Source organism: Salmo salar, chromosome 07, assembly GCF_965601325.2.
Source record: "Salmo salar chromosome 07, fSalSal1, whole genome shotgun sequence".
Lineage (NCBI taxonomy): Eukaryota > Metazoa > Chordata > Actinopteri > Salmoniformes > Salmonidae > Salmo > Salmo salar.
The window spans coordinates 38,861,704-38,933,792 of record NC_138297.1 but is presented as its reverse complement, the minus strand read 5'-3'; positions in this window follow the sequence as shown (position 1 = coordinate 38,933,792).

The following is a 72,089-nucleotide window of genomic DNA, read 5'->3' as shown; positions in this document are numbered from 1 at the left end:
AAATGCAGAGCCTCGGTCTAACACCATTAAAAGGTCATTTACCACCTTCACAAGTGCAGTCTCAGTGCTATAATGGGGTCTAAAACCAGACTGAAGCGTTTCGTATACATTGTTTGTCTTCAGGAAGGCAGTGAGTTGCTGCGCAACAGCTTTTCCAAAAATATTTGAGAGGAATATTCGATATAGGCCGGTAGTTTTTATATTTTCTGGGTCAAGGTTTTGCTTTTTCAAGAGATTATTACTGCCACTTTTAGTGAGTTTGGTACACATCCGGTGGATAGGGAGCCGTTTATTATGTTCAACATAGGAGGGCCAAGCACAGGAAGCAGCTCTTTCAGTAGTTAAGTTGGAATAGGGTCCAGTATGCAGCTTGAAGGTTTAGAGGCCATGATTATTTTCATCATTGTGTCAAGAGATAGTACTAAAACACTTGACTGTCTCCCTTGAGCCTAGGTCCTGGCAGAGTTGTGCAGACTCAGGACAACTGAGCTTTGGAGGTGTACGCAGATTTAAAGAGGAGTCCATAATTTGCTTTATAATGATCATGATCTTTTCCTCAAAGAAGTTCATGAATTTATCACTGCTGAAGTGAAAGCCATCCTCTCTTGGGGAATGCTGTTTTTTAGTTAGCTTTGCGACAGTATCAAAAAGAAATGTTGGATTGTTTTTATTCTCCTCAATTCATTTGGATAATAGGATGATCGAGCAGCAGTGAGGGCTCTTCGATACTGCACGGTACGGTCTTTCCAAGCTAGTCGGAAGACTTCCAGTTTGGTGTGGCGCCATTTCCGTTCCAAGCTTGCTTCAGAGCTCGGGTATTTTCTGTATACAAGGAAGCTAGTTTCTTATGACTAATGTTTTTTGTTTTTAGGGGTGCGACTGCATCTAGGGTATTTCTCAAGGATAAATTGAGTTCCTCAGTTAGGTGGTTAACTGATTTTTGTACTCTGACGTCCTTGGGTAGGTGGATGGAGTCTGGAAATGCATCTAGGAATCTTTGGGTTGTCTGAGAATTTATAGCACGACTTTTGATGATCCTTGGTTGGGGTCTGAGCAGATAATTTTTTTTGCGATTGCAAACATAATAAAATGGTGATCCGATAGTCCAGGATTATGAGGAAAAACATTAAGATCCACAACATTTATTCCACGGGACAAAACTAGGTCCAGAGTATGACTGTGGCAGTGAGTAGGTCCGGAGACATGTTGGACAAAAGCCATTGAGTCGATGATGGCTCCGAAAGCCTTTTGGAGTGGGTCTGTGGACTTCTCCATGTGAATATTAAAGTCACCAAAAATGTGAATATTATCTGCCATGACTACAAGATCCGACAGGAATTCAGGGAACTCAGTGAGGAACGCTGTATATGGCCCAGGAGTCCTGTAAACAGTAGCTATAAAAAGTGATTTAGTAGGCTGCATAGATTTCATGACTGGAAGCTCAAAAGACGAAAACGTCATAAATGTTAGCAACACCTCCGCCTTTGCATTATGCGCGGGGGATATGGTCACTAGTGTAACCAGGAGGTGAGGCCTCATTTAACACAGTAAATTCATCAGGCTTAAGCCATGTTTCAGTCAGGCCAATCACATCAAGATTATGATCAGTGATTAGTTCATTGACTAGGGATCTAACATTAAGTAGCCCTATTTTGAGATGTGAAGTATCACAATCTCTTTCAATAATGGCAGGAATGGAGGAGGCCTTTATTCCAGTGAGATTGCTAAGGCGAACACCGCAATGTTTAGTTTTGCCCAACCTAGGTCGAGGCACAGCCGCAGTCTCAATGGGGATAGCTGAGCTGACTACACTGACTGTGCTAGTGGTAGACTCCACTAAGCTGTCAGGCTGGCTAACAGCCTGCTGCCTGGCCTGCAGAAAATAAGAGAGCACCCCTCCAGCCAGGATGGAGTCCGTCACTCCTCAACAGGCCAGGCTTGGTCCTGTTTGTGGGTGAGTCCCAGAAAGAGGGCCAATTATCTACAAATTCTATCTTTTGGGACCGGCAGGAAACAGTTTTCAACCAGCGATTGAGTTGTGAGACTCTGCTGTAGAGCTCATCACTCCCCCTAACTGGAAGGGGGCCAGAGACAATTACTCGATGCCGACACATCTTTCTAGCTGATTTACACGCTGAAGCTATGTTGTGCTTGGTGACCTCTGACTGTTTCATCCCAACATCGTTGGTGCCGGCGTGGATAACAATATCCCTAAACTCTCTATGCAGTGGGCTAAACTGAACTAAACTGCATCGCAGTGCTAGCTGTGCCACTAGAGATTCTGGGTTCGAGTCCAGGCTCTGTCGCAGCCGGCCGCGACCGGGAAGCCCATGGGGCGGCGCACAATTGGCCCAGCGTCGTCCGGGTTAGGGGAGGGTTTGGCCGGCAGGGATATCCTTGTCTCATCACTAGCAACTAGCGACTCCTGTGGCGGGCTGGGCGCAGTGCACGCTGACACGGTCGCCAGGTGTACGGTGTTTCCTCCGACACATTGGTGCGGCTGGCTTCCGGGTTGGATGGACATTGTGTCAAGAAGCAGTGCGGCTTGGTTGGGTTTCGGAGGACGCATGGCTCTCGACCGTCGCCTCTCTCGAGTCCGTACGGGAGTTGCAGCGATGAGACAAGACTAACTATTACCAATTGGATACCACAAAATTGGGGAGTAAAAAGGGGTGAAAAAAAGAAAAGATGAGACACTTTCGTTGTGTCAAACTTGTCTGTTTGTGAGTAAAATACACCGTTAATAGTTATCTTTATGAAGGCACATTTATTGCTAACTTGACGTTGCTTCACATTACAAGCCACATGAGAGAGATGCTTTCCTCATGAACCCCTACATTGCCACAGGCCCTCGTTAGCATATGGCCAATCAGGATGCAATATGCAAATTACACTGCATCTCCCCATTTCAGAGAACCAAGCGTAGACTGCCTTTGTCTCAAAAGACCTCAAGGGTTTATTCTGCCTTTATGTCGGTAGGTCTGTTCCTACCTAGTTCTTCTGGAACATTTCAACATAGTCATTTTCTGTAAACTTTAACCCAAAATGGATGTCACATTTCTTTTAACACAAACCTACTCCACTGGTAAATTAGAACTGTAACAACTTGACAGCTGTTTCGTCTTTTTTTGTTGTACTTTGAGCTCAGTCTTTTGTTCTTGTTGCTCTGACTTAACCTGTTATGGATAGGGGGCAGTATTTTCACGGCCGGATAAAAAAACGTACCCGATTTAATCTGATTATTACTCCTGCCCAGAAACTAGAATATGCATATAATTATTAGCTTTGGATAGAAAACACTCCAAAGTTTCTAAAACTGTTTGAATGGTGTCTGTGAGTATAACAGAACTAATTTGGCAGGCCAAAACCTGAGAAGATTCCTTACAGGAAGTGCCCTCTCTGACCATTCCTTGGCCTTCTACACTCTCTTTATTGAAAACTGAGGATCTCTGCTGTAACGTGACACTTCCTACGGCTCCCATAGGCTCTCAGAAGGCGTTGAATGATGCCTTTGCAGGCCTAGGCTGAAAAACAGTAGCGCATTTGGATAGTGGTCGATCTGAGAACAATGAGACTGGGGGCGCATGCACGAGGAGACTCCATGTTTTTTTTTTCATTCTTTGAACGAAAACAACGACTCCCGGTCGGAATATTATCGCTTTTTTTACGAGAAAAATCGCATAAAAATTGATTTTAACCTGTTAGGGCTAGGGGGCAGTATTGACACGGCTGGATAAAAAAACATACCCGATTTAATCTGGTTACCACTCCTACCCAGTAACTAGAATATGCATATACTTATTACATATGGATAGAAAACACCCTAAATTTTCTAAAACTGTTTGAATGGTGTCTGTGAGTATAACAGAACTCATTTGGCAGGCAAAACCCTGAGACATTTTCTGACAGGAAGTGGATACCTGATGTGTTGTATTACCTTTAAACCTATCCCATTGAAAAACACAGGGGCTGAGGAATATTTTGGCACTTCCTATTGCTTCCACTAGATGTCACCAGCCTTTACAAAGTGTTTTGAGTCTTCTGGAGGGAGATCTGACCGAACAAGAGCCATGGAACGATGATGGCCCATTAGACACCTGGCGCGCGAGTTCATGTTGGGTACCCTCGTTCCAATACGTTATAAAAGAGTATGCATTCGTCCACCTTGAATATTATTCATGTTCTGGTTAAAAAAGGCCCTAATGATTTATGCTATACAACGTTTGACATGTTTGAACGAACGTAAATATATTTTTTCCCCTCGTTCATGAAGTGAAGTCCGGCGGGCTTAGATCATGTGCTAACAAGACGGAGATTTTTGGACATAAATGATGAGCTTTTTTGAACAAAACTACATTCGTTATGGACCTGTGATACCTGGAAGTGACATCTGATGAAGAGAATCAAAGGTAATGGATTATTTACATAGTATTTTCGATTTTAGATCTCCCCAACATGACGACTAGTCTGTATCGCAACGCGTATTTTTCTGGGCGCAGTGCTCAGATTATTGCAAAGTGTGATTTCCCAGTAAGGTTATTTTTAAATCTGGCAAGTTGATTGCGTTCAAGAGATGTAAATCTATAATTCTTTAAATGACAATATAATATTTTACCAATGTTTTCTAATTTTAATTATTTAATTTGTGATGCTGACTTGACTGCCGGTTATTGGAGGGAAACGATTTCCTCAACATCAATGCCATAGTAAAACGCTGTTTTTGGATATAAATATGAACTTGATAGAACTAAAAATGCATGCATTGTCTAACATAATGTCCTAGGAGTGTCATCTGATGGAGATTGTAAAAGGTTAGTGCATCATTTTAGCTGGTTTTATGGTTTTGGTGACCCTGTCTTTGAATTGACAAAACATTACACACAACTCTTGTAAATGTACTGTCCTAACATACTCTAAATTTATGCTTTCACCGTAAAACCTTTTTGAAATCGTAAAACGTGGTTAGATTAAGGAGATGTTTATCTTTCAAAGGGTGTAAAATAGTTGTATGTTTGAAAAATTTGAATTTTGACATTTATTTGGATTCAAATTTGCCGCTCTTGAAATGCACCTGCTGTTGATGGAGTGCACCACGGGTGGCACGCTAGCGTCCCACCTAGCCCATAGAGGTTAAACAGCGTTTGACATGCTTCGAAGTACGGTAATGGAATATTTTGAATTTTTTGGTCACGAAACGCGTCGGGCGCGTCACCCTTCTTTACCCTTCGGATAGTGTCTTGAACGCACAACAAAACGCCGCTATTTGGAACCAAACCAACATTTGTTATTGAAGTAGAAGTCCCGGGAGTGCATTGTGACGAAGAACAGCAAAGGTAATCCAATTTTTCTTATAGTAAATCTGAGTTTGGTGAGGGCTAAACTTGGTGGGTGTCAAAATAGCTAGCCCGTGATGGCGAGCTATCTACTCAGAATATTGCAAAATGTGCTTTCCCCGAAAAGCTATTTTAAAATCGGACACCGCGATTGCATAAAGGAGTTCTGTATCTATAATTCTTAAAATAATTGTTATGTTTTTCGTGAACGTTTATCGTGAGTAATTTAGGAAATTCACCGGAAGTTTCGGTGGGTATGCTAGTTCTGTACGTCACATGCTAATGTAAAAAGCTGGTTTTTGATATAAATATGAACTTGATTGAAAAAAACATGCATGTATTGTATAACATAATGTCCTAGGTGTGTCATCTGATGAAGATCATCAAAGGTTAGTGCTGCATTTAGCTGTGGTTTAGTTTTTTGTGACATTATATGCTAGCTTGAAAAATGGGTGTCTGATTATTTCTGGCTGGGTACTCTGCTGACATAATCTAATGTTTTGCTTTCGCTGTAAAGCCTTTTTGAAATCGGACAGTGTGGTTAGATAAAGGAGAGTCTTGTCTTTAAAATGGTGTAAAATAGTCATATGTTTGAAAACTGGAAGTTCTCGGATTTTTGAGGACTTTGTATTTCGCGCCACGCCCATCATTGGATATTGGAGCAGGTGTTCTGCTAGCGGAACGTCTAGATGTAATAGGTCTAGTCTTTGAGGTCTAACTATTGCTCGCCCAGGCCTTGTTCTGGGTGTAGCAGGTACATCCAGGATTACCTTGGGTGTTGGTGGTTCTGGCAATGCGGTGTGTCGGAGTGGTGAAGACACTTGAATCTTCTCCTGTGTAGCGTTGTTGGTCTCATGTCCATCCATAGGGATGAGGTGATGTCTGTTCCTGCGGAGAGACCCGTGGGGAACTTCCACCAAGTAGGATCGTGGTGCTGCATGTTCCCTCAGAACTGTTTCTATGACTTTTGAGTCAGTCACCCACATCTGTTTTCCAGGTGGGAGTCTGCCGAGGTCACTGACTCTGTAACGCTTGTTGAAGCGCTCCTTCTCTCCTTTTCCTTTGAGCTGACTGCAGCTGTGTTTGATGGGTCTAGCAGCGATGGGGGTGTTGGTACTTTGGTACAAAGCTGTCATCCTATCAGCAGTTGTGCCGGGCTGAAGCCATTCTGGAGTGGAGTTGAACGATAGGCCAGCAAAGCAAGGGAAGGGTAAGCTGCTTTCTTAACCTCTATGGGCTATGTGGGACGCAAGCGTCCCACCCCTGGTACACCCAATCAACAACAGGTGAAATATCAAGAGCGCCAAATTTGAAAACAATTAAATGTTATAATTCAAATTTCTCAAACATACAACTATCTTACACCCTTTGAAAGATAAACATCTCCTTAATCTAACCACGTTGTCCGATTTCAAAAAGGCTTTACGGCAAAAGCATAAAGTTAGATTATGTTAGGAGAGTACATTGACAATAGCTGTGTGTAATGTTTTGTCAATTCAAAGACAGGCGTCACCAAAAGCAGAAAACCAGCTAAAATGATGCACTAACCTTTGACAATCTCCATCAGATGACACTCCTAGGACATTATGTTAGACAATGCATGCATTTTTTGTTCTATCAAGTTCATATTTATATCCAAAAACAGCGTTTTACTATGGCGTTGATATTGAGGAAATCGTTTCCCTCCAATAACCGCCAGTCAAGCAGCACAACAAATTAAATAATTACTATTCGAAAACATTGGTAAAATATTATATTGTCATTCAAAGAATTATAGATTTACATCTCTTGAACGCAACCGGATTGCCAGATTTAAAAATAACCTTACTGGGAAATCACACTTTGCAATAATCTGAGCACTGCGCCCAGAAAAATACGCTTTGCGATACAGACTAACCGCCATGTTGGAGAGATCTAAAATCGAAAATACAATGTAAATAATCCATTACCTTTGATTCTCTTCATCAGATGTCACTTCCAGGAATCCCAGGTCCATAACAAATGTAGTTTTGTTTGAAAAAGCTCATAATTTATGTCCAAAAAGCTCCGTGTTGTTAGCACATGATCTATGCCAGCCGGACTTCTCGTCATGAACGAGGGGAAAAAAAATATTTACATTCGTTCAAACATGTCAAACGTTGTATAGCATAAATCATTAGTGCCTTTTTTAACCAGAACATGAATAATATTCAAGGCGGACGTTTGCATTCTCTTTTAAAACGTTTTGGAACGAGAGTACCCAACGTGAACTCGCGCGCCAGAGTCTAATCGGCCACCACCGTTCCAAGGCTCTTGTTTGTTCAGTTCTCACAGTATAAGACTCAAAACACTTTCTAAAGACTGGTGACATCTAGTGGAAGCCATAAGAAGTGCTCAACAATTAATAAGCCCCTGTGTGTTTCAATGGCATAGGCTTAAAGGTAATTCAATACATCAGGTATCCACTTCCTGTCAGAATTTGTCTCAGGGTTTTGACTGCCATATGAGTTCTGTTATACTTACAGACACCATTCAAACAGTTTTAGAAAATTCAGAGTGTTTTCTATCCAAACCTGAACAATAATATGCATATTCTAGCTTCTGAGTTGGTGTAGGAGGCAGTTAAAAATGGGCACATATTTTTTTCAAAATTCTCAATACTGCCCCCTAGCCCCAACAGGTTTTAAGGAGGTTCTTCACCATCTGAACAGCGTGTTCCGCCTCTCCGTTGCTTTGCGGGAACTTTGGACTGCTGGTGACATGGCAAAATCCATACTCTGCAGCGAAGTCGGAAAGGGGTCTTTCAGAGACCTGAGGCCCATTGTCCGGAACCAGGACCTCAGGTACCCCATGGCGGGTGAAGACGGACTTCAGATGAACTATGACGTCCGTAGACTTTGTTAGTGACAGGTTTGCGATTTCCACATACCTTGAGAAGAAATCCACCACTAGCAAGTGGTGCTTTTCAGAGTAAACAAGTCCGCTCCCAGTCTTTGCCAGGGTCTCTCAGGTAGTGGTGATGGTATGAGAGGCTCTGTGTGGTTTGTGCACTCTTTGGTGCATGTCCTGCAGTAAAGCACAAGTTCATTCAGTTGCTGGCTGAGTCCAGGCCACCACACAGGCTGTTGTGTGCGTTCTCTGCACATGACCACACCTTGATGACCCTCATGCAGCTTAGTGAGGATATCATTTTGTAAGGCTGATGGAATGACAAGTCTTGTTCCTTTCAACAGAAGACCGTTGTGCACTGTGAGAAAAGCACGTTCTGCCCTCCATCTGCTGAACTCAGACTATCCTTCCTGACACATTTTCATGACTTTTGAGCACACACTGTCGGCTTTGAGTTGTTCTCTCAGATTGTCCATGTAGGAAACACTCGCTGGAAGCTGTTCCATGATGGCATCCACATATGTATTTATACTCTCCATGAGCTCCTTTTCTGCAGCAGTAGCTTGGGCTTTGATTGGCGCACGTGACAGCGTGTCTGCAGTCCACATACTCTTTCCAGGGACATGAGCAATCGTGTAGGAGTATCTCATAAGTTTCATCCTGAAGCGTTGGATTCATGGGGGTGTCCAAGGGTTGCTTCCCCAGAAGGCTCAGGAGCAGTTTGTGATCAGTTTCCATCTGAAAGTGTTGACCAATGAAAAAGTCTCTGAATCTTTTACATGCCCATGTCAGCCCCAGATCTTCTTTTTCCACTTGAGCGCATCTCTGCTCGGTCGGTGTGAGAGACCGGGAAGTGTAGGCAACGGGTCACCATTAATCGCTCTTCTTCTGCATCAGTACTCCCCCTAGTCCGTAGGAAGATGCATTGGCTGACAACTTGATCTCTTTGTTTGGGTCGTACAGGGCTAGCACGGGTGTGGATGTCAGCTACTCCTTCAGCTCTTTGAATGCACTGACTTGGTCGGCACCCCAGTGCGTGGTTTTTCTTTGAGAGTAGGTCTCTGAGAGGTTTGTCCTTTTCTGCTAACTGAGGGATGAACTTTCCGAGTTGGTTCACCATTCCTACAAAACTCCGTAGCTCGCTGACGTTTGATGGCTCCGCCATCTACTTGACAGTCTCTGTCTATGTCGGGTCGAGCTGTACTCCTTTGTCCGAGATAATGTGTCCCAGGAACTTCACTTCCAACTTTGACAGGTCACATTTGTCCATGTTCAGAGTTAAGCCAGCTTTTTCCATCTTCTGCAATGTGGAATGAATTCTTGCATCATGCTCCTCCTGAGTTTGGCCCCAGACCACACCTTTCAGGCCCTCAGTGACCTCTGTCACCATTCTGTCCTGGAAGTGTTCAGGTGCTGAAGCAATGCCAAAAGGCAGACGGTTGAAGTAGTAACGTCTGAAAGGTGTGATGAAGGTTGTTAGCTTAACCTGTTAGGGGTAGGGGGCAGTATTGACACGGCCGGATAAAAAACGTACCCGATTTAATCTGGTTACTACTCCTGCCCAGTAACTAGAATATGCATATAATTATTGGCTTTGGATAGAAAACACCCTAAAGTTTCTAAAACTGTTTGAATGGTGTCTGTGAGTATAACAGAACTCAAATGGCAGGCCAAAACCTGAGAAGATTCCTTACAGGAAGTGCCCTCTCTGACAAGTTCTTGTTCTTCTTGGCTCTGTTTATTGAAAACTGAGGATCTTTGCTGTAACGTGACACTTCCTACGGCTCCCATAGGCTCTCAGAACCCGGGAAAAAGCTGAATTATATCGAGGCAGCCCTGGCTGAAAAACATTAGCGCGTTTGGATAGTGGCCGGTCAGAGTACTATGAGACTCAGGCTCGTGCACGAGGGGATCCCATGCTTTTATTTTCTCTCTCTTTGAACGTAAACACGCTTTCCCGGTTGGAATATTAGCACTTTTTTACGAGAAAAATGGCATAAAAATTGATTTTAAACAGCGGTTGACATGCTTCGAAGTACGGTAATGGAATATTTAGATTTTTTTTGTCACGAAATGCGTCGTGCGCGTGACCCTTATTTACACTTCGGATAGTGTCTTGAACGCACGAACAAAACGCCGCTATTTGGATATAACTATGGATTATTTTGAACCAAACCAACATTTGTTATTGAAGTAGAAGTCCTGGGAGTGCATTCTGACGAAGAACAGCAAAGGTAATAACATTTTTCTTATAGTAAATCTGATTTTGGTGAGTGCTAAACTTGGTGGGTGTCTAAATAGCTAGCCCTGTGATGCCGGGCTATCTACTCAGAATATTGCAAAATGTGCTTTCACCGAAAAGCTATTTTAAAATCGGACATAGCGAGTGCATAGAGGAGTTCTGTATCTATAATTCTTAAAATAATTGTTATGTTTTTTGTGAACGTTTATCGTGAGTAATTTAGTAAATTCACCGGAAGTTTGCGGGGGGTATGCTAGTTCTGTACGTCACATGCTAATGTAAAAAGCTGGTTTATGTTATAAATATGAACTTGATTGAACAAAACATGCATGTATTGTATAACATAATGTCCTGGGTGTGTCATCTGATGAAGATCATCAAAGGTTAGTGCTGCATTTAGCTGTGGTTTGGGTTTATGTGACATTATATGCTAGCTTGAAAAATGGGTGTCTGATTATTTCTGGCTGGGTACTCTGCTGACATAATCTAATGTTTTGCTTTCGTTGTAAAGCCTTTTAGGTAAACAGAGGAAAGAAAACAAAGCATTCGGTCGACGCGGGCACGCGCCTGAGTCTCACAGTACTGTAACCAGCCACTACCCAAACGCGCTACTTTTTTTTAGCCAGAGCCTGCAAAACCACAATTCAGCTTTTTGCCGCCTTCTGAGAGCCCATGTGAGCTGTAGGAAGTGTCACGTAACAGCAGAGATCCTTTGTAATGGATAGAGATAATCAAGAAGGGGAAGAAATTGTCAGACAGGCCACTTCCTGCATGGAATCTTCTCAGGTTTTGGCCTGCCATATGAGTTCTGTTATACTCACAGACACCATTCAAACAGTTTTAGAAACTTTAGGGTTTTTTCTATCCAAAGCCAATAATTATATGCATATTCTAGTTACTGGGCAGGAGTAGTAACCAGATTAAATCGGGTACGTTTTTTATCCAGCCGTGTCAATACTGCCCCCTAGCCCTAACAGGTTAACTGACTCCTCGGCTAGCAGGATCTGCCAGAAGCCCATGTTTGCGTACATTTTTCTGAAGACCTTTGCCCTGGCTAGTGAGCTAAGGTTCGACAGTGGGAAGTATGTCTTTTTCTCTACACACTGACTCATTGAGACTGATGAAATCGTTGCATGTCCCCATTCTTCTTTGGGACAACCACCATGCCGGCACACCAGTCCGTGGGCTCCTCCACTCTGGTGACAACCTTGAACCCTTGCATGCGCTGTAGCTCTTTCTTGACTCTTGGCAGCAATGTCAGAGGAATCCGTCGTGGAGTGAGTAGGGCTCTGCGCTGGGTTTCAGCTTACATCTAGACGTTCCGCTAGCGGAACACTTGCTCCAATATCCAATGACGGGCGTGGCGCGAAATACAAACTCCTCGAAAATCCGAAAACTTCCATTTTTCAAACATATTACTATTTTACACCATTTTAAAGACAACTCTCTCCTTTATCTAACCACACTGTCCGATTTCAAAAAGGCTTTACAGCGAAAGCAAAACATTAGATTATGTCAGCAGAGTACCCAGCCAGAAATAATCACACACCCATTTTTCAAGCTAGCATATAACGTCACAAAAAACAAAACCACAGCTAAATGCAGCACTAACCTTTGATGATCGTCATCAGATGACACTCCTAGGACATTATGTTATACAATACATGCATGTTTTGTTCAATCAAGTTCATATTTATATCAAAAACCAGCTTTTTACATTAGCATGTGACGTTCAGAACTAGCATTCCCACCAAACACTTGGTTTTTACTAAATTACTAAATTACTCACGATAAACGTTCACAAAAAACAACAATTATTTTAAGAATTATAGATACAGAACTCCTTTATGCAATCGCGGTGTTCGATTTTAAAATAGCTTTTCGGTGAAAGCATATTTTGCAATATTCTGAGTAGATAGCCCAGCCATCATGGCTAGCTATTTTGACATCCACCAAGTTTGGTACTCACCAAACTCAGACTTACTATAAGACAAATTGGATTACCTTTGCTGTTCTTCGTCAGAATGCACTCCCAGGACTTGTACTTCATCACACAATGTTGTTTTGGTTCCAAATAATCCATAGTTATATCCAAATAGCAGCGTTTTGTTGTGCGTTCAAGACACTATCCGAAGGGTGACGCACCCGGCGCGTATCGTGACAAAAAAAATTCTAAATATTCCATTACCGTACTTCGAAGCATGTCAAACGCTGTTTAAAATCAATTTTTATGCGATTTTTCTCGTAAAAAAGCGATAATATTCCGACCGGGAGTCGTTGTTTTCGTTCAAACACTGAAAATGTAAACATGGAGTCGTCTCGTGCACGCGCGCACCAGTCTCATTTTTCTCAGATCTACCACTTACCAAATGCGCTACTGTTTTTCAGCCATGGCCTGCAAAGTCATCATTCAACGTTCTGGCACCTTCTGAGAGCCTATGGGAGCGTTAGAAAATGTCACGTTACAGCAGAGATCCCCTGTTTTGGATAGAGATGGCAAAGAAGGCCAAGAAATGGTCAGACAGGGTACTTCCTGTACAGAATCTTCTCAGGTTTTGGCCTGTCATTTGAGTTCTGTTATACTCACAGACACCATTCAAACAGTTTTAGAAACTTTGGAGTGTTTTCTATCCAAAGCTAATAATTATATGCATATTCTAGTTTCTGGGCAGGAGTAATAACCAGATTAAATCGGGTACTTTTTTTATCCGGACGTGAAAATACTGCCCCCTATCCATAACAAGTTAATGGTATAGGACTGTTGTACTGTGCCAAGACTGTTGCACAGCTTTGGATAGCTTTCTTTCAGTGTCTGTAAATCATTGCTGTCGAGTCAAGCAACTAGCTGTCACAGAAATCGGCGTGTTGAAGTGACCAAATCGCAGGCAGGATGTGAATACTCATCTTTTAATGAGAATGAATAAAGCAAACATGGATAACAATAAACAAGAATGACTAAAGACAGGTTAACAGGCTATACTTACAATAATAGCAGTGCTAACGAAACAACCCACAAACCCAGATGACAAACACACTCCTAATATATGACTCCCAATCAGGAACAACGATAACCAGCTGTCCCTGATCGGGAGCCACACAGACCAACATAGAAACAGACATCCCAGAACACACATACACAGACTTCTTCTGCCACGTCCTGACCAAAATACTACACAAATACTCCCTCTGCTGGTCAGGACGTGACACTAGCTCAAGCTTTGTGATAGCTGGTCTTCCTAGTAAACCTGAGCGTAGATCTCTGAGGACATACACGTCCTCCAGTGTCTCCTTTTCTCCCTTTCGTAGAACCACACTTGTAATGCCGATCACATCCAGCGGCGCTCTTCCTGGTCCTAGCAGAGGTTTTGTTGGTTTTTGCAGAGCTGCCTTGCTGGTTCCTGCAAAAATGTGATTGAACACATTGTCTGGGATAACAGTCACATATTTTGAATTTCACATTTCTGTTCATCACTTTAATGTCAATCATCCATTATGGGTCACCTCCTGCTGATATTGTTCCTAGGAAAATGCTATCATCCTCTTCTTGAATCTCGTTTACGGCTCTTGATGACATACAAAAATTGGTAATGTCCTTTTTTCCCACAGAAGTGACACACTACTTCATTAGCTGCATACTGTGCTCTTGGATCTTCAACACTGACTGCTTTTTGTAATTAGCATTAGCATTTTCATGGCTAGATTTCTCACGATGGAATGTCTGTTTCCACTGGCTGCCTTTCTGCATAACTCTATCCACTGAGCATGCCTCTTTTGTTGTTAGTGTCAATTCGCAGGCAACTTTGCTGCTTTTTCACTTCTTCAGTTTGTCTTGCCATCTCAATGGGTCTCTTTTGAGTGAGATCTTTATCTAGCTGCGTATATTCTGACAGATGCATGTCTGCTAACCCATCAACTAGCCTGTCACTAATTAGTTCATCATGCAAAAGTCCATAGTTGCAATACTCTGCCAGGGGATATAAGGCTATGAGAAAATAATCCACTGTTTTATTTCCTCCCTGTCTCCGCATGTTAAAGCGGGCTCTCTCATAGATCACATTCTTTTTCATAATAAAGAATGCATGAAATACGTGTCTTATTTGTCCATGCTGTTTTTGCGTGAGTTCATTTAGGTTTGGACCCCTCGAAATGTCATCTGCGTCCATTCTTGAGGTTTAGAAAAAGCAAACTGCTCCAGCGGCTGTATGCTAAATGTAGCACTTGTGCCTGTATGTGTGAGTATCTGTGCCCCTCCCGCTGTACCTTGCACTGGTGGCTGGCCTCTTGCCACTGCTGCCAGTGGCTACTGCGCTTCTCCCATGATGTCTTCCATTCAGATTAGCCTTCTCAATTTTCTTCCCAAAACTTTTCAAGCTGGTACTGAAAGCTAAGCTCTGTTAGTAAATACACTTGTTCTAGTCCATTGACACCATGTCATGTAATCAAACTTGTCTGTACGCCAGTATAATAACTTCTAACAGTGTATCTTCATGAAGGCACATTTATTGCTAACTTCACGTTGCTTCACATTAGATGCTTTCCTCGTTGTTCTGATAGCTGTACTTCTGTACAAAGTATTATATTGTCCTATGTTGTCATCTAGTGGAGAAGATGGATTCTGTAGCTTTTAATCACCGGCTTTCTAGCCATCGCCGCTCCATTTTTCATTTATTCATTAGTTTTGTCTTGTTCCCTGCACACCTGGTTTTCATTCCCCAATCACACTACATGTATTTATTCCTCTGTTCCCCCTCATGTCTTTGTGTGTGATTGTTTTGTGTTACGTGTCATTTTTGACGCGCTATTTCTGGTGTGCGTTTATTCCGTGTTGTATATTCACGAGGTATGTTTATTTGTTTGTACTTTATTATTGTGACTGTTTGAGCGTTTTTGCACTTTGGCATATTGGATGGAGGTTTCGACGCAGTGGCGTCCGTCTGTTAATTTCTCCTGCCTAAATAAAGTGTGCACCTGTTCACAACTCTCTGCTCTTCTGCACCTGACTCCGCTCCCAGTACGCACACCATTGACACCACAACACAATTCCACAGATGTCTCAAGTTTTGAGGGAGTTTGCAATTGGCATGCTGACTGCAGGAATGTCCACCAGAGTTGTTGCCAGAAAATTGAATGTTAATTAATCTACCATAAGCCGCCTCCAACATAATTTTAGAGAATTTGCAGTACGTCCAACCAACCTCACAACCGCAGACCATGTGTAACCACGCCAGCCCAGGACCTCCACATCCATCTTCTTCACCTGCGGGATCGAGACTGGCCACCGGACAGCTGATGAAACTATGGGTTTGCACAACCGAAGAATTTCTGCACAAATTGTCAGAAACCGTCTCAGAGAAGCTCATCTGCGTGCCTGTCGTCCTCACCAGGGTCTTGACCTGACTGCAGTTTGGCGTTGTAAATTACTTCAGAGGGTAAATTCTCACCCTCATGAACACGAAGGTGTGTCATGGGACTCGTCTGAAGGTAACTTTGTGCCTACCCCAAAAAAATTGGTTAAATAGCTGTAAAAAAAACACATATTTCCTGAGCTTTCTTATGTCTCCTAGATATACGACACACACTTCAAAACCTCACTCCTTATGATTTAGTTTTTTACTGGCTTTTTTACATTTGTGAAACACAACCTGGATTCTGTCTTATGTAGCAACATTTGAATTTCTCTTTTTTACATTGAATAAAAGTAGAGACTCAGAGCTACAAAATAGTATATCATACATTGCATTTGAGGAAACAATGGGAAAGTAATTCTGCTTTGAAAGTTGATCAACTTGTAAACTCAGTTTTGAGAGAACTGTCTTTCAATGTTTTGTTACTACTATTGGAGAGCCCTTCTTTGTCTACACCCATTCAACATTGTTCACACCCTCTTAAACCTTAGCCCCACCCATCTCTTTAAGGGTTGATCCGTGCGTTCTATTCTAACTTTCCACTACTTCCAGACATCTAAGAGAGATAAAACAGCTCACTGAACATTATTCGCCCTAGCAGAACTGGTTAGGCTGCTTTGTTATCCAGAGCATTGGTGACTGCAACTGTGCTGTCAGATTGCCCGTTTGTAAATTCAGAGCGTTTCGCATTCAGAGCGCACACTGGACGCTCTGGGCAATAAGTAGGGTTGCTCCGAAAGCTCTGACCTCACAACAACAGTCAAGCACCCAAGCTAACTGGCGAACATTGGCTAGCTACTTCCAGACACATAATGAGAGAACACCCCACTCTGACCATTTTACTCCCCCTAGCAGAGCTGGTTAGGCAGTTTTCATGTTATCCAGAGCGTTGGTGATTAACAGTGCTGCTGGCAACAATTGAATTACACATTGTCGTTTACTGACACCTGACATATTCAACCAGTGTTGAGCGTCCAAAAATTAATCAGTTATTCTGCACTCTGGCACACTAAGACGAGAGTCTTTTGTTAAGAAATGTAGCTAGATAGCTAGCTAGGTAAACACTGAATCCCAAGCATGATGTAACGTTAGTTAGCAAGCCAGCCAGCTAATGTTAGCTAGCTAGCTAACAGTACACTAACTTGAAATGAAAATACTTTCTAGCTGGCTAGCAAGCCAGCCAGCTAATGTTAGCTAGCTAACAGTACACTTTAATTAGGTTTAGGTTACATTAGGTTTATGCAGTTTTACTATGTGATACAGAAAAAAAGCTGCGTTTGACACGATTACCTAGACATACTGACTAGCTCCAATAGACTGACGCGTGCTATATTGCAGACCAATACAAACTCATCTCTCGGCATGTCCAGCCCACTCATTATCTCAGCCAATCATGGCTAGTGGGAAGGTTGCTCACTTTTTCTGTGGCTAAACCAACTAGGCTCGGAATTTAACAATTTTATTCGTATTTACAGATGGCATAGAAATTTGATATTAAGGCACATGAAAGTTCGAGAAGGCATTTCTGCCAAAAAAATGCATTTTGATAAAAAAAAATAAGTTCAAACAGCTCTCCTGTGAAGTCGTGACTTGCGACACCTAGTTACCTTAATTTGAGTCACATTTATGAATGTGTTATTTGATGCGTTTCTATGGGATTTGGTAGTAAAAGGGGTCCTCAAATTTCCTAAAGGCATCCTAAAATTCCTATAATTCAAAATCAAATAGCTAATTGATCCATGGTATGACAATCTTAAAATAATTATATGTCAGCTTGTGATGGAGAATGCTGTACCCCCATAGAATACGGTAATATACTGTATTGTAGGCGTTCTACAAACCATGTCCTGAAACTCTACAGTAACTTACTGGCCAATTGCTGCCAGTAATTTACTGTAATTCAGAAAACAGTACCATTTCTGGAGCGCCAAAAACCTTTTATACTCTAGTGTGTGCATGGAGACCCAGATCCCAGTTCCCAGTTCCTGGTCCCAGCACCAGCATCAACACAGTTTTTTACTGGTCCCAGTCCCAACACCAGCAACAACCCTGGACACAGCACCAACCAACCAACCACAACTGCCACCTCCATCCAGCAACTGGCAGCCCAGACCCCAACCTTTCCCTTCCCCCAATACAAAGACACAGACTTTGTGGACTGACTGACTGATTCTCCCAATTCTTTTGTTTATGATTGATTGCTTTTGTTTTTTATTTTCTTGGATTATATGACCATTTGGTTTGCCTAATTTGAATTGATTGCTTATTGTTTGAATTGTTTAATATGTTGAATTTTAAATGAATGATGATTTGAATATGGCCTTTCTTTTTACATTTTACCTCTAAATAATGTTTGGAAAAAACAAATAAAATGACCTTCAATGGTTGAGTGGCTATTGCTGTAATATATAATTAAATATTTACTATTAGAAATTGGTGATTTTATTTTCAATAAAATTCAACAATAAAGTACTGATTGCTGTTTTGATATATATTTACTGCAGCATACTGTAAATGATTGTGCATTATGGAGGAATATTGTGGGAGGAGAAGGAATTGCTGGCTCATTCAGATATTGTATGGAATGCCTTGTAATTGGCTATATTTGTTACACCCATTAGTGAGAGTCCTGTCCCAATTTAACATATATGTGGTAGTAGTTCCCTAGTAATTACATGTATATAGGGAACAGATCATAGTGGTAATGAGTCTTAAATCTTATACTGGTTAGATATTTAAGTCCATCTGATTTGCCCTGTAGCCACAGCCAGTTTGGAAACCTTTGATTAAGCATCTAGACAAGTGATATAAAACACCATGTTTTCATTAATATGCAGCAATATGTGAATGCCTACAGCAACCTGCTTGCTCTATTCCCTTGTAAATACAGTAAAGTACTGTAGAAACATTATTACAGTTCAATAGTCATTTTCACTGTATTTCCTTGCTCTGGCATCAAGTTTCATGAATATCTCAGTATAGTATTGGCACTTAGACAGAGACAGTCAGAGATATATCATAAGATATTTTGTTATAATTGCAATTATTTTGAAGACCAAGGTTTACTTAACAACAACATCATTTTCAGTAACGGTTACAGAACATTTTTACCTGCTATGACTGTGATATGTTTTTTTTATCAACATTGGTTGAATACACTGACTAAGTTGCTAAGGACAAGAGCACACGCTAAATGACCAAAATGTAAACATGAAAACTGGGTCATATGTCACTGCATGGGTAATTCCAGTAATATACTGTAAATTAGATCACAGTAACATTTTTGGTACTGTAAAATGGATTACAGTGCCTGTAATGTTACAGTTATGTCTGTCTCCTGTCTGATAAGTGAGTTTACTTTTCCCCCTCCCACTGTAATATGAGTTGACACCTATTTGTGACATATGACTGTATCATATATTGCCTGCCTGGCAGATAGCATCTCTTTTCTCCGCCCCTCCTGAGCCTGGATGGGATGGAAAGATGGAGTGATGGGGGAATGGAGAGATGGAGGGAGGGGATAGAGATATAGAGAGATGGAAGGATGGATAAATACCTTAAATGCGCCGTTTGTATTGAGAATTTTCCAGAACATGTGTGGCCGTTATACATTTCAGGATGGTCAGCAAGATGAGTGCACTCTATATGTGGGTCTGGGTCATTAGACACCATTAGACCTGTCTGGGGAGTGGACGTGACTGGTTATTTCTGTAATAGTTTGTGGCCTAATATGTACTGTTGCTATGGTTACACCTCTTGGGTCTTTTCCAGAACATTGGTGTTCCTTTCACAGCTGTAAAGTGCCAAGGACTGTTGCTATGGTCCTACATGCATGCACCTTTCTTAAGGTGAGTACATGTCTGTATTTTTGAACTCTCTACAGTTTCCATGTCCTAATATGAAATCAAACTAAAATTAGTGCAAGGCAATAAGATAATGGTGGCTAAATGCCAGAGGGGACGAGTCATTAAGAGGAGTTACTGTGGGTGTGACGTTAGGAGGAAAAATGTATAAGAAGTATGTGCCAAGATTGGAAAGTAGTTGTTTTCATCAACCAGCTCGGCTTTTATTATGTTGTAATAAAAATCTATTTGAACTCACAGGCTCCGGTATTTGAGAAATATGATTGACTGAATTTTCCACGACATAAATGGCGAGCTAGCCAGGAGTGGCGAAAAGGGACCAGAGACGGTGAAAATCTGCAGCGGTGGACAGGCTTCCTCAACGGACTGCACAAAACTACAAGTAGCCACTTGTAAGACGGTAAGCCGAGTGGTTACCAATAGTAATAGAGTTTTTGTGTGGTCTGCTCTAGGAACCTGCTTCAGCGGTAGGTCACCGAGTGGGTCTCTCCAAATTTGATGAACCAAAGAGATATTGGGAGTTTTTGAGTTCAATGAAAAGCATGCTAAATAATGGGGGAATAAGAAGCTTTGAGGGTTGCAACAGTGAAACTATAGTATAGTAATTGGTACCACCTTGTAGATTGTTGATAAGGGACCACTTAGACAGATAGTCATATCTGTGAATACCGCCTTATAAATTGTTTGATAAAGGACTGCTTAGTCAGGTATATAAAAAGCTGTGGTTACCGCCCTGACATAAAAGTTTCATTACAAGTCAAATCCTGTATAATCAGGTCGCTTAGGATGAGCGTGAAAGGTGTATAAAAGTGAGTGTGAAAGGTTCTCTGCTGTTGTGGGACAAAAAGGGTTGCGCGCCTCTCCTGAACCGTCACCTGAGTGTGATCTGGCGGAGGGGACGCATCCAGTCTGCACTAGGGGAGGTGAATGTGATTGGTACATAAATACCCATTGAAGAAATATGATACAAAAAGTTTGAACAGTTAGGATAAATTGTGAAATACATAAACATTATAGTAAATTAGTAATAAATGTCAAGACAATATTAGCGATTGCCGATTGCTGGTAAGGCCATTGAAAATTGAATACTGTGCTGCAAGGTGGAAGAATATACAGTATATAGAAATTGGAACATTTGAAGTAAGAATGTACTCAAAAAGAAATAATAATTATAAAAACCTAGAGACGGGCAATAACCAATAGTCAGAGAAAGAAAACTAATCTGGATTTAAATAGGAGAGAATAGGGTGTGGTCAAAGTAATGTAGGGCTTGAACAGACCGTTAACTTCTCTAGGAAAGGAGGGCAGTATTGAGTAGCTTGGATGAAAAGGCAGTTTACTCTGACCCCACATACACTGTATATTGGATAGGCAATCACTTGGAAAACTACAAACCTCAGATTTCCCACTTCCTTGTTGGATTTTTCTCAGGTTTTTGCCTGCCATATGAGTTCTGTTATACTCACAGACATCATTCAAACAGTTTTATAAACTTCAGAGTGTTTTCTATCCAAATCTACTAATAATATGCAAATATTTGAATCTGGGCCCGAGTATTAGGCAGTTTACTCTGGGCACGCTTTTCATCCGAAATCAAAAATACTGCCCCCTATACCCTAAAAAGTTCAAATGGGCAGTATATATGGGCGAGAGCACGAATAATGTTTACGAATAGTCTGACTTTGTATCACACCGCATTCAAACAATCGCTAAAGGGTTGAGATGTGGGGGTTCTGTGTTGATACAATAAGTAAACTATGTGGAAGAGCAGGGACACAAGGAATTTTAGCTATGGTAAAGTACTACTGGCGAAACATGAACATATTTGGGGGTTTCGAGAACCATGCGACTCAAAAAGAAAGGCCTAGTAGTTTGAAACTCGTGAGTCTTTGTTACGTTTTATTCTAAAATAGATTTGTTGAATTGATGTAAGGGAGGAAGAGGTAATAGGGATTAAAGTGGTGTCACGGTTGTCGTAAGAACGGGACCAAGGCGCAGCAGATGTTGAGTTCCACATATTTATTACAAAGTGAAACTTTAAGCAAAAACAAATAAATCAATAAACGAACAATGAAACGTGACTACGTGGTGCACATGCACAAACGCAAAACAATATCCCACAAACACAGGTGGAGAAAAAAAAGCTACTTAAATATGATCCGTGACAGTACGCGCCCCCCCCCCCCCCCCCCACAGGTGCGGACTCCGGACGCAAAACCTGAAACCAATTGGGAGGGTTTGGGGGGGGTGACTAGTGTTGGTGGTGGCTCCGGTGCGCGTCCTAGCCCCCCCCCCCGGATCCGACCATGGCACCAGGCTGAACGACGTGCCCGGACTGGGCATCGGCGCAGAGGAAGGCTCCGGCCATGGAGCTGGGTTGGACGCCGTGCCCAGACTGGGCATTGGCACAGAGGAAGGCTCAGGCCATGGAGCTGGGTTGAACGCCGTGCCCGGACTGGGCACCGGTGCAGAGGAAGGCTCCGGCTTTGGAGCTGGGCTGGTCTCTGCGCCTAGACTGGGCACCAGCGCTGAGGAAGGCTTTGGCCTAGGAGCGGGACTGGACGCCGTGTCTAGACTGGACACCGGCGCAGAGGAGGGCTCCTGCCATGGAGCTGGACTGGACACCATGCTTGGACTGGACACCGGCGCAGAGGAAGGCTCCAGCCTTGGAGCTGGACTGGACACCATGCCTGGACTGGACACCGGCGCAGAGGAAGGCTCCAACCTTGGAGCTGGACTGGACACCATGCCTGGACTGACCACCGGCGCAGAGGAAGGCTCCTGTCCTGGAGCTGGACTGGACGCCTTGCCTAGAAGCTCCGGACCGTTGACCCTCGCTGGAGGTTCTGGACCGTTGACCGTCGCTGGAGGTTCCGGATCGTGGACCGTCGCTGGAGGTTCTGGACCGTGGACCGTCGCAGGAGGTTCCGGACCGTGGACCGTCGCAGGAGGTTCCGGACCGTGGACCGTCGCAGGAGGTTCCGGACCGTGGACCGTCGCAGGAGGCTCCGGACTGTGGACCGTCGCAGGAGGCTCCGGATCGTGGACCGTCGCAGGAGGCTCCGGACCGTGGACACTGTCGCCGGAAGCTCCGGACCGTGAACCGTCGCCAGAAGCTCCGGACCGGGAACCGTCGCCGGAAGCTCTGGACTGTGAATGCGCACTGGAGGCCTAGTGCGTGGAGCCGGTACAGGTGGCATCAGACTGGTGACACGCACTTCAGGGTGAGTGCGAGGAGCAGGCACAGGATGTACCGGACTGGGGAGGTGCACTGGAGGCCTGATGCGTGGGGCCGGCACAGGTTGCACCGGACTGGTGACACGCTCTTCAGGGCGAGCGCGAGGAGCAGGCACAGGACGTACCGGACTGGGGAGGCGCACTGGAGGCCTGATGCGTGGGGCCGGCACAGGTTGCACCGGACTGGTGACACGCTCTTCAGGGCGAGTGCGAGGAGCAGGCACAGGACGTACCGGACTGGGGAGGCGCACTGGAGGCCTGATCCGTGGGGCCGGCACAGGTTGCACCGGACTGGTGACACGCTCTTCAGGGCGAGTGCGAGGAGCAGGCACAGGACGTACCGGACTGGGGAGGTGCACTGGAGGCCTGATGCGTGGGGCCGGCACAGGTTGCACCGGACTGATGACACGCTCTTCAGGGCGAGTGCGAGGAGCAGGCACAGGACGTACCGGACTGGGGAGGCGCACTGGAGGCCTGATCCGTGGGGCCGGCACAGGTTGCACCGGACTGGTGACACGCTTTTCAGGGCGAGTGCGAGGAGCAAGCACAGGTTGCACCGGACTGGTGACTGGATCCTCTGGACAAGTGGCCTCCCTGTGAAAAGTAGAGTTAGGTTTGTTTTGACAAATTCACCTAGTAACATAATCGTTAGTGAAATGAGATGTGTTATGGTTGAGATTATAGGGAGCTTTCTGAGTTTAAGGGATGAGATGTAGACTAGGGGAGGTAATAAAGGAAAGTTAGTCAATTGGAAAGTAAGAATTTCGACTTTGATTTGTTTGGATTGATTAAGAATTGGCTGATGTATTTTGTACATTTGGCGCATTACATGTTAATCTTAGAGTAATAAATGTTTAATTAGTGTGAAGCAGTGGTTAGTGATAAAAATAGTCATATTGAAAAGAGAGAGAGAGAGAGAGAGAGTAATTTGAAAGACTGGGGTTTCAATATGGGGTTATATGATGAGTAGAGGCATTGAGCCTTGAGATTGTAAAAAATATCAGCTGTGGTTGAAAGCAGGCAGGTAGTGGGATGTTTGAAGTAGAGGTATGATAAACATTGCTGTTGCTTGGTTTTATAGTTAGGTAACACCTGTGAATTTGAGCAGGAAGGTAATGTATTCTAGTAATTATAATCTGTTTCCATTGCGTGGAACAGTGTTCAGTAATACAAGTATAATGAAATAAGTATTGACTATCAAGCTGATTAGACAGAAGCAACTTTTTGAAGGTTCTACATTTGTTTAACTACGGTTTTGTATTTTACTAACCTAATGCAACAGGTTAAACTGATTGGATTACTGGAAAGGGGCTTTGGGATTGTTTATTTGAAATGGGGTCGATTCCACTAAATGGAACTCTGTATTATCTGATGTGTCTGGAATATAATTATTGCTTCCAGGACTGATGGAAGTCCAACATAGTATGTATGTTAATTAAGGGAGACATGGGAGACTATGTCTCAAACAACTTTTTATTAGATGCCTAGGATCAGATTTCACTGATTGCTTAAGCTGAGAAATTGACTACATTTGCGACAGGAAAAAGTATTACATTTAGAATGGTTAACAGGAACAATCTAAGGCGAAACAGCTATTACATATGTTGGTTGGACATTGGTCTATTAACAATACCAGGATATTTGTACATGGTGAGGGAAGAGAGAGACCAATCATATAATACCATATGAGTGTGAATTGTGTCTTAGGGTAGTACATGCTAAATAAAGCATGGGAAGGCCTGGCCATTTCTGTTTGTTTTTGCCATATGGTTCACCACACACACACACACACACACACACACACAGACACACACACACACACACACACACACCAGCACACGCACTCAATTTATGCGATGGCGGTGTTGAGACTGGGATTTATTTTGGATAGTTTTTTTTCATTTCAATCTGCCAGCGTAGGTATGTCATCAGGAGCAGCAGGCATGTCACTCCACCCCATCCCTGGACTCTCTGGATCTTCAGGCGAATGTATCTGTTGACTATTGGGAATTGTGCTGTGATCCTTTTCTCCTTCTGTTTCCTCCAGGCCACTACCTGGTGTATCAGCATCCACTCCTTCCATTCCCTCCAGGCCCCTGCCTGGTGTATCAGCATCCTCGTGGCTCGATGGTCGCGCGCTGATCCCCTCTAGAACACTGGTACAGTGGTTTAGATGGCACCATGCAGTGCTTCCTTTCACCTGGACGGCTGTTGGTGTTGCTAGGACCACTTCGTAGGGACCCTCTCTCCTTGGCTCGCTCCAATTCCTCTGGAACACTCGGACCTGGTCCCCTGGGATCACCGTACGTGGAACCTCTGGTCCTGGTTCAGGTTTTTGCCTTCTTTCCGTGAGGCTTTTAAACTCAGAGATGTATGGCCTCTGTTCTATGATTACACCCTACACATTCTTATTTCCATCTCTAATTACACCTCCACTTTCTCCTTCTGGTTCCTAAGAGAGTGATAGGACAAGACTTGGAAAGCAACAAAAAACACAAAACATAACAGTATTAAAAATGTGGTAAGTTATGCATAAGTATATGTGCATGAAAACCAAAGTCCGAGACCATGACAATTCCCACTCTCTCTTCACCTGACTCTATGCCTCCAGGATACTTTTCTGCTGGACTCCAAAATAAAGGCCCTAAAAAACCTCTTTGTGCTTTCGCCCAGTCTTCCCCTTTCCGGCCCCAGGTTCTGAGAGGTGTTCGCAAGCCATGTCATTTTCACTCCCCCCCCCCCCCCTTTACTGCCACTTAACCTGTTGGGGATAGGGGGCAGTATTTGCACAGACGGATAAAAAACGTACCCGATTTAATCTGGTTACTACTCCTGCCCAGTAACTAGAATATGCATATAATTATTGGCTTTGGATAGAAAACACCCTAAAGTTTCTAAAACTGTTTGAATGGTGTCTGTGAGTATAACATAACCTCTATGGGCTAGGCGGGACGAATTCGTCCCACCTACGCAACAGCCAGTTGAATCCCGTGGCGCGATTTTCAAATACCTTAGAAATGCTATTACTTCAATTTCTCAAACATATGACTGTTTTACAGCATTTTATAGACAAGACTCTCGTTAATCTAACCACACTGTCCGATTTCAAAAAGGCTTTACAACGAAAGCAAAACATTAGATTATGTCAGCAGAGTACCCAGCCAGAAATAATCAGACACCCATTTTTCAAGCTAGCATATAATGTCACAAAAACCCAGAAGACAGCTAAATGCAGCACTAACCTTTGATGATCTTCATCAGATGACAATCCTAGGACATTATGTTATAGAATACATGCATGTTTTGTTCAATCAAGTTCATTTTTATATCAAAAACCAGCTTTTTACATTAGCATGTGACGTTCAGAACTAGCATACCCCCCGCAAACTTCCGGCGAATTCACTAACAATTTTCTAAATTACTCACGATAAACGTTCACAAAAAACATAACAATTATTTTAAGAATTATAGATACAGAACTCCTTTGTGCAATCGAGGTGTCCGAATTTAAAATAGCTTTTCGGTGAAAGCACATTTTGCAATATTCTCAGTAGATAGCCCAGCCATCACGGCTAGCCATTTAGACACCCACCAAGTTTAGCCCTGACCAAAGTCAGATTTACTATTACAAAAGTTTGATTACCTTTGTTGTCTTCGTCAGAATGCACTCCCAGGACTGCTACTTCAATAACAAATGTTGGTTTGGTCCAAAATAATCCATCGTTATATCCAAATAGCGGCGTTTTGTTCGTGCGTTCCAGACACTATCCGAAATGGTAAATCAGGGTTACGAGCATGGCGCAATTCGTGACAAAAAATTCTAAATATTCCATTACCGTACTTCGAAGCATGTCAACCGCTGTTTATAATCCATTTTTATGCCATTTTTCTCGTAAAAAAGCGATAATATTCAGACCGGGAATCTCCGTTTAGGTAAACAGAGGAAAGAAAACAAAGCATTCTGTCGACGCGGGCACGAGCCTGAGTCTCACAGTACTGTAACCAGCCACTACCCAAACGCGCTACTTTTTTTCAGCCAGAGCCGGCAAAGCCACAATTCAGCTTTTTGCCGCCTTCTGAGAGACCATGTGAGCCGTAGGAAGTGTCACGTAACAGCAGAGATCCTTTGTAATGGATAGAGATGGCAAAGAAGGCCAAGAAATGGTCAGACAGGGTACTTCCTGTACAGAATCTTCTCAGGTTTTGACCTGCCATTTGAGTTCTGTTATACTCACAGACACCATTCAAACAGTTTTAGAAACTTTGGAGTGTTTTCTATCCAAATATACTGATTATATGCATATTCTAGTTTCTGGGCAGGAGTAATAACGTGCGCGTCACCCTTATTTACCATTCGGATAGTGTCTTGAACGCACGAACAAAACGCCGCTATTTGGATATAACAATGGATTATTTTGGACCAAACCAACATTTGTTATTGAAGTAGAAGTCCTGGGAGTGCATTCTGACGAAGACAGCAAAGGTAATAACATTTTTCTTATAGTAAATCTGATTTTGGTGAGTGCTAAACTTGGTGGGTGTCTAAATAGCTAGCCCTGTGATGCCGGGCTATCTACTGAGAATATTGCAAAATGTGCTTTCACCGAAAAGCTATTTTAAAATCGGACATATCGAGTGCATAGAGGAGTTCTGTATCTATAATTCTTAAAATAATTGTTATGCTTTTTGTGAACATTTATCGTGAGTCATTTAGTAAATTCACTGGCAGTGTTCGGTGGGAATGCTAGTCACATGCTAGTCACATGCTAATGTAAAATGCTGGTTTTTGATATAAATATGAACTTGATTGAACAAAACATGCATGTATTGTATAACATAATGTCCTAGGGTTGTCATCTGATGAAGATCATCAAAGGTTAGTGCTACATTTAGCTGTGGTTTGGGTTTATGTGACATTATATGCTAGCTTGAAAAATGGGTGTCTGATTATTTCTGGCTGGGTACTCTGCTGACATAATCTAATGTTTTGCTTTCGTTGTAAAGCCTTTTTGAAATCGGACAGTGTGGTTAGATTAATGAGAGTCTTGTCTTTAAAATAGTGTAAAATAGTCATATGTTTGAAAAATTGACGTTTTTGCCATTTTTAGGTATTTGAATAACGCGCCACGGGATTACACTGGCTGTTGAGTAGGTGGGACGCAAGCGTCCCACCTAGCCCATAGAGGTCAAAATCAATTGTTATGCTACTTTTCTCATAAAATAGCGATAATATTCCAACCGGGCAACGTTGTATTCATTCAGAGAGAGAAAGAAAAACATGGAGAAGTCTCGTGAATGCGCATCTCAGTCTCACTGTCCCCAGGCTGACCACTCACAAACTCTGCTGCTGAACTTTGCCCAGAGACAGCAGACACCCCATTCCACTTTCTGGCGGCTTTAGAGAGCCAATGGAAGTCTTAGAAAGTGTCACGTTACAGCACAGATGCTGTAATGTCGATAGAGATGCAACAGAAGGACAACAAATTGTCAGACAGGGCACTTCCTGTATGGAATCTTCTCAGGTTTTGGCCTGCCATATGAGTTCTGTTGTACTCACAGACACCATTCAAACAGTTTTAGAAACTTTAGAGTGTTTTCTATCCAAATATACTGATTATATGCATATTCTAGTTTCTGGGCAGGAGTAATAACCAGATTAAATCGGGTACTTTTTTTATCCGGCCGTGAAAATACTGCCCCCATACCACAACAGGTTAAATAACAGCCCTATGTAAACATTCTGTCTCAAACACCTCGCCTCCTGCTACAGATACATTTGCACATAACTATAGCCCAATTAAGGTCCATACAGCAACTGCTATAATAACTACTGCATGTAATCTGTCAAGTGTCTTCCAGCTGTTAGAAATTAAGAAAAATACCAATGACTTGGAAGAATATCCAACCTAACAAAACTCTAAGTCATGCGTTTCGTAAACGTTTACCATAGTGTTCAAAATGCCACCACTATCACTTTCACTCTCACCGTAGTTTAGGTATGTGTAATGTTCAATTGACTTATGATTGTCCCTATATATTTTACACTGCCAGCTGTCCTCCCTCTCCTATGAGCTACCTCCTGTAACAATATACAGTACATAGCCTCTGGAAATAACACCCCTCCACCACCATGACCTTAATTTATGAGCCCCCCTCAGATCCCCAATGCAGTCACTTTCCATCTAACCCATAACACACTAGTCACTACTCCTAATGTACTTCCACAGTCATAAACATACTATAACATTCTCAAACATTCTCAAATCAATTTAGTCAATATACATATATCCCTCCTCTGGAACAATAATAACACAAACGTTCCACAAAATGAAAAACAAATTGACTAAACAAGAAAAGAGAGAATTAAAAAATATATATTAATAGTAAAATAAATGCTTAATAACTGCACATCACCCATGGATGCGACCAACATTAAAAGACTGAATACAAAGTAAAACAAAAGAGAACAAAAAACCTCAGGGTTAACCCAAGCTATCATCCAGTGAGTACTCTAACAACCTCCCTGTCGGAGGACACTCAGAAATAAAGTTTCTGGAGCCTCCCCCAGCCTAATACATTTGAGCAGTGCCCTCACTGTTCGAAAGCAACTCTCTCTCTTTATATCCAAATCATAACTACAACATTTTATAAATTATCCAACCCAAATTCAGAATGACAGTCCTCAGTGCTTACTTTGAGACTATGACTCGAATTCCTGCTTCTTTACTTAGCACACATCATCCCAGTTACAATGTACATTTGTAAACGGAACATTCTATTGTCATTCATATCTATTCACATTTCAACTTCCCTTAGTCCCTGATTACCTTTCGCAAGTGGCCTAGTAATGAAAGATCAGTATCACAATGCATCCTTAGTCTAAACTGTTCGTAGTGAATAACCCCCTTGTCCTTTTTTGTCCTTCTCCCAGCACATATCATTCCAGTGTGTCTATTTAAGATATTGTTCACAGGTCAACTTCCCAACGGACACAAATTGCACGCATTTGCCCCTCTCTTCAGCCGGTTAGGGAGGGTTTTGAGTTTCACACACACTGTTTGTGGTTAAATTATCCCTACCATGCATTAAGACATGATCTGATGTCACCTTCCATGATAACTCCCTTATTCTACTGGCGACCTCTCGGACGAGTTACCAGATCATGAAGTTATCACCCTAACCCCTAGCAGAATCCCACACTCCAGTATCCCAATCTGGTGAAGTTTGTATTGAAACAAAAACACAAAATGAAATCATCAATACATATACCACAATCCAGTCAAAGTAACTGCCATCCCTTAATATTGTTTTTCCCCCTTCTATTTGCAGATTGAACAAAGTACCTCTGTATATTTACCCAAAGACCATGACCCCCAAGGAACTGGTAATTTTCCCTTTGAAAACGAAATAAAAAAATAACGTGTAAAAAAAAAAAAAAAAAAATATATATATATATATATATATATATATCAATATAACTAATCAACTTAGAATTACAACTCTTTATTACTCCCTAAGGAAATAATAGTATATCAAAGTAATGGTACACTGGTGTTTCTCAGTCATTTTATAATTAAATCCCACCTGTTCGTGTCATTTCCAGTGAGATTGATCAGGCCTCACTGAAAAGTCATGATACAGAGCATTCGACAACCTTAGACATGTAAGTTACATAGGGTTTTCCGGTTACAAGAGTCCACGGAACATGCCCTTAATCCTCTAACAGGTTTTTTCACTTATGACCAAATTGTTGTTAGAGAGGTGTCTGTGAGGGAGAGCCATGTGTTTAGGTGTCATATTGAGAATGACATTATAATGGTTTCTGAGGGTTAGTTTATTATTTTTTAAGTTTTTATTGTTTTTCTTTTCTCATACATAACTAAAAATCTCGGGCATGGCTAAGAAATGCATGCATATGCTTTTACACTGTATGTTGAAGGATAATTGGCTTGAGGAGGGACCGTATACTTCTTTTTAGCTTTGTGAGGGGATATGTTTGGTCCTGCCTCCTCAGTACGAATGAGAAAGGGGGGTGCTGAGGTGCTTCTCACTTGTACTGGGGTATATTTTAAGGTGTGGGACTTTTTAAGCGCCAAAGTAGGGATATATTAAGAATTTTCCAGAACATGCGTGGCCGTTATACATTTCAGGATAGTCAGCAAGTGCACTCTATATGTGGGTCTGGGTCATTAGACACCATTAGACCAGGACCTGTCTGGGGAGTGGACGTGACTGGTTATTTCTGTAATAGTGTTTTGGCCTAATATGTACTGTTGCCATGGTTACACCTCTTGGGTCTTTTCCAGAACATGGGTGTACCTTTCAGAGCTGTAAAGTGTAAATATAATTGACTGAATATTTCCCCTGACACTCACTTTGTTGTCATTGTGGTGAGAGTGAGGAAGGGACAAAGGGATTGGAGAGAGAGATGGAGCGATGAATGTGTGATTTGGTTTAAATCGCAGGAACTTGCCTCTTGGGTCAAAAAGGCAAGAATACACATGAAAGACCATGCTACATGATGAGACATGCCTATAGCTTTACAGCTCTACACTAACACCCAGGGACTACAGATGGAAATGAGCTATCTAGCTAAATCTGGTGCAATGGCATGTTGTACATGGTCCTTGACAAGTAAATGTAATAATAATAATAATAATAACACATGTGAGAGTCATGGCACAAGGCAAGGCACACATTCAGAAAGGTTTTTCCATTTCCATTCACTCTCTCCCCCCATCTACCTCTTTCTTTCTCCTTTTGTGCCATTACGGGCATATAGCATAATGAAGGTGACGTAAACAGACTATGTGTTCAGACCCATTAAAATGCATGAAACAAATGGCAATGCAGTGAACACACGGCAACCAGCGCATGGCAACAAACATTCATTGCTCCAGGGTCGCCGTTGATAATGTCAGACCCTGGTCATGATCCCACACTACGAGGTTGTCTCAGGGAGAGTAGGGATATGCTAAATACACATTTCCAATTCACATATACATATTCATATTCACTTGTACATGCGTGAAATAGCACAAATATAAGCACCCACCAAGTTACCATTATTATGGCAACCAATGCACGGCAACCAACGGGCGGCAACCAACGCATAGCAAGGGGAGGATATTGGTCGGCATGAGCACAGCCGAGTCCAGGCTGATTCTGTACACTCCAGTGGCTTTTGAAGCCTAGAGAGAGGGGGCGCGTGAGAGAGTGAACGTGAGTGCGAGAGAGAGAGAGGGAAGGAAGAGGGAGAAAGGAGGGTTCAGGAGTTGATGTGACCCCAGTCACACATCTGTGGAAATCACAACCACATTTATCCATCCATCTCTCTTTCGTTCATTCTGTTTCTCTCTCTTTTGCTCACTATTTCTCTGTCGCCTACAGTTTCTCTATATTTTGCCATCTCTGTTGCTCACAGTGTCTCTCGCTCCACCTCTCTCTCTTATACACACATCAGGTACAGCTGTGGTGGTAGAGGATTCTGATCTGGGTTCAAATAGTATTTGGGGTCTATAAACCACAGATAATTTTGCGAAACCACTCAAAGCGAAAGAATGGCCTGATCTCCTCGGCCATTGCGCAAGGTGTCGTCATCTGCAGCTCTATGGTTATAAACATCTTGGTTCCCGTGGCAAAAACCCTGTGCTATCCTGTGCTGGAGCATGAATACAGGACATAACAAGGCTGCTTCCAACCGATTTGCGACAGCTGCCAGGAGCTGACGCTGTTGTAGTCCATGTGGGGTCAAACGACATTAGGAAGGCTAGCTCGTAACTGCTGAAAATAGATTTTAAAGAAATTATTCTCTCTGAAAGATTCCAAAAAGTGGGCAATTATTTCACGTCTGGAACCATCGTTGGGCCGTGGGTGTAAAAGATTCAGCAGGCTACTGGCATTACACACCTGGCTAAAAGATTACTGTAGCTCTGTTGGAATAACTTTTACAGATAACTTTAACACTTTCTGGAAACAGAAGATGCTGTACAGCAGGTATTCCCAAACTGGTGGTATGTGCAATGCGTCGGGGGGTACGCCAAATAAAAATGGGATTCACATGTTTCTTTTTTTAAATATTTTTTTCATATTTTCACAGTCCATTTATATTTTTTCCAATGGGGCTATTCATTTGCGTGAGTTTTTTTGTCGCATGAGTAGCCTTGTTTCACTGTCAAAAAATAAAATTAAACCATCTAGTGTTCAGCAAAATGACAACACAAGGTCAAATACAGGTAGCCTCGTCAAATAATGAACATCCAATCACATTAACCGTTACACTCTTGCGGGAATTCCACTAACGGTCCGTATGTAGCCAAACGTAGCTGCTGCTCATTCCGTTTGCTCGAAAATGATTTTAAAAAAGTAAGGCCCGCGTCCATAGAGACACATACAAGCTCTACTGGTAGTACTGCTACTACCAGCAGTACTACACCTGCACCTGTCGACGACACAATTTGTTCTGCTTCCACGAGCATCAGTCATTTTACATTTGTTGTTAGCCCAGCTAGCATGGACAATAACAGTTGTGAATCTGATGCAGCTGAAGAGCTACTGCCCGCATACCCAGGAAAGCACCAAACAACAGACAGGGACGTTGGACCATCGAAGAGGCGCAAATATGATGAGAACTACATTGATTTGGGGTTCACTTATATTGGGAGTAGTGCCTTTCCTCAGCCACAGTGAGTTATATGTGCAAAAGTACTATCTCACAACTCGATGAAACCTTCACTCATTTAGAAACAAAACATCACATTTTCAAAAATAAGCCACAGGAGTTTTTTGAGCGAGAATTAAGATGACTTCCGAGTAGTAAGACATATCTAAAAGCAGAAGATACCATTAACCTCCCTGGGCAAGGTGGGACGTTTGCGTCCCACCTAGTCAACAGCGAGTGGAATCGCGTGGCGCAAAATACAAATACCTCAAAAATGCTATAACTTCAATTTCTCAAACATATGACTATACTAGACTCTCGTTAATCTAACCACATTGTCCATTTTCAAAAAGGCTTTACAGCGAAAGCAAAACATTAGATTATGTCAGGAGAGTACCCTGCCAAAAATAATCACACAGCCACTTTCGAAGAATGCATATATGTCACAAAAACCAAAACCACAGCTAAATGCAGCACTAACCTCTGATGATCTTCATCAGATGACACTCCTAGGACATTGTGCAAACTTCCGGTGAATTTACTAAATTACTCACGATTAACGTTCACAAAATACATAACAATTATTTTAAGAATTATAGATACAGAACTCCTTTATGCAATCGCGGAGTCAGATTTTAAAATAGATTTTCGGCGAAAGCACATTTTGCAATATTCTGAGTACATAGCCAAGGCTAGCTAATTTGACACCCACCAAGTTTGGCCCTCACCAAACTCAGATTTTTATCGCCTGAATGATCTGAATCTAGGATTACAGAGACTCTCTGCAACTATATTCAATGTGCGGGACAAAATTTAGGCTATGATTAAGAAGTTGGAGCACTTCTCTGGCTGCAATAACAAGGACAACACACAGGTCTTTCCATCATTGTATGATTCTTTGTGTGCAAAAGAACTCAATCTTACGGACAATGTCAAATGTGATATAGCGAAGCACCTGAGTGAGTTGGGTCCGCAATTACGCAGGTACTTTCTCAAAACGGATGACACAAACAACTGGATTCGTTATCCCTTTCATGCCCTGTCTCCAGTCCACATATCGATATCTGAACAAGAGAGCCTCATCGAAATTGCAACAAGCGGTTCTGTGAAAAGCCTGGTTGTGACAAAAACTCACACTCATTCTTATGTTTAAAAGATGTATTGTATAGTATGTGTGTGTGTGTCAGGCTTACAATGATGGCAAAAAACAACATTTGAGAGTACGCTGACCCTGGTGCTAGAGGAGGTACGCAGCTGGAGGTTGAATGTTTGAAGGAATACGAGACTGTAAAAAGTTTGGGAACCACTGCTCTACAGGAATGACGGAGTCCATCCAAGTCATCTTGGCTCCTGAACTCCGTTCACACATTTCAAGGCTGCATTGAAACAATGACTTATCAATGACCCAAGCCCAGCTAGGGCTGTTGCGGTGACCGTATTACCGCCATACCGGCAGTCACTAGTCATGAAGGCAGTCAAATTCCACATGATTGTTTAGCCACTGTAATTAGGCTTCTCCAAGCTCTGATGCTTCTCATTAGTTCACTGTGATTACTATTATTTGACCATGCTGGTCATTTATGAAAATTTGAACATCTTGGCCATGTTTTGTTATCATCTCCACCCGGCACAGCCAGCAGAGGACTGGCCACCCCTCATAGCCTGGTTCCTCTCTATGTCTCTTCCTAGGTTTTGGCCTTTCTAGGGAGTTTTTCCTAGCCACCGTGCTTCTACACCTGCATTGCTTGCTGTTTGGGGTTTTAGGCTGGGTTTCTGTACAGCACTTTGATATATCAGCTGATGTAAGAAGGGCTATATAAATACATTTGTTTGATTAGTAGCCTACCAAACTTGCTAACTGCCTGGTACTCAGCACTCTATTGTCCCTCTAATCACTCTGACATCAATGCAAATGTATTGAAAATGTAATCAAACACTTCATGAGAGCCCGTGAGCTCATGTTGAGCAACATTTCTATAGGTTATGCAATTACGCGAGAAAACAGAGTGATGGCCTCTATGGCCTCAGCTTTCTGTAGGCTAGGCCTGCTATATTTATTTCTCAACTTTGCAAATATTAAGCATATTGCTTATCTTTACAACAGGATTATAGCTGGCTGGCATGAAAATGGACCATGGGAAAAGTGGTACTCCATTTGCTATTTAAGTGCATAGATTACATGTATTTGTTCCCCTGCCCGTTTCGAGATAGGTGCATGATAGTGGTCCGTTCTAAATCAAAACATATTTCACACATATATTATTTAGTATATGTAAAGACAAGATTAATTCAAGAACAGTCTGATGGGTGAGAATATTAGCCTATCATTTGTGAATGATATATTCTGCTCAAAAAAATAAAGGGAACACTTAAACAACACATCCTAGATCTGAATGAAAGAAATAATCTTATTAAATACTTTTTTCTTTACATAGTTGAATGTGCTGACAACAAAATCACACAAAAATAATCAATGGAAATCCAATTTATCAACCCATGGTCTGGATTTGGAGTCACACTCAAAATTAAAGTGGAAAACCACACTACAGGCTGATCCAACTTTGATGTAATATCCTTAAAACAAGTCAAAATGAGGCTCAGTAGTGTGTGTGGCCTCCACGTGCCTGTATGACCTCCCTACAACGCCTGGGCATGCTCCTGATGAGGTGGCGGATGGTCTCCTGAGGGATCTCCTCCCAGACCTGGACTAAAGCATCCGCCAACTCCTGGACAGTCTGTGGTGCAACGTGGCGTTGGTGGATGGAGCGAGACATGATGTCCCAGATGTGCTCAATTGGATTCAGGTCTGGGGAACGGGCGGGCCAGTCCATAGCATCGATGCCTTCCTCTTGCAGGAACTGCTGACACACTCCAGCCACATGAGGTCTAGCATTGTCTTGCATTAGTAGGAACCCAGGGCCAACCGCACCAGCATATGGTCTCACAAGGGGTCTGAGGATCTCATCTCGGTACCTAATGGCAGTCAGGCTTCCTCTGGCGAGCACATGGAGGGCTGTGCGGCCCCCCAAAGAAATGCCACCCCACACCATGACTGACCCACCGCCAAACCGGTCATGCTGGAGGATGTTGCAGGCAGCAGAACGTTCTCCACGGCGTCTCCAGACTCTGTCACATGTGTGTCAGTGTGAACCTGCTTTCATCTGTGAAGAGCACAGGGCGCCAGTGGCGAATTTGCCAATCTTGGTGTTCTCTGGCAAATGCCAAACGTCCTGCACGGTGTTGGGCTGTATGCACAACCCCCACCTGTGGACATCGGGCCCTCATACCACCCTCATGGAGTCTGTTTCTGACCGTTTGAGCAGACACATGCACATTTGTGGCCTGCTGGAGGTCATTTTGCAGGGCTTTGGCAGTGCTTCTCCTGTTCCTCCTTGCACAAAGGCGGAGGTACCGGTCCTGCTGCTGGGTTGTTGCTCTCCTACGGCCTCCTCCACATCTCCTGATGTACTGGCCTGTCTCCTGGTAGCGCCTCCATGCTCTGAACACTACGCTGACAGACACAGCAAACCTTCTTGCCACAGCTCACATTGATGTGCCATCCTGGATGAGCTGCACTACCTGAGCCACTTGTGTGGGTTGTAGACTCCGTCTCATGCTACCACTAGAGTGAAAGCACCGCCAGCATTCAAAAGTGACCAAAACATCAGCCAGGAAGCATAGGAACTGAGACGTGGTCTGTGGTCACCACCTGCAGAACCACTCCTTTATTGGGGGTGTCTTGCTAATTGCCTATAATTTCCACCTATTCCATTTGCACAACAGCATGTGAAATGTATTGTCAATCAGTGTTGCTTCCTAAGTTGACAGTTTGATTTCACAGAAGTGTGAGTGACTTGGAGTTACATTGTGTTGTTTAAGTGTTCCCTTTATTTTTTTGAGCAGTGTATTATCACTTGTGAATGATGCCCAGCGTAAGGCAGCAGACAAAGCCTTTTTGTTAGCCATTTTTTCGTCACCTCATGTAGCCTAGCCCATAGGCCTATATGTTTTGATAAGGTTTGTAAATCACAACTAAAGTGGCCAAATAACTTCTTAAAATTTAACACATGAATCCACTTTATAAGGGGTGTAGAGCCTAACTGGCATACATAAGCAGCTCGCACACAATGCCTTGTGCGCATTGCTGCACTTATAATGTGAAGAAATAGCCTAATAGTTTATCAACATTTTAAGCTAAATGTTCTGATCTGTTGTGTCAGCCAATTTTTTGGGGGGGATGCTAGTGGTTGTATTAATTTGGGATCTATCGCATCCCATAACTGTCCCAGACTAAGTTAGGAATATTTATTTTTCACACAGAATAGGTCAACTATTGTACTATGGGGGATAGTAGATTGACATAGGCTAGTGCTTTTGCTGTTCGTTAGGCCTACTCATCTTGTTGGGTGACGAAAAGTAAATGTGGACTGTTCTTCCAATATCTTCTATATGCACCTCGGAATTGGATAAAGACTGGTGCATTGCAGCCACACAAGGGGATGCTGCCATGAAATTCGTGGCATTATCAAGTGCTTGTCAAATTGTGAATGAGAGACTGATGAAACGTGTACAGCCTGCTCCAAAAAAACTAAGCAGAGCTCATGCCTTTCAAGCTACTTTTTTCAAATCATCATTAGAGTCGCATCATGTAGCCTTACAATTTATCAAAAATCAAAACATATAGCCCAATGTTTGTAGAACAATTCAAGTTACATGAATAACTCTAAATTAAGCATATAGGAGTACTTATTTATTTGTTAACAGCTCAACAAAGGATAGCCGCATGTGCGCACTCCCTCAAATCGTTTGGAGAAAATTGTATTTATATTTTATTCAGCCTTGTTCAATTGTATTCTTCATACTGTAAAATAATGCCACAGAATTCTAAGCAAATCTTGTCTGCTAAATGAATTAGTGTAGCCCACAGCCATGTGGCATAGCCAGATCAGGACCTAACATAAGGATAACTCAGAGTATGCTATTCTTCATTTCATGCTTCTTTAGACCTGTATGAAATAAATAATGGATTTATTGTGAAGGTGTAGGCTATATTACATGGACTTCTTAGAATACAAATGTAGATGTTCCAAAGGTCTGCATCAGTGGCTTGTAGGCTATGTGTGGAAGCCAGGAGATGCTACATTTGTTTATGTTAATTATGGTCAATTACCATGAGACTGACAGTTTTTTGCTTGACAATCACCGACTGATGAAATTTTGTGACCGCCACAGCCCTAAACCCAGCTCAGATAATCCCTACCATTGTGTTGCTGAGTTGTAGTCATGCTGCAGCAAATGTACATTATCCCAGGAGTGTTGGCAGTCACAATGTAAGTAACATAATTTAAGTCCCTTTAACTCCCCTGAATGCCTCTGTCGATCCTACAGCTATTGTATACAGTAATCATGTGCCAATGAACCAGAGTTATACTGTTAGCACTGAGGCGGTGTGCCCTAGTAGAAAATTCACTATGTGCAGATTACCCTGCACCCTGAGCTCAAACATAAATAACATTGTCATGTCTACTTCTGATAAGCTTCCCAGTAAAGCAATAAAAACAATCAAGCATCCCAGACAAGTGAAAAAATTGCCTACATTAACATATGTATCCTAAGAAATAAGGTTCATGAAATAAATAACTTGCTAGTAACAGATGACATTCATATTCTTACTATCTCTGAAACTCACTTAAATAATACCTTTGATGATAAAGTGGTAGGAATACATGGTTATAACATTTACAGAAAAAAACAGTAATGCCTATTGGGTGGTGTTGCGGCCTATACACAGAGCCACATTCCTATAAAGCTTAGAGAGGATCTCATTTTAAATACTGTTGAAGTAATATGGCTACAGGTTCACTTGCCTCACCTAAAGCCCATTCTTGTGGGACGGTGCTTTAGACCACCAAGTGCTAAAAGTCAATATCTGGATAATATGAGTGAAATGCTTGATAACATATGTGATATCAACAGAGAGGTATATTGGGTGACCTTAATATTGAATGAAAGCATAGGAATGAAATCATCAACATGTATTGATCACATTTTTACTAAGGCTCCAGAAATCTGCTTTAAAGCTGTATCCAAATCCATCAGATGTTGTGATCACAATATAGTAGCCATATCTAGGACAACGAACGTTCCAAAGGCTGGGCCTAATACGGTGTTTCAAAGGTCATACAATACGTTTTGTAGTTATTCCTATGTTGATGATCTAAATAATATTTTCTGGTCTGTGGTGTGTAATGACGAGCAACCAGACGCTGCACTTAACACATTTATGAAATTGCTTATTCCAGTTACTAATAAGCATACACCCATTAAGAAAATGACTGTAAAAACTGTTAAATCCCTGTGGATTGATGAGGAATTGAAAAATGGCATGGTTGCGAGGGATGTTATTTGTGATTTAACCTTTATTTAACCTATTTAACTAGGCAAGTCAGTTAAGAACAAATTCTTATTTACAATGATGGCCTACCAAAAGGCAAAAGGCCTCCTGCGGGGACGGGGTCTGGGATTAAATATACAAATACATAAAATAAAAAAATGTAGGACAAAACACAACACACATCGCGACAAGAGAGACAACGCAACACTACATAAAGAGAGACCTAAGACGACAACATAGCATGGCAGCAACACATGAAAACAGAGCATGGCAGCAACACATGAAAACAGAGCATGGTAGCAACACAACATGACAACAACATGGTAGCAACACAACATGGCAGGAGCACAACATGGTAGCAGCACAAAACAGGGTACAAACATTATTGGGCACAGACAACAGCACAAAGGGCAAGAAGGTAGAGAGAACAATACATCACGCAAAGCAGCCACAACTGTCAGTAAGAGTGTCCATGATTGAGTCTTTGAATGGTAAGACTGAGATAAAACTCTCCAGTTTGAGTGTTTGTTGCACCTCGTTCCAGTCGTTACCTGCGGCGAACTGAAAAGACGAGTGACTCAGGGATGTGTGTGCTTTGGGGACCTTTAACAGAATGTGACTGACAGAACAGGTGTTGTATGTGGAGGATGAGGGCTACAGTAGATATCTCAGATGGGGGGAGTGAGGCGTAAGTGGGTTTTATAAATAAGCATCAACCAGTGGGTCTTGCGATGGGTATACAGAGATGACCAGTTTACAGAAGACTATAGAGTGCAGTGATGTGTCCTATAAGGAGTATTGGTGGCAAATCTGAAGAATGCCCAAAGGTAACCACATTACCTTTGTTTTGAAGGTGTTCAGAACAAGATTTAGGGCAGAGAAAGCTTGATGGACACAAAGAAAGCTTTGTTGAAGAGCGTTTAACACAACATCCGGGGAGGGGCCAGCTGAGTATTAGACTGTATCATCTGCATAGAAATGGATGAGAAAGCTTCCTACTGCCTGAGCTATGTTTTTGATGTAAATTGAGAAGAGCGTGGAGCCTAGGATCGAGCCTTGGGGTAAACCATTGGTGACAGGCAGTGGCTGAGACAGCAGATGTTCTGACTTTATACACTGCACTCTTTGAGAGAGGTAGTTAGCAAACAAGACCAAAGACCACTCCGAGACAACAATACTCCTTAACCGGCCCACAAGAATGGAATGGTCTACCGTATCAAAAGCTTTGGCTAAGTCAATAAAAATAGCAGCACAATATTGCTTAAAATCAAGGGCAATTGAGACATCATTGAGGACCTTTAAGGTTGCAGTGACACAACCATAACCTGAGAGGAAACCAGATTGCATACATGAGAGAATACTATAGACATCAAGAAGCCAGTCAGTTGATTATTAACAAGTTTTCCAAACACATTTGATAAACAGGGTGAAATAGAAATAGGCCTATAACAGTTAGGTTCAGCTTTATCTCCCCCTTTAAATAAAGGACACACCATGGCTGTTTCCAAGCAATGGGAACCTCCCCAGAGAGGAGAGACAGGTTAAAAACATCAGAGATAGGCTTGGCGATTATAGGGGCAGCAACCTTAAAGAAGAAAGGATCCAAACCATCTGACGCAGATGTTTTTTGGGGTCAAGTTTAAGGAGCTCCTTTAGCCTCTTACATTTAGACGTTCCGCTAGCGGAACACCTGCTCCAATATCCAATGATAGGCGTGGCGCGAATTACAAATTCCTCAAAAATACAAAAACTTCAATTTTTCAAACATATAACTATTTCACAGCATTTTAAAGACAAGACTCTCCTTTATCTAACCACACTGTCCGATTTCAAAAAGGCTTTACAGCGAAAGCAAAACATTAGATTATGTCAGCAGAGTACCACGCCAGAAATAATCAGACACCCATTTTTCAAGCTAGCATATGTCACAAAAAACAAAACCACAGCTAAATGCAGCACTAACCTTTGATGATCTTCATCAGATGACAACCCTAGGACATTATGTTATACAATGCATGCATGTTTTGTTCAATCAAGTTCATATTTATATCAAAAACCAGCTTTTTACATTAGCATGTGACGTTCAGAACTAGCATACCCCCCGCAAACATCCGGTGAATTTACTAAATTACTCACGATAAACGTTCACAAAAAACATAACAATTATTTTAAGAATTATAGATACAGAACTCCTCTATGCACTCGATATGTCCGATTTTAAAATAGCTTTTCGGTGAAAGCACATTTTGCAATATTCTCAGTAGATAGCCCAGCCATCACGGCTAGCCATTTAGACACTGACCAAGTTTAGCCCTGATCAAACTCCGATTTACTATTACAAAAGTTTCATTACCTTTGTTGTCTTCGTCAGAATGCACTCCCAGGACTGCTACTTCAATAACAAATGTTGGTTTGGTCCAAAATAATCCATCGTTATATCCGAATAGCGGCGTTTTGTTCGTGCGTTCCAGACACTATCCGAAATGGTAAAGAAGGGTCGCGCGCATGGCGCAATTCGTGACAAAAAAAATCTAAATATTCCATTACCGTACTTCGAAGCATGTCAACCGCTGTTTAAAATCAATTTTTATGCCATTTTTCTCGTAGAAAAGCGATAATATTCCGACCGGGAATCTCCTTTTCGGCAAACAGAGGAAAAAAATCACAAAGACGGGGGCGGCCAGGTCACGCGCCTAAGCCCACAGTCCCTTGATCGGCTCCTTGAGAAAGGCGATAATGTGTTTCAGCCTGGGGCTGGGATGACGACATTCAGGTTTTTCCCGGGCTCTGAGCGCCTATGGACGACGTAGGAAGTGTCACGTTAGAGCAGAGATCCTTTGTAAAAGATAGAGATGGCAAAGAAGTTCCAGAAATGGTCAGACAGGCCACTTCCTGTAAAGGAATCTCTCAGGTTTTGACCTGCCATTTGAGTTCTGTTATACTCACAGACACCATTCAAACAGTTTTAGAAACTTTAGGGTGTTTTCTATCCATATATAATACGTATATGCATATTCTAGTTACTGGGTAGGATTAGTAACCAGATTAAATCGGGTACGTTTTTTATCCAGCCGTGAAAATACTGCCCCCTAGCCATAAGAGGTTAAAAGCGCACATTTATAAATCCCAAACTCTAAAAGTAATTGGAAAGGTAGATACAAATTATGCGTGACACTGTGGTTACAATAAAGAATGTAGCCCATCATGCAAATGTTTCCTATTAGCAGGACAATAGACTTTTTATAGCCTGGCTACTGTTGTGAAAATCTCTGTAAATATCTTAACATTGGATCCAAAATACACTGCTCACATTCTGGACATAACTTTGTAAGGACTGTGTTTGTGTAAATAGTTTCTGAAAAAAGTGTGGCCAGCTCAAATGCTGATTGTTGTGTCATTCGAAACTGTCCATTCTAAATAAGCATTCTAATCACATGGGTGTGATTGTACGCTTCAGGGACCACTGTAGAATGATCACATGGTATGTGATGGTACAAGAAAATGTAGGGTGTTTTCTATCCATATGTAATAAGTATATGCATATTCTAGTTACTGAGTAGGAGTGGTAACCAGATTAAATCGGGTATGTTTTTTATCCAGCCGTGTCAATGCTGCCCCCTAGCCCTAACAGGTTAACCTGTTTTTTTATATAGATACACCTCTCCTGAATCGACCCACGTCGTCCGATTTCAAAAAGGTTTTACAGGAAAAGCAAATCATTAGATTATGTTAGATGAGTCCATCGTAAAAAGCAGCTTCATAGCCATTTTCCGACCAACCACTTGCATCACATATAATCAAAAAACAGCTAAATGCAGCACTAACCTTTTACAAACTTCATCAAATGGCACCCCTAGGACATCATGTTATACAATGCATGCATTCTTTTGTTCAATAAAGGTCATATTTATATATAAAAACAGCATTTTACATCTCTGTCTGACGTTGACTAAATAATTTCCCCTCAAATGCGTCCCGGTAAACAATGCTACATTTCCCTAAATTACTATCCGATAACGATTTTTTAAATTTATATTGTCAATCTAACATTTATAGATGAATATCTCTTGAGAACACCTGTCATACCAGATTTTAAATTAACTTTACTGGGTAATCACACTTTGCGATAAAAGGAGATGCGATACTCAGAAAATGAGCTAATATACAGAGCTCGGCGCCATCTTGGAAACAATCGCATGTCACATCTCATCTTGTATAATATTGTCAATAATCGCCTACCTTTAGTTGTCTTCATCAGAAAGCATCCCAGGTCCACAACAGATGTATTTTCGGTCAAAAAGTCCATACTTCACGTTCCATTAGCCTGCTGTTGGTAGCGCGTCCTATGGCTCTCTCCAAGCGCAGGGCTGAAGTTCCGGATAAAATGAGATTCTCCCGCCTGTAGGTTCGTTCAAACATGTCAAACGTTGTAAAACATTAATCTTCAGGGCCTGTAACACCAAGAGAGCCAATAAGATTCGAGGGGGATGATTTAATTGTCTTTCAAACCCATTCCAAAGGTGGGGGTAGACATGGCCGCCGGCGTCATAATGGTGATGGCCCATCCCCTGTGACCAATTTCAAAAGAGTCTCATTCACTGAGTTTCGACTGTATAAGGCTCAAACCACTGTGAAAAGACTGGCGACATCTAGTGGAAGCAATAGGAAGTGCTCACTGAACCATGGTTAACGGTGTGATTTATAGAGAAAGATGAGAAGTCGAGTCCACAATTCTGAATTCCACTTCCTGTTTCAATCGGTCTCGGGGTTTTGACTGCCATTTGAGTTCTGTTATACTCACAGACACCATTCAAACAGTTTTAGAAACTTTAGGGTGTTTTCTATCCATATATAATAAGTATATGCATGCCCTAGCTTCTGAGTTTGATTAGTAGGCCGTTGAAAATGGGAACGATTTTTTTTCAAAATGCGCTGTGGCGCCCCCTATCCTAGGGTATCCTCAAGATTAAGTAAGGAATTAGGCACTTTCCCATGTTTACTACAGTATGTATTATAGACTGCACATTAGCCTAATAAACAAATAAACACATTTCGTTAATAAAATAATTATAAAAAAATACCATTTCAAAATGCAGACGTTGATTTAGTTATGGATCCATAACAAATTACTATAGGAATAAATATCACTGATTTACAGAAATATTGGAACAAAGTTGTCTATTCAAGGCAAACAATTTAGAATCCTCCAATCCTGTAGTCTACTCCCGACCGTCACGTTGTACAGCGCCATATTTTCCATCCCATCCTAACGGAAACCCTGAGGGTTTCATTTTTCTCTGAATAGAAACACCATAATATTAATCAAATTAATTAAGCCAATTTTCTTAAAATCAATCCCATATACTATGTTATTACAAAAAAGGTTTTAAATTCTCTGGTAATGCCAATACGGAATACTATCAAATGCTTCTCAAAGATGCCCTCTGGTGGTCAAACTAGCAATAACTTGCAGTAACAGCAAAAATGGCTGACAATTAAATGATGTGCCACAGAATGCTGCAGCAGCACGCAAGGTGTGCCGCAGTATGACACAACTTTTAAGAAGGCGGAGAAGTGCTTTATTATGGACAGACTTCTCCCCATTTTAACTACTGTTGCATCAACATGTTTTGACCATGACAGTTTACAATCCAGGGTTACTCTAAGCTGTTTAGTCTCCTCAACTTGCTCAAGTTCCACCTTATTCATTATAATACGTATTTGAGGTTTAGGGTTTAGTGAATGATTTGTCCCAAATACAATGCTTTTAGTTTAAGAAATATTTAGGACTAACTTATTTCTTGCCACCCATTCTGAAATTGACGGCAGCTTTTTGTTAACAACACTACAAACAAGGCAGGTTCTACAGACCCTAGTTTTGTTGTGTGAAAATTACAATTGGCTCAGAACAGGGAAGCATGGCTGGCCCTTAAATGTACACAGGGATCAAACTTTAATATGTCAATCTCTCATGGCTCAAAGTAGAGGAGAGATTGACTTCATTACTACTTGTTTTTGTAATAAGTATTGACATGCTGAATGCACTATGGAAGGTGCACAGTACTACATAGAGCAATGGATACATTGAACTCTATTCCACATCAGGTAACTGATGCAAGCAGTAGAATCAGATGATAAAAATACACCTTATGTCACATGGGATGATGCTGGAGAAAAGAAGCAGGTACGGGGAGTAAAACATTTAATATAGAACAAACATGGAACGAGACGGTAACAGCATCAGCAAACAGATAACACAGACAAAAAACAATCAATGCAGCAGCGGAGAACAGAGCAAGGGAACTGACAAATATAGGGGATGAAATAAACAGATGAGTGAGTCCAAGTAAGTCCAATATCACTGATGCGTGTGACAAGGGAAGGCAGGTGTGCGTAATAGATGATAGGAATGAGTGATGCATGGCAGCCTAGCGCCCTCAAGTGCCAGGGGGGAAGAGCAGAAGCAGACGTGGGTTCAGATGATCATGCATGTGAAGAAGCCGGATGTGGAGCCCCTGGGCTGGTGTGGTTAAATATGATCTGTGGTTGTGAGACCGGTTAGACGTACTGCCACATTCTCTAAAACGAGGTTGGAGGTGGCTTATGGTAGAGAAATTAACATTAAATTCTCAACGCAACAGCTCTGGTGGACCTTCCTGCAGTCAGAATGGCAATTGCGCTCTCCCCCAAAACTTGATACATCTGTGGCATTGTGTTGTGTGACAAAACTTCACATTTTAGAGTGGCCTTTTATTGTCCCCAGCACAAGGTGCACCTGTGTAATGATAATGCTGTTTAATCAGCTTCTTGAGATGCCACACCTGTCAGATGGATGGATTGTCTTGACAGGGATGTAAACAAATCTGTTTCTCGGATGTTTTATTTTAGCTCATGAAACATGAGACCAACACGTTGCATGTAGTTTATATTTTTGTTCAGTATAATGTTTTTAATTGTATATAACTGCCTTAATGTTGCTGGACCCCATGATCAGGGTCCTTAATAAAAACAAAGACAAATGTGTATTTTTACTCCCAGTTCCTGGAAAGCCAAGTTGTTATCTATCATTTTCTTGTGTGCCCTTTGGAGTACCATTTCTCCCCTACTAATTTTCAACAGCAGCAGTAGTTTGGTAAAGGAAAGTCGGCATGAGAGTGTAGCTATACAGGTGGCAGACAGTGGTTTTAGGAGTACAGTAGGCCTCTGTCTATATCAGCAGGAGGTATTTAGAACACGTATTACTTTCTGTGATAGGTGTAAAATATAAATAATTAGATTTGTCTTTGTTTTATTTACCTTTGATCCTAATTATATATTTTTTTTAAACATTCAAACATTCCCTAATAAGCGAAGCAGCTAAAGACACTATTCATCACTAATGTGAAAGTACAGTCTAATGGGTCTGTAAGACACATCTATTAGCAGACATCTTCATCGATATCCAGAGAACTTTCTCTTCTTTTAATGAGTCCACGGCATTATTTCCCGAGGTGGTAAATTATTAAACTTAAGGCCTTGCTTGGACGGAGAGGAAAGAGTCACATTCATCTCTTCTTCATTTCCAATTCATCATCGCCTCCATATTAACTCTCTCTTCTTCCACATCACAGGGAATATTATTTTAATCAGATGGATGATTTATTCCATTTAAATGTGGTCTTCTTCCCCTGATGGAACCTTGGCTTTGTGAGAGAGAGATGGAGAGAGAGAATATTTCGCTCAAAAGAGATGGTCAAGAGAGAAGAAGAAAAAAATGCAATTTATAATAATCTAGAGAGAGAGAGAGATTGAGAGAGGCAGACACCTGTGAGAGTGACCTTTATTTGAATGAATAAAGATAGGGTCTTTATATATACACCACTATTGTCCCATCACTAACAACCATTCATTATTAACAGGTTGACTTTTAAGTTGCTTTTAAAGAGAAATAGCCTAGCAGGCTTCTGAGAAGGCTCTGCTTGGGTTGCTGCTAGTGTAATGCAGTGGCACTGTATTATCCTCTCTCAAACCCTAGAGGACACTGTTTGGGGATCATGCACTAGTAGTCTCGTGTTTACCAAATAATGGGTTGGAACCTAGCTTGATCCCAGATCTGTTTGTGCAATCTTGCCAAGTGTAAGACAACACAAACAGATTTAGGACCAGGCTAGTTGCATCACACCCTTGGCTTCGAGGGCTGCAACTTATAGTGTGAAAACTGGTTAAAGGCAGGATTGATTAGATTAGTTGTTCACTTGGATGGTCTCCTAAAAACATTTTAAAGACAGCCTGAAACACTCAAAAACATTTGGAAATCACAGCCTTGTATTGGTCATTTAATTTTTTTAAATCTGTTTAGCAACTTGTTTCCAGGAAATAAACCCACTGATATGACATATCTTCTACCTGAGTAAACTTCATGTTATTGGTAACAGTGACCTATTCCTCAGGGGCATTTGATCCGATGTTGGTTGTAGCAGAGAAGCGCTATGTGGCGAAGGACAGATTATTTGTTCTCCGGAGAAGTCTCTCAACAATGATCTATTCTATACCGGCCATGGAACCGTTTTCCCTGGCTGCACCCCAAATGGCAACCTATGTAGTGCACTACTTTTGACCTTATGGGCCTTGGTCAAAAGTAGTGCACTATATCTATAAGGGCACAAGGCGAGACCCAGATGCAGACACAGGAGGCAGACGGTTAGAGTCAAAGATGCTTATTGATAATCCAAAAGGGGTCGGCAAGAGAATGGTCGTGGACAGGCAAAAGGTCAAAACCAGTTCAGAGTTCCAGCGGTACAGAATGGCAGGCAGGCTCAAGGTCAGGGCAGGCAGAATGGTCAGGCAGGCGGGAATGGAGTCCAGAAAAACAGACAAAGGTCAAAACTGGGAGGACTAGTAAAAGAGAATAGAAAAGCAGGCTCACAGGAAAAACACACTGGTTGACTTGAACATACAAGACAAACTGGCACAGAGAGACAGGAAACACAGGGATAAATACACCAGGGAAAATAAGCAACACCTGGAGGGGGTGGAGACAATTACAAGGACAGGTGAAACAGATCAGGGCATGACAATATCATGATATTACCATGGATATTACCATGGCAACTCAGTTTACTTTAATATACCTGCATGATAATATCATTAGCCTATATAGAAAAAATAAGCTAGAATTAACACCATTAACTTAAAATTATTTTGTTATAAATATGTAACATTTGTGCATACTGTACTCCTTTACCCTACATTGATCTACTATAATAAACTCCAAGATGACAGCATTACACAACAGGGAGTGTGTCACGACTTCCGCCGTAGTCGGTCCCTCTTCTTGTTCGGGCGGCGTTCGGTGGTCGACGTCACCGGCCTTCTAGCCATCGCCGATCCACTTTTCATTTTCCATTTGTTTTGTCTTTGTCTTACACACCTGGTTTCAATTCCCCAATTACTTGTTCATTATTTAACCCTCTGTTCCCCTATGTTTGTTTGTGAGTGATTGTTTTTATGAAATAGGGTCCGTTTATGTGGGCTCGCTTATTTTGTATTGTCTTTGACATTTTTGAGTAAAATACGTTTATTTACTCATATCTGCTGTCCTGCGCCTGACTCCTCTACACCAGCTACACACAGACCACATTACAGAGTGTTTGTTCACACAGTTTAAAAGTGGATTACGAAACACTTGCCTACACAGCATGAAGACAGAAAAGGAGGCTGGAAAATGTTATTCCTGAGAGGAACCTTGGCGACACAAATCAAGCACATAGCCACAACGGACTGTTCTGTGGTGGGCGCCACACTGCCATAATGACAAGGGCTTCTACAGCAAGTGAGTGTGTGTGTGCGCCTGTGTGCCCCAGAGTTCTGATCTACAACACAGAGAGTAAGTGTGAAATGAGACCTGGGTCATTTAACGCAGTAGGCTTTTACCACGCTTTACACAACCACAGTTTTTTTACCACGCACTGTGGATGAAGCTGTGTGGTCACAGACCTGACTGACGCCACCTGTGACTAGGTCAATGTTTACAGGACAAGAGGAAAACAATGTGCTGTTTGTTTGTCTGAAAGGTCTGGTAGACAGTCTCTGTGCCAAAGCCACTGATAAGAGGGCTCTTATAGCCTTCATTCACTCTCATCTAATTCAGCCTCTTGTATACCTGGCCGTTTTTCTTATAACTTCAAACAATAAGTGTTGTAAAATAGCTGCTGCAACAATGGCAACCCATTGACTGTGCTACCAGGCATCAATACCCTTGTTGATTGTGTTCTACTGTTCTGTTCTGCCATGCATGTTTATATCTCTGTATGTCAGCTGCAGGTGGATCAATGTGGAACGCATTCATTCATTCATTCAAGCACTTTGCTTAGTGCTGTTACGCAATAACAACTCATATCATATTTTTAACACTAGGAAGTGTATATAGTTTACACCAATGGTGTTATGAAATAACGACTCATATTGTTTTTTTGGAAACACTTTACTTGACACCCAGTGTCATGACACATTATGACGTGGTCATAACCACGTCATAATGTCATAACAGCTGATATAACTTGTCATAACCAGTTATAATGTGGTCATAACACTGTCATGACACGTATTTAGACACCTACATAAGTGTCAAAACCTACCACGGTAGTTATTTTATGACTGGTTATGACACCTTTAAAAGAGTGTCAAAACTAACAAAACCTACCACACTAACCAAAACATTCCATTACACCATAAACATACTGTTGACACGTAGGCTACACACACATTGATGTCTGACATGCACCTACCCCAATGCTCTGTTGTTGATAACTGGGATGAATGCAGGAGCAGATTTCAGCAGCAGGACAAGACACCCTATTTTTGACGGATGATTGAAATAATGGCATGTACGTGATAGGCCTATCTGGCTTTTATGATTATGATGGTCATAATGCATCTTGACAGTGTCATAAAGTGTATATTCTTAGTCCAAGTGAAATGACACATGATGGTCATAATGCTTCATGACAGTGTCATAAAGTGTATTTAAAATATGATGAAAAGCATGACTGTAAAGAATCCATTACAACAGCAACAACAACAAAGTATTTAAGAAACAAACTTTTAAACGAAAGGAAACTTCTTGGCAGGGAAAAACATGTGGGTTTTGACACTTAAGTAGGTTTCCTAACCAGCCATAAAATAACGCCGTATACGTCACAACATAGGTAATTATATGGGTCATGGCAGTGTTATCACCATATTATGTCAGGTAATGTCAGCTGTTATGACATGGTTATGACCTTGTCATAAGTGTTATAACACTGGGTATCAAGTAAAGTGTTACCCTTTGTTAAACACTAGGAAGTGTATTATAGTTAGCACCAATACAGTATTATTTAACCATTATGCCCAGAGGTCCATATCTCTTGACAAGGTCGTTCAGTGTTGGGTTAAGGGTGTTACAATACTATTCACAAGCCGTTATTGTCACATGCTTTATGTAAGCATTTACAAAGATTTCAGGGACCTCATTTATAACCGTTGCGTCAATTTAACACTATGTGTGTGCGCCATTTCTGAAAAGACTGCACACGCAGAAAAATGTGACTGACCAGCTCAAGTTGGTCTTGTGTTTTTTTACATTGGATAAAAGTAGAGACTCAGAGCTACACAATTGTATGTCATACACTGCATTTTTGAGGAACAATGCGAAAGTAATTATGCTTTGAAAGTTGATAAACTTGTAAACTCACTTTTGAGAAAAGAGCCTTTGAATGTTTTGGTACCTGCTGGAGAGCTCTCCTTTGTCTACATCCATTCAGCATTGTTCACACCCTCTTAAAGATCAAATCAAACTTTATTTGTCACATGCGCTGAATAGAGCAAGTGTAGACTTTACTGTGAAACGCTTACTTACAAGCCCTTAACCAACAGTGCAGTTGAGGAGCCTTTTGGTCCTAGACTTGGCGCTCCGGTATCGCTTGCCATGCTGTAGATGAGAAAACAGTCTAACTTGGGTGACTGGAGTCTCTGACAATTTTATGGGCTTTCCTCTGACACAGCCTATTGTATAGGTCCTGGACGGCAAGGAGCTTGGCCCCAGTGATGAACTGGGCCGTTCGCACTACACTCCGTAGCGCCTTACTGTCAGATGCCGAGCAGTTGCCATACCAGGCGGTGATGCAACCAACCAGGATGCTCTCGATGGTGCAGCGGTAGAACCTTTTGATGATCTGGGGAACTTGAAACTCTCGACCCGCTCCACTACAGCCCCGTCGATGTTAACCTCTCTTGGGCAGGTGGGACGGTTAACACTATTCAACATCCAGTGAAAAATCAGAGCGCCAAATTCAAATCAACAAAATGTCATAATTCAAAGTTCTCAAACATACAACTATTTTACACCATTTTAAAGGTACAGGTCCTTAATGTAACCACATTGTCCGATTTCAAAAAGGCTTTACGGCGAAAGCATAAAGTTAGATTATGTTAGGACAGGTACAACACAAGAAAAACCACACAGTCATTTTCCAAGCAGGAGAGGGGTCACAAATACCAGAAATTCAGCTAAAATTAAGCACTAACCTTTGACGATCTTCATCAGATGACACTCCTAGGACTCAATGTTAGACAATACATGTATGTTTTGTTCGATAAAGTTAATTTTTATATCCAAAAACAACATTTTACATTGGCACGTGATGTTCAGAAAATATTTTTCCTCCAACACTGGTGGTGGATCAGCACAACAATTTACAAAAATACTCATCATCAACATTGATAAAATATTAAACTGTCATTCAAAGAATTATAGATAAACATCTCCTTATTGCAACCGCTGTGACAGATTTCAAAAAAGCTTCACGGGGAAATCACACTGCAGTAATCTGAGTACGGCGCTCAGAAAAATACATCAGGCAATACAGATACCCGCCATTTTGGAGTCATCTAAAATCATAAATAGCATTATAAATATTCACTTACCTTTGATGATCTTCATCAGAAGGCACTTCCAGGAATCCCAGGTCCACAATAAATGTTGTTTTGTTCGATAAAGTCCATAATTTATGTCCAAATACCTCCTTGTTGTTTGCGCGTTCAGTAAGCTACTCCAAATGTAGGAAGCGCGCCCAAAATTTCACGACGAAAAGTCAAAAAAAAGTTATATTTACTTTCGTTGAAACATGTCAAACGTTGTATAGCATCAATCTTTAGGGCCTTTTTAAACATAGAACTTCAATAATATTCCAACCGGACGATTCCAATGTCTTGAAAAACGTTTTGGAACACAGCTACCTCATCACGTGAATGCGCGTCAATGAACTCATGTCCTTCCCTGAGTCACCAACTCCCGGCCTTCTTGTTTGCTCTCTGTTCACTGCAAAAGCCTGAAACTAGGTTCTAAAGACTGTTGCCATCTAGTGGAAGCCTTGGGAAGTGCAAAATGATCCCTAAGTCACTGTGTGTTGGATAGGCAATGACTTGAAAAGACTACAAGCTCCAGATTTCCAACTTCCTGGATAGATTTTTCTCAGGTTTTTCCCTGCCGTATGAGTTCTGTTATACTCACAGACATCATTCAAACAGTTTTATAAACTTCAGAGTGTTTTCTATCCAAATCTACTAATAATTTGAATATTCTAGTTCCTGGGCCTGAGTAGTAGGCCATTTAATATGGGTACGGTTTTCATCCGGCCGTGAAAATACTGCCCCCTACCCAAGAGAGGTTAATGGGGGTCTGTTCGGCCAACTTTTCCTGTAGTCCACGATCAGCTCTTTTGTCTTACTCACGTGGAGGGAGAGGTTCTTGCCCTGGCACCACACTACCAGTTCTCTGACCTCCTCCCTATAGGCCGTCTCATCGCTGTCGGTGATCAGGCCTACCACTGTTTTGTCATAGGCAAACTTAATGATGGTGTTGGAGTCGCGTTTGGCCACGCAGTCGTGGGTGAACAGGGAATACAGGAAGGGACTAAGTACACACCCCTGAGGGACCCCAGGTTTAAGGATCAGCATGACAGACGTGTTGTTGCCTACTCTTACCACTTGGGGGCTGCCCATCAGGAAGTCCAGGATCCAGTTGCAGAGGGAGGTGTTTAGTCCCGGAGTCCTTAGCTTAGTGATGAGCTTTGTGGGCACTATGGTGTTGAACGCTGAGCTGTGGTCAATCAAATCAAATCAAATTAAATGTATTTATATAGCCCTTCTTACATCAGCTGATATATCAAAGTGCTGTACAGAAACCCAGCCTAAAACCCCAAACAGCAAGTAATGCAGGTGTAGAAGCACGGTGGCTAGGAAAAACTCCCAAGAAAGGTCAAAACCTAGGAAGAAACCTAGAGAGGAACCAGGCTATGAGGGGTGGCCAGTCCTCTGCTGGCTGTGCCGGGTGGAGATGATAACAGAACAGCCAAGATGTTCAAATGTTCATAAATGACCAGCATGGTCAAATAATAATAATCACAGTAGTTGTCGAGGGTGCAACAAGTCAGCACCTCAAGAGTAAATGTCAGTTGGCTTTTCATAGCCGATCATTCAGATTATCTCTACCGCTCCTGCTCTCTCTAGAGAGTTGAAAACAGCAGGTCTGGGACAGGTAGCACGTCCGGTGAACAGGTCAGGTTTCCATAGCCGCAGGCAGAACAGTTGAAACTGGAGCAGCAGCACGGCCAGGTGGACTGGGGACAGCAAGGAGTCATCATGCCAGGTAGTCCTGAGGCATGGTCCAAGGGCTCAGGTCCTCCGAGAGAGAGAGAGAAAGAAAGAAAGAAAGAATTAGAGAGAGCATACTTAAATTCACACAGGACACCAGATAAGACAGGAGAAATACTCCAGATATAACAGACTGACCCTAGTCCACCGACACATAAACTACTGCAGTATTAATACTGGAGGCTGAGACAGGAGGGGTCAGGAGACACTGTGGCTCCATCTGATGATACCCCCGGAAAGGGCCAAACAGGCAGGATATAACCCCACCCACTTTGCCAAAGCACAGCCCCCACACAGCCCCCACAAAATGTCAGTGAAGACACTTGACAGTTGGTCCACACATGCTTTGAGTACACGTCCTGGTAATCCGTCTGTCCCAGCGGCTTTGTGAATGTTGACCTGTTTAAAAGGTTTTGTTCACATCGGCTACCGGGAGCATTATCACAGTCAACCAGAACAGCTGGTTCTCCCGTGCATGCCTCGAAGCGAGCATAAAAGGCATTTAACTGGTATGGTAGGCTTGTGTCACTGGTCAGCTCACGTCTGGGTTTCCAATTGTAGCCCATAATAGTTTTCAAGACCTGCCACATCCGACGAGCCCTCAGTGCCAGTGTAGTAGGATTCAATCTTAATCCTGCATTGACGATTTGCTTAGTTGATGGTTCGTCTGAGGGCATTGCGGGATTTCTTATCAGCGTCTGGATTAGTCTCCCCCTCCTTGAAAGCATCAGCTCTAGCCTTTAGCTCGATGCAGATGTTGCCTGTTATCCATGGATTCTGTTTGGGATATGTACGTACAGTCACTGTGGGGACGATGTTGTCGATGCACTTATTGATGAACCCGATGACTGAGGTGGTATACTCCTCAATGCCATTAAGTGTAGCGTCCGCGTCATCTGACCACTTCCGTATTGAGCGAGTCACTGGTACTTCCTGCTTTAGTTTTTGCTTGTAAGCAGGAATCAGGAGGATAGAATTATGGTCAGATTTGCCAAACGGAAGGCAGGGGAGAGCTTTGTATGCATCTCTGTGTGTGGATTAATGGTGGTCTAGGATTTTATTTTCTCTGGTTGCATATGTGACATGCTGGTAAAAATTTGGTAAACTGATTTAAGTTTGTCTGCATTAACTTGTTATGGATAGGGGGCAGTATTTTCACGGCCAGATAAAAAACGTACCCGATTTTAATCTGATTATTACTCCTGCCCAGAAACTAGAATATGCATATAATTATTAGCTTTGGATAGAAAATACTCCAAAGTTTCTAAAACTGTTTGAATGGTGTCTGTGAGAATAACAGAACTTATTTGGCAGTCCAAAACCTGAGAAGATTCCAAACAGGAAGCGCCCTCTCTGACTATTTCTTGGCCTTGATCATCTCTATCCAAAACAGGGGATCTCTGCTGTAACGTGACATTTTCTAACACTCCCATAGGCTCTCAGAAGGCGCCAGAACGGGGAATGATGACTTTGCAGGCCATGGCTGAAAAACAGTAGCGCATTTGGATAGTGGTCGATCTGAGAACAATGAGACTGGGGGCGCGTGCACGAGAAGACTCCATGTTTTAATTTTTTCGTCTTTGAACGAAAACAGGGTTTCCCGGTCGAAATATTATCGGTTTTTACGAGAAAAATCGCATAAAAATTTATTTTAAACAGCGTTTGGCATGCTTCGAAGTACGGTAATGGAATATTTTGAATTTTTTTGTCACGAAACGCGCCGGGCGCGTCACCCTTCTTTACCCTTCGGATAGTGTCTTGAACGCACGAACAAAACGCCGCTATTTGGATATAACTATGGATTATTTGGAACCAAACCAACATTTGTTATTGAAGTAGAAGTCCTGGGCGTGCATTCTGATGAAGAACAGCAAAGGTAATCCAATTTTTCTTATAGTAAATCTGAGTTTGGTGAGTACCACACTTGGTGGGTGTCAAAATAGATAGCCATGATGGCCAGGCTATCTACTCAGAATATTGCAAAATGTGCTTTCACCGAAAAGCAATTTTAAAATCGGACATAGCGATTGCATAAAGGAGTTCTGTATCTATAATTCTTAAAATAATTGTTATGTTTTTTGTGAACGTTTATCGTGAGTAATTTAGTAAATTCACCGGAAGTGTTCGGTGGGAATGCTAGTTCTGAACGTCACATGCTAATGTAAAAAGCTGTTTTTTTATATAAATATGAACTTGATTGAACAAAACATGCATGTATTGTATAACATAATGTCCTAGGAGTGTCATCTGATGAAGATCATCAAAGGTTAGTGATGCATTTAGCTGTGGTTTTGTTTTTTGTGACATTATATGCTAGCTTGAAAAATGGGTGTCTGATTATTTCTGGCTGGGTACTCTGCTGACATAATCTAATGTTTTGCTTTCGCTGTAAAGCCTTTTTGAAATCGGACAGTGTGGTTAGATAAAGGAGAGTCTTGTCTTTAAAATGGTGTAAAATAGTAATATCTTTGAAAAATTGAAGTTTTGGGATTTTTGAGGAATTTATAATTCGCGCCACGCCTATCATTGGATATTGGAGCAGGTCTTCCGCTAGCGGAACATCTAGATGTAAGAGGTTAAAGTCCCCGGCCACTAGTAGCGTGAGCATTTTCTTCTTTGCTTATGGCCTAATAGAGTTGAATATTAGACATCGCGCACCAGCTGTTTTTGACAAATAGACACACACCCCTCCCCTCATCTTACCAGAGGTAGCGTCTCTGTTCTGCCAGTGAATGGAAAATACAGCTAGCGCTATATTGTCTGTATCGTCGTTCAGCCACGTCTCGGTGAAACATAAGATGTTACAGTTTTTGATGTCCCGTTGGTAGGATAATCTTAATCGTAGGTCATACATTTTATGTTCCAATGATTGCACGTTAGCAAGAAGAACGGATGGCAGTGGGAGTTTACTTGCTAGCCTACAGATTCTCAGAAGGCTACAATAGGCCTATATCTAAAAAAACACAAAGTCAAAAGTCCGGTCTCTGGCTGGGCCACTCAAGGACATTCAGAGACTTGTCCCGAATCCACTCCTGCATTGTCTTGTTGGAAGGTGAACCTTTGCCCCAGTCTGAGGTCCTGAGCGCTCTGGAGCAGGTATTCATTAAGGTTCTCTCTGTACTTTGCTCCGTTCATCTTTCCCTCGATCCTGACTAGTCTCCCAGTCCCTGCCGCTGAAAAACATCCACACAGCATCATGCTGCCACCACTTTGCTTCACTGTAGGGATGGTGCCAGGTTTACTCCAGATGTGGCACTTGGCATTCAGGCCAAAGAGTTCAGTCTTGGTTTCATCAGAGCAGAGAATATTGTTTCTCATGGTCTGAGTTTCCTTTTGGCGCCTTTTGGCAAACTCCAAGCAGGCTGTCATGTCCTTTTTACTGAGGAGTGGCTTCTGTCTAGCCACTCTACCATATAGGCCTGATTGGTGGAGTGCTGCAGAGATGGTTGTCCTTCTGGAAGGTTCTCCCATCTCTACCTAGGAACTCTGTAGCTCTCAGAGTGACCATCGGGTTCTTAGGTACCCTTCCCCAGATCTGTGCTTCAACACAATCCTGACTCGCAGCTCTATGGACAATTCCTTTGACCTCATGGGTTGTTTTTTTCTCTTATTGTGGGACCTTATATAGACAGGTATGTGCCTTTCCAAATCATGTCCAATCAATTGAATTTACCACAGGTGGACTCAAATCAAATTGTAGAATCATATCAAGGATGATCAATGGAAACAGGATGCACCTGAGCTCAATTTCAAGTCTCATAGCAAAAGGTGTGAATATTTATGTAAATATGGTATTTCTGTTTTTGGAGTGTATTTCAGCCCAGTGCAATTCAAATTAGAAAATACTCAGAAGTTATTAAAATACTTATTTAAAATACATGTAACATGAATACTGCCCATCTATATGATGTTATAAATGGCACCCTATTCCATATATAGTGTACCACTCAAAAATTGTGCATTAAAATAGGGAAAGGATGCTATTTGGGACGCAGTCCATGAATTACTTGAGGTAAGATGATGAAGAGTCCAGGTAAATCATTGCTCCAGCTCTACTACAATCCCACTACAGTCGTGTGTGTGTGTGTGTGCGTGCGTGCTTGCATGCGAACACACAGGAGAGCTTAATACAGTAATGAGACAATTTCACCATGAGCTACAACAGGCACTAATATCATTACATTAGCTATGTGTTTGTTAGCCTGTCTGATTGCCTTGGAGGCCACTTTCACCATTCTAATCGTAATCTAGTCGCTTTAAAAATAACTTGTACACTGGTGGGGGATAATATATGGAGATATAATGTCGCTTTCCTTACCTTATAAGCTGGGGAAATGTGAGGTTTCCATCAACCTGGAATGGGAGTGGAGACCCCATCAAGGCATGTAGGAAGGACAGCACACTCAGGTTTGGTTTATCATGCAGACAAGGAAGATTACAAGCAACTGTTTCAATTGTCCCAGAGGGTACATCTGACGCAGCACACATTTTCTTTTAGGAAATATAATTTACTAGTAATACTTAAAACCTGTTAGGGTGTCACGTCCTGACCAGCAGATGGAGCTGTTGTTGTAGTTTTGGGGTCAGGACGTGGCAGTCTTGTGTTCTGTGTTGGTCTTGTGACTCCTAATCAGGAACAGCTGGGGATCGTTGTTCCTGATTGGGAGTCATATATGTAGGAGTATGTTTGTCACTTGGGTTTGTGGGTAGTTGTTTTTACACTGCGTGTATAGCCTGTAAAACTGCTACTGTTGTCACCGTCATTGTTTTTTCAAGTGGATGCTTTACTCTTTTTTTGGTAATAAATAACCATGAGTATTCACATACCTGCTGCGCCTTGGTCCATTCATGAAGACAACCGTTACAGAACTACCCACCACCAAAGGACCAAGCAGCAGAAGAGGAGGAAGCCACAGGAGAAGGAAATGGAAGAATGGACCTGGCAGGACGAGAGAAAATTCTGGGCGGACAAGTTAAGGGAGCTAAGGGAACCCGAGAGGCAGCCCCAAGATTTTTTTGGGGGGGGGCACACGGGTAGTTTGGCCAGGCCAGGGAAGAGCCGTAAGCCAGCTACCCGTGACTACAGGGAGGTGCGTACGAGGTGGAGGGCGTCATGTTACGCTGAGGTCGCTGCCTCGATATCATTCCGCTTTTTCCCGGGCTCTGAGAGCCTATGGGAGCCGTAGGAAGTGTCACGTTATAGCAAAGATCCTCAGTCTTCAATAAAAAGAGCCAAGATGAACAACAACTTGTCAGACAGGCCACTTCCTGCATGGAATCTTCTCAGGTTATGGCCTGCCATATGAGTTCTGTTATACTCACAGACACCATTCAAACAGTTTTAGAAACTTTAGGGTGTTTTCTATCCAAAGCCAATAATTATATGCATATTCTAGTTACTGGGCAGGAGTAGTAACCAGATTAAATCGGGTAAGTTTTTTATCCGGCCGTGTCAATACTGCCCCCTAGCCCTAACAGGTTAACAATCACCCAATGGTGTAGAGTTAAAGCCCAAATAAACAGGATTCGGTTACAACTCTTTATAGTCTTTCTGTGTCCTTGTGTCATGATCACTGTCCTCGAACTCCCTGTCATAAATAAGCCAAGGCGCAGCGTGCCGGTAATTCAACATCCTTTATTTAGAAGTGAAACCGAACAAAACAATAAACAGGATAAACAGAAAGAAACGTGACGTTCTGGGGCTGCTCAAAGGCAGCTTCACAAAAACAAGATCCCACAACTCAAGGAGGGAAAAAGGGCTGCCTAAGTATGGTTCCCAATCAGAGACAACGATAGACAGCTGCCTCTGATTGGAAACCATACCTGGCCAAGACATAGAAATAAAATACATAGAATGCCCACCCCATATCACACCCTGACCTAACTAAACAGAGAAAAACGGCTCTCTCAGGTCAGGGCGTGACACCTTGCGACAAAGAACAGATACTTTGAAATTATACGAAAGGTACATTGTGCTCTCATGCAACAGACATCAAGATTTTTATGGTGCCAAATATCTGTCTCTAGTTCATTTACTGCTTGCTTATACAAAAATACTAATGCAACCTAGAATACTAAATCCTTTCCTTAAATAAACTGGAGATTGGTTCTCCCTGTTACCGACAGACAGGCACACAGACACTAATCATGGAATGAAATGTTGTCTTATCACCAAGCCATCGTAAATCTTCTGTCAACGTTAAATCTCAGAGGCTTCTCTCTCTCTTTACACAGACACATGAGAGTCCTAAGAAACCTATTATTTTGCCTCTAAGAAAAACAGACAGTGTGAGTACTAATATAGGATTACATTCTAATATAAAATGTATGAGATTTAACATAATGTTGTAATTCTACGACAGCGGAGTGAAGTCCCAGTGAAGAGTACAGCTCTAGCTTGTCATGTCAGTCATTTCAATTGCTCCTTGACATATCAGTAACAACACTACAGAAATAACCACACATCATCTTCCAGTGCCATAGAGTGAGACAGTGATAGAGAGAGAAAGAGAAAAAGTAGAGAGAGAGAGAGAGATGCCTTGTACAGAGAGACAGCTCCAGCTCCATGTCACAGTCTGTAAGAGACCCAGGGAATTGGGAGGAGGGGGCAGAAGTGGTGGATTCCTCAGCCCCTGGCTCCCATCAATGTCACTCAAAGCCTGGCAGAACGCGAGGCGGGTGACATCCTGAGCTCCCCAGCGTCTGGTTTGGGACAGGAGGACCTCCCTATACTCCACCCTCTCCTCCTCTCCCTCCCCCCTCTTTCCCCAATCCGATTCTCACTCACCCGGCTCAGCGGCCTGTCTGTCGGACTTGTGATACAATGTGTTAAATGGAAGCAGCGACACCCCCCAGGATGTTATTGCTTCCTTCTCTCACAGATTGGTAAGACCACCAGGGTAGAGGCAGCAGCAGCATCACTAGGGTTGCAAAGAAAAATCATAGTTTTTACAGAAATATATGTTTGAATTTCCCAGGAATTAAGAGGGAATAAGCAGGAAATGCAAGAATCCTGCAATGGGGATTTCTGGAAAACCAGGCAATTTTGGGCAATTTACCACAATGTTGCAACCCTAAGCATCACTCAGAGCTCTGCTGGGAGGTGGCGCTACAGGCCAGTGGAGGCTGGTGTCTGGCTCGTTGCAATGGCTAAATGGACTAAATAGAACATCATAAACATGTGTATGTTTGATGTGCTTGATACACAGCAAAATTCTACAGTGTTAAATTAACTCTGACAGTGTCACGTTCATCGTAGGAAGGAGACCAAGGCGCAGCATGGGAGAGCCTAGAAGGGAGAGCCTAGAATGGGGAGACGGCTGGGGAATGTGAGAGCGATGGAATGACCAGATAACCGTATTTCCTGGAGCTACAGTGCCCACCGTAATTATTGGGACAGTGATGGATTTTTTCTTATTTTGGCTCTATTCTCCAAAAGTATGAATTTGAAATCAAACAATGACTATGAGGTTAACGTGCAGACATATCAGGATATTTTCATCCATACCGGATGAACCGTTTAGAAATGACAGCCACTTGTTGTACATAGTCCCCTATGAAAGTAGTAAAAAGTATTTGGTCCCAAATTCATAGCACGCAATGACTACATCAAGCTTGTGACTTTATAAATGTGTTGGATGTACAGTATTTGCTGTTTGTTTTGATTGTGTTTTAGATTATTTTGTGCACAATAGAAATGAATGGTTAACCTCATTTACTGTGTCATTTTGTAGTCACTTTTATTGTACACAAAAATAGAATATGTTTATAAACACTAATCCATTAACGTGGATGCTACCATGATTATGGATATTCCTGAAAGAATCGTGAATAATGATGAGTGAGAACATAGACACAAAAACATAAAACCCCCCCCCCCAAAAAATGATAACCTCCCCTGTTATTGTAATGGTGAGAGGTTAGCATGTCTAGGGGGTATGCTATTTGTGCGTCTGTAACTAGCCAAATACTTAACTTTTTACTACTTTAATACACATACACTACCGTTCAAAAGTTTGTGGTCACTTAGAAATGTCCTTGTTTTAGAAAGAAAAGCAAATTTTTTGTTCATTAAAATAACATCAAATTGATCCGAAATACAGTGTAGACATTGTTAATGTTGTAAATGACTATTGTAGCTGGAAACAGCAGATTTTTAATTGAATATCTACATAGGCGTACAGAGTCCCATTATCAGCAACCATCACTCCTGTGTTCCAATGGCATGTTGTGTTAGCTAATCCAAGTTTATCATTTTAAAAGGCTAATTGATCATTAGAAAACACTTTTGCAATTATGTTAGCACAGCTGAAAACTGTTGTCTGATTAAAGAAGCAATAAAATTGGCCTCCTTTAGACTAGTTGAGTATCTGGAGCATCAGCATTTGTGGCTTCGATTACAGGCTCAAAATAGCCAGAAACAAAGTAAGTACTTCTGAAACTCGTCAGTGTATTCTTGTTCTGAGAAATGAAGGCTATTCCATGTGAGAAATTGCCATGAAACTAAAGATCTCGTACAACGCTCTGTACTACTCCCTTCACAGAACAGCGCAAACTGGCTCTAACCAGAATAGAAAGAGGAGTGAGAGGCCCCGGTGCACAACTGAGCAAGAGGACAAGTACATTAGTGTCTAGTATGAGAAACAGATGACTCACAAGTCTTCAACTGGCAGCTTCATTAAATAGTACCCGCAAAACACCAGTCTCAACATCAACAGTGAAGAGGCGACTCCAGGATGCTGGCCTTCTAGGCAAAAACGTAAAAATATATATAAAAAAATTGTAGTACTCAAGGACAATTGATGTAAAGTACTCATAAATGCTTTGGGGTTTGAATTTGCAAGCTTTGGCAGATGTGGATTAATGTTTCAGCAGTGGCACCAGGTACACCTTTATTACAAAAACATTCATCCACACACTCAAAATTAGGGTACAGTTAGGTTACAGTGTTGTTCCCTGGGGTACAAAAAGGTCAAAGGTACAGAGAAGGTAACTTCACATACTGAATTCTAAATAATGTCACAGGTTTCGGTCTGATCGGATTGTCACGGATTTTGGGATTGTGTAATATTAACTGACTTGTCCGGAAGGACCCATACAGATCCTACTGTGACGGCTGCAGTAGAGAGAAATTGTATCCTTTATTCTGCTGCTCTGCTTTTCACGAGAGTGGCTTGTTTAGCTTGTTTTTGTTGTTGGACAAATATAAGTCATCAAAGCGTCAATAAGCAACAGTCATAGAGCCTCCGTGTGTGACAAAAGTTAGGAGATATATAATCAATGGAAGATATAATTAGAATGACATAATTAAAAGTTAAAGTAGAAGGGTACGCTACAACGATCAATAGCCAACAGGTAGGTTGCTACTTAAAACCTCTTACATCTAGGCGTTCCGCTAGCGGAAACCCGTTCCGCCAGCGGAACCCCTAGCCAACAGCCAATGGGATCGCATGGCGTGAAATACAAAAACCTCAAAAATCCAATAATTAAAATTTTTCAAACATGCGACTATTTTACACCATTTGAAAGACAAGACTCTCGTTAATCTAACCACATTGTCCAATTTCAAAAAGGCTTTACAGTGAAAGCAAACCATTAGATTATGTTAGGAGAGTACATAGCCACAAATAATCACACAGCCATTTTCCAAGCAAGCATATATGTCACATAAATCCAAAACACAGCTAAATGAAGCACTAACCTTTGATGATCTTCATCAGATGACACTCCTAGGACATTATGTTATACACTGCTCAAAAAAATAAAGGGAACACTAAAATAACACATCCTCGATCTAAATGAATGAAATAATCTTATTAAATACTTTTTTCTTTACATAGTTGAATGTGCTGACAACAAAATCAAACAAAAATAATCAATGGAAATCCAATTTATCAACCCATGGAGGTCTGGATTTGGAGTCACACTCAAAATAAAAGTGGAAAACCACACTACAGGCTGATCCAACTTCGATGTAATGTCCTTAAAACAAGTCAAAATGAGGCTCAGTAGTGTGTGTGGCCTCCACGTGCCTGTATGACCTCCCTTCAATGCCTGGGCATGCTCCTGATGAGGTGGCGGATGGTCTCCTGAGGGATCTTCTCCCAGACCTGGACTAAAGCATCCGCCAACTCCTGGACAGTCTGTGGTGCAACGTGGCGTTGGTGGATGGAGCGAGACATGATGTCCCAGATGTGCTCAATTGGATTCAGGTCTGGGGAACGGGCGGGCCAGTCCATAGCATCAATGTCTTTCTCATGCAGGAACTGCTGACACACTCCAGCCACATGAGGTCTAGCATTGTCTTGCATTAGTAGGAACCCAGGGCCAACCGCACCAGCATATGGTCTCACAAGGGGTCTGAGGATCTCATCTCGGTACCTAATGGCAGTCAGGCTTCCTCTGGCGAGGACATGGAGGGCTGTGCGGCCCCCCCAAAGAAATGCCACCCCACACCATGACTGACCCACCGCCAAACCGGTCATGCTGGAGGATGTTGCAGGCAGCAGAACGTTCTCCACGGTGTCTCCAGACTCTGTCACGTCTGTCACATGTGCTCAATGTGAACCTGCTTTCATCTGTGAAGAGCACAGGACGCCAGTGGCGAATTTGCCAATCTTGGTGTTCTCTGGCAAATGCCAAACGTCCTGCACGGTGTTGGGCTGTAAGCACAACCCCCACCTGTGGAGGTCGGGCCCTCATACCACCCTCATGGAGTCTGTTTCTGACCATTTGAGCAGACACATGCACATTTGTGGCCTGCTGGAGGTCATTTGCAGAGCTCTGGTAGTGCTCCTCCTGCTCCTCCTTGCACAAAGGCGGAGGTAGTGGTCCTGCTGCTGGGTTGTTGCCCTCCTACGGCTCCTCCACGTCTCCTGATGTACTGGCCTGTCTCCTGGTAGCGCCTCCATGCTCTGGACACTACGCTGACAGACACAGCAAACCTTCTTGCCACAGCTCGCATTGATGTGCCATCCTGGATGAGCTGCACTACCTGAGCCACTTGTGTGGGTTGTAGACTCCGTCTCATGCTACCACTAGAGTGAAAGCACCGCCAGCATTCAAAAGTGACCAAAACATCAGCCAGGAAGCATAGGAACTGAGAAGTGGTCTGTGGTCACCACCTGCAGAACCGCTCCTTTATTGGGGGTGTCTTGCTAATTGCCTATAATTTCCACCTGTTGTCTATTCCATTTGCACAACAGCATGTGAAATGTATTGTCAATCAGTGTTGCTTCCTAAGTGGGCAGTTTGATTTCACTGAAGTGTGATTGACTTGGAGTTACATTGTGTTGTTTAAGTGTTCCCTTTATTTTTTTGAGCAGGTACAATACATACATGTTTTGTTCAATCAAGTTCATATTTATGTCCAAAAACAGCTTTTTACATTGGCATGTGATGTTCAGAACATGCATTCCCACCCAAAACTTCCGGTGAATTTACTAAATTACTCACCATAAACCTTGACAAAATGCATAACAATTATTTTAATAATTATAGATACAGAACTCCTTTATGCACTCGCTATGTCCGATTTTAAAATAGCTAGAGTACATAGCTCGGCAATCACGGCTAGCTATTTTGACATCCGCCAACTTCGAGGTCACCTAAACTCAAAATTACTATTTTAAAAATGTGATTACCTTTGCTGTTCTTCGTCAGAATGCACTCCCAGGACTTCTACTTCAACAACAAATGTTTTTTTGGTTCCAAATAATCCATAGTTATATCCAAATACCTCAGTTTTGTTTGTGCGTTCAGGTCACTATCCAAAGGGTGACGCGTGAGTGCATTTCGTGACAAAAAAAATCTAAATATTCCATTACAGTACTTAGAAGCATGTCAAACGCTGTTTAAAATCAATTTTTATGCTATTTTTCTCATAAAATAGCGATAATATTCCAACCGGGCAACACTGTATTCATTCAAAGGCTGAAAGAAAAAAATGGAGAAGTCTCGTGAACGCGCATCTGTCTCACTGTCCCCAGGCTGACCACTTACAAACTCTGCTGCTGTACTTTGCCCAGAGACAGCAGACACCCCATTCCACTTTCTGGCGGCTTTAGAGAGCCAATGGAAGCCTTAGAAAGTGTCACGTTACAGCACAGATGCTATAATGTTGATAGAGATGCAACAGAAGGACAACAAATTGTCAGACAGGGCACTTCCTGTATGGAATCTTCTCAGGTTTGGGCCTGCCATATGAGTTATGTTATACTCACAGACACCATTCAAACAGTTTTAAAAACTTTAGAGTGTTTTCTATCCAAATCTACTAATTATATGCATATTCTAGTTTCTGAGCAGGAGTAGTAACCAGATTAAATCGGGTACGATTTTTATCCGGCCGTGAAAATACTGCCCCCTATTCCAAAGAAGTTAAAGATACACTCCAGGATCTTAAGTGCAACAAACTCATAACATATAGTACCAATTGTATTCATAACATATCATACGAATTGCAAAAAAATACAAAATGATAAAGAAAAATTTGCAGGACATAAAATATCATACAAAATGGATTACATAGCAGAGGTGTGGACTCGAGTCACAAATATGATGACTTGCAATTTGACTTTGACTTTAACCTCTCTTGGGTATGTGGGACGTGACCGTCCCACCTGCGGGACACACTCCCAACAGCCAGTGAAATAGCAGGGCGGCAAATTCAAAACGACCAAAATCTCACAATTCAAATTTCTCAATCATACGGCTATTTTACACCATTTTAAAGATACACTTCTCCATAACCTCTTGGGGATCGGTGCCCGGTAATGGGATTCATTGTCAAGAGACCATGGCGGGAAATTCAAAACTGCAAGAATCTAATAATTTCAATTTCTCAAACAATCAACTATTTCTCACCATTTGAAAGATAAACATCTCCTAAATCCAACCACATTGTCCGATTTCAAAGAGGCTTTACGGTGAAAGCATAAAGTTAGGTTATGTTAGGAGAGTACATTGAAAATAGCTGTATGTAATGTTTTGTCAATTCAAAGACAGGCGTCACCAAAAGCTAAAACCAGCTAAAATTATGCACTAACCTTTGACAATCTTCCTCAGATGACACTCCTAGGACATTATGTTATACAATACATGCATTTTTTGTTCCATCAAGTTCATACTTATATCCAAAAACAGCATTTTACAGTAGCGGTGAAATTCAGATTTTTTTTTCTCTCAAATGCTTCCGGTGAACAATGTTACAATTTACAAAATTACTATTCGAAAACATTGGTAAATTATAATATTGTCATTCAAATAATTAAAGTTTAACATTTCGTAGTTCAAACGTCAAACGTTGTTTAGCATCAATCTTTAGAGCCATTTTTAACGTGAAACATCAGTAATGTTTCAACCCGACCTCTCCTGTGTCTTGAAAAACGTTTCTGAAAAATTTCTCGCATCACATGATTGCGCAGGTGCAGCCAATAATGAAGCGACGACATCCCAGGGAGGTCAACTTCTCTTCTTTGTCATCCGGTCTCTGTTCATCATAGACGCTTCAAACAACTTTATAAAGATTGTTGACATCTAGTGGAAGCCGTAGGAAGTGCGAAATGAATCCTTTCTCACTGTGTTATCTATTAACAATGACTAAAAATAAAAGAAATTGCCTGCCATATGAGTTCTGTTATACTCACAGACATCATTCAAACAGTTTTAGAAACTTCAGAGTGTTTTCTATCCAAATCTACTAATGATATGCATATTCTAGTTTCTGGGCCCGAGTAGTAGGCAGTTTAATTTGGGTACATTTTTCATCCGGCCTTGAAAATACTGCCCCCTACCCAAGAGGTTAACCTGTTGGGTCTAGGGGGCAGCATTTGCACGTCTGGATAAAAAAAATGTACCCGATTTAATCTGGTTACTAATCCTACCCAGTAACTAGAATATGCATATACTTATTATATATGGATAGAAAACACTCTAAAGTTTCCAAAACTGTTTGAATGGTGTCTGTGAGTATAACAGAACTCATTTGGCAGGCAAAACCCTGAGACATTTTCTGACAGGAAGTGGATACCTGATGTGTTGTATTGACTTTAAACCTCTCCCATTGAAAAACACAGGGGTTTAGGAATATTTTGGCACTTCCTATTGCTTCCACTAGATGTCACCAGCCTTTACAAAGTGTTTTGAGTCTTCTGGAGGGAGATCTGACCGAACAAGAGCCATGGAACGGTGATGTCCCATTAGACACCTGGCGCGCTACTTCATGTTGGGTACCCTCGTTCCAATACGTTATAAAAGGCTATGCATTCGTCCACCTTGAATATTATTCATGTTCTGGTTAAAAAAGGCCCTAATGATTTATGCTATACAACGTTTGACATGTTTGAACGAACGGAAATATATTTTTTCCCCTCGTTCATGACGAGAAGTCCGGCTGGCTTACATCATGTGCTAACGAGACGGAGATTTTTGGACATAAATGATGAGCTTTTTTGAACAAAACTACATTCGTTATGGACCTGTGATACCTGGAAGTGACATCTGATGAAGAGAATCAAAGGTAATGGATTATTTACATAGTATTTTCGATTTTAGATCTCCCCAACATGACGTCTAGTCTGTATCGCAACGCGTATTTTTCTGGGCACAGTGCTCAGATTATTGCAAAGTGTGATTTCCCAGTAAGGTTATTTTTAAATCTGGCAAGTTGATTGCGTTCAAAAGATGTAAATCTATAATTCTTTAAATGACAATATAATATTTTACCAATGTTTTCTAATTTTAATTATTTAATTTGTGACGCTGACTTGACTGCCGGTTATTGGAGGGAAACGATTTCCTCAACATCAATGCCATAGTAAAACGCTGTTTTTGTATATAAATATGAACTTGATAGAACTAAAAATGCATGCATTGTCTAACATAATGTCCTAGGAGTGTCATCTGATGGAGATTGTAAAAGGTTAGTGTATCATTTTAGCTGGTTTTATGGTTTTGGTGACCCTGTCTTTGACTTGACAAAACATTACACACAACTCTTGTAAATGTACTGTCCTAACATACTCTAAATTTATGCTTTCGCCGTAAAACCTTTTTGAAATCGTAAAACGTGGTTAGATTAAGGAGATGTTTATCTTTCAAATGGTGTAACATAGTTGTATTTTTGAAAAATTTGAATTTTGACATTTATTTGGATTCAAATTTGCCGCTCTTGAAATGCACCTGCTGTTGATGGAGTGCACCACAGGTGGCACGCTAGCGTCCCACCTAGCCCCAAGAGGTTTTTAACACCAATGACTTGTGACTTAACTTGGACTTGATACCCTCCCCAAGCCCAAATATAACACATTATGCTATTAAAAAAAGTGTGCAGCACATCAACTCTTCATTTAACAGATTACAGTTTGAATCGGACAGCAGCCAATCAAATTGTGCCACTTGATAAAAAGTTGCGTGTGGCAGTGCAGAGGAACGTCGGCGGGTGAATTCAGGTGGAGCCCTTGGAAAGATGATACCCAAAATTATTATTTTCGAATATAAAGACTACACTGTATAAAAAAAAACTGATCGCAACTTGCAAAACATGCAAGAAGAAAATTACAGACGGAAGCGTAACAACTTCCAACTTTGTTCGACATTTGAAGCTGCACAAAGAACGGTAAGTCGTGGCTAATATAGCCGACAGCTATATAATTTATAACTTTGCTAGTGTAGCATGTAGGCTAACGTAACGTTAAATCAATGAGCTTCCACACAGTCAGCCAGTGCGGGAACGTGATCATTGCACCCAAGATTGAGCTAGAACTGGCTAGGCAGTTGGTAGCCTAAATCCTGTCTGATGTTAATGCTGTTCTAAAACCATTGACATACATTAGCCTACTGTACCCACACACAGAGAGGGTGTGTGTGTGTGTTTAGGTTGGACGATTGTGTACAAGCCTACATCACCCGATTGCGCCCCATAGCGATCCTCGATAGTCGATCGCTATGGGGGGTGGGTCTTTCTCATGGCTACCCATGTATTTCCATGGAAATATAAAGTTTATTTGGAAACTAATAAATATATACATTTTTAAAAGCATTCATGATTTGCCTAAATGTAATATACTAACTATTACTCTTGTTAAAAATATTAAATGGTATTACATTTGGTGAAGAGCACATTATGACTTGTTTAGGTGTCACGCTCTGACCTATGAGAGCTGTGTTTTCTGTTTAGTTAGGTCAGGGTGTGATAGGTGGGTGGGAATTCTATGCTTGGTGTTCTATGTTTTGGCCGGGTATTGTTTCCAATCAGAGGCAGCTGTCATTCGTTGTCTCTGATTGGAAGCCATACTTAAGCAGCCTGTTTTTCCCTGTGTTTTCGTGGGATCTTGTTTTTGTGCAGCTGTGTTTAGCAGCCCCAGAACGTCACGTTTGTTTCAGTTTCACCTGTTTCTTGTTTTGTTCGGGTTCACTAATAAAATATGTGGAACTACCGGCATGCTGCGCCTTGGCTGATTTATGACATGGAATTCGAAGACAGCACTCGTGACCTTAAGACTCAAAACTCAAAGTTTAGGACTTGAGACTTGTTGGTCTTGACTTGAGACTTGACTCGGACTTGCCTGTTTTGACTTGGGACTTGACTTCGGACTTGAGTGCTAAGATTTGAGACGTACTTGTGACTTTTAAAACAATGACTTTGTCCCACCTCTGTTACATAGTATACATTTTGATGTTGTAATATACAACAAACAGGGGCCACTTTTGGTACACCCTATCAACAGCAGGTGAAAAATCAAGGGCGCCAAATTTGAAAACAATTAAATGTCATAATTAAAATTTCTCAAACATACAACTATCTTACACCCTTTGAAAGATAAACATCTCCTGTTGGGGCTCGGGGGCAGTATTGAGAAATTTGGAAAAAAATATGTGCCCATTTTTAACTGCCTCCTACACCAACTCAGAAGCTAGGATATGCATATTATTAACACATTCGGATAGAAAACACTCTGAATTTTCTAAAACAGTTTGAATGGTGTCTGTAAGTATAACAAAACTCATATTGCAGGCAAAAACCTGTGAAAAATAGATTTAAAAAAAATGTGAATTTTGTGACTGTACTATTTAGTGTCATTGTTTTATAGATACCATAGTGAGAAAGGATTCATTTCGCAACACCTACGGCTTCCACTAGATGTCAACGATCTTTATAAAGTTGTTTGAAGCGTCTATGATAAACAGAGAGCAAATTAGAGTTCTATCAAGTTCATATTTATATCCAAAAGCAACATTTTACAATGGCGTTGATGTTGAGAAAATATTTTCCCTCCAATACCACCAGTCAATCAGCACAACAAATTAAATAATTACTATTTGAAACCATTGGTAAAATATTATATTGTCATTCAAAGAATTATAGATTAACATCTCGTGAACGCAACTGCATTGCCAGATTTAAAAATAACTTT